This window comes from Bemisia tabaci, chromosome 2 (genome assembly GCF_918797505.1).
Source record: "Bemisia tabaci chromosome 2, PGI_BMITA_v3".
NCBI classification, from domain to species: Eukaryota; Metazoa; Arthropoda; class Insecta; order Hemiptera; family Aleyrodidae; genus Bemisia; species Bemisia tabaci.
The window spans coordinates 51,796,481-51,857,428 of record NC_092794.1 but is presented as its reverse complement, the minus strand read 5'-3'; the positions used below and the strand labels follow the sequence as shown (position 1 = coordinate 51,857,428).

Below are 60,948 nucleotides of genomic sequence, written 5' to 3'. Positions count from 1 at the left end.
TACTATAAAATGTGTCAAAATGGATGAACAAATGAATTGGTTGAAACGACAGAGCCTGCTCCGAATTTACGCGACTTGATTCGTATTAATGACGGACGTGGCAACATTGCATGAATTTTTCCCCTTGGAATTTCTTGAAATTTTCCGAGGATTGTCTTTTGAGGCTAAACTTACTATAAAATGTGTCAAAAGGGATGAACAAATGAAATCGATGAAACGACGGAGCCTGCTCCGAATTTACGCGGCTCTATACTCGTATGGATGTTGAGGCAAATCGGCAACATTGCTCAAGATTTCCTCCTTGGAATTTCTCGAAATTTTCCCAACATGGTCCTGGGAGGCTATCCTTACTATAAAATGAGTCAAATCGGATGAACAAATGAAGTTGATGAAAGGACAGAGCCTGTTCCAAATTTACGCGACTCTACTCGTATGAATGATGGATATGGCAACATTGCTCGAGATTTTCCCCTTGGATTTTCCTGAAATTTTCCGAGGATGGTCCTGGGAAGCCATTAATGATATAAAATGAGTCGAATTGGACGAACAAATGAAATTGATGAAATGACAAGGCTTGCTCCGAATTTGCGCGGCTTGACAGGAATGAATGACGGATGTGGCAACATTGCATAAATTTCCCCCTTGAAATTTCTTGAAATTTTCAGAGGATCGTCTTTTGAAGCCATTCTTACTATAAAATGTGTCTGACAAGATGAACAACTGAAATGGATGAAACTACGGAGCCTGCTCCGAATTTACGCGGCTCTACTCGTATTGATGATGGATGTGGCAACATTGCATGAATTTTTCCCCTTGGAATTTCTCTCGGTTGAAACGACAGAGCCTGCTCCGAATTTACGCGACTCGATTCGCGTCAATGATCAATTAATCAATCAATCAATCAATCAATCAATCTATCAATGGTTATTAAAGTAGGTAGAGAAACTGACGAAGCATCAACTCCACCGTCCCTTCGCTCCCTCCCCCTCCCCTCCCCTCTTCACCCCTCCCCTCTTCCTCCCCTCTTCCTCCCCTCCCATCTTCCTCCCCTCCCCTCTTCCTCCCCTCTCCTCTTCCTTCCCTCCCCTCTTCCTCCCCTCCCTTCTCCCTCCCCTTCCCTGCCACTCCCCTCCCTTCCCCTCCCCTCCCTCCTTCATCCGCCCCTACGCCTACCTTCCCCCTCCCCTCCCCTCCCTCCCCTCCCTCCCCTCCTCCCCTCCCCCTCCCCTCCCCTCCCCTCCCCTCCCCCTCCCCTCCCCCCACCCCCTCCCCCCTCCCCCATCCCATCCCCTCCCCCCCTCCTTCATCCGCCTTTGTAGCCTACCTTCTCCCCCTCCCCCTCTCTCCTCCAACCGCCCCTTTAGCCTATCTCCCCCCTCCCCTCCCTCCTTCCTTTCCCTCCCCCTCCCTAACACTCCCCCGCTTTTCCCTAATGCATTATGCACCTTTCCCTGGCCATCATCTGATCGCGACGGGCCTCTCCTCGGGCTATCCTTTCTGCCAATCGGCTCTGAAAAGATAATATCTGCGATTCATTAATACGAAAGACTCCAAAAGGGTTTAATAAACCGTGAAAATCGATCCCGGAACGATTTCCGCTGTTTTAAGATGGTTCCGGATCTTTTCCGGATCTTTTAGAATACTACCTGTTCCGAAAACATCGGACATCAACTTTGTAGGTAACTATGTAGCTCACTTCAGTTAAGTTGTGATAAGGGAGTTGGGGATGGATGAAATGAAACACTAATGCCGATTATAGTTTTTCTTTAGAATAAGTGGTTAGTTTTAGTGCTGGTTCATTTGAAGACATCGTCTAAAGTCAAGACTAGAAATTGCCACTTAGTTTTGGCTGTGAATGCAAGTTTTTCTTTCTCTGCTCCCAAATTGCAATCTGAGTTGAATCATCTGTACGATCATTCATGCAAGTTGATGTTCCTGCACTGTTTTTAGAACTTGTTATGAAAGCGCATAATTTTACTACTTCATAAGTATGTTCCTTTCCCTGACGGTTCGCAATTTCTTTTACAGATGATTTGCGCTCTAGAATTGTCAAAATTTAAGCACATATCACACACCGTTGGATCATGTTTTTATGGAAACAAGTAAAATCACCCTGTGTCAAAACATTTGCTTCTTGTTATATTGCTTTTTAATTGCAAAAATTTCTAAGACTACTTAGACTTAGTTTTTTTCATTAAAGTTTGAGCTGCCTAAGAGAGCCACATGCTCCAAGCCAAAATTAGGTAGCACATAACAGACAGTCGGTGGGAGACCCTTTCACTGAACTGTGTTCACCCATGCGGCAAATTACCCACAGTCGTTTTAACCAAATACGTCTATAACATATTCATCAGATATCCACCCATTCTCAACATGCTGACTTCAATCTCATGCTTAGTAGAGAATCTTGTGCTTGAGTATGAAGAGAGATTTATGCTGAGTTTCAAAGACAGTGATTCTTTTCAGAATGTAAGATTCCAATTCATCGTCATTACCCAGAGAATCATTAGATTCTTTATCAAATGTGTTGAAAATCATGAAGTTTTCTATGGTCATGGTATTCTTCAACTAATCTGGGGTATCCCTCAAATTTCTGAAAGATGTTTTGAGCTAACCGCACCCAGTTTATACACCTCATGTTTCATACTGAACTGACTCATTTTGCAGGTTTTGCTGAACTTGTGGATCAATGGCGTTTGGGGCTAGTCAGGTGCAGATGTATCCATCTGATGATGATGACATGTACTCAGGATTCAATGAGTATCCATCAGCTTTGAGCACAAAAGATATAGAAACAGATGAGATATTTCAGGAAGCTCTCAGGTCTTCATTTGCAAAAAAACCGGGAGTAAGTTTTAACCCTTAATATTCTGAGTGTCAAAGTGCAAAGCCACGTATCTTAGTTGCAGTGTTTCAGAATTTCTCTTCCCATTTTATTTTTTTAAAGAGATACAAGCCAGCCTTATAGCCTGAAATTTGTAAGGAATATTCTGCTAACAGAAAAGAAAAACCAAGAAAGTTTTCAAGAAACTATGTTAACTAGTTTTCTAAACAAAAAATAAAGGTGGCACATCAGGAAGTCTGCAATGTTGCAAATGAAGGTACCTGGTTTTGCACTTTGGTCATCAATATCCCAGGAATTTCACTAATTTATTTCTGTAAAGTCATCTAGCAGTTTGACAAAGTATCCGTAGTTGATAAAAAAAAAAAAAAAAAAAAAAAAAAAAAAAAAAAATTCCTTTTATTAAAACTGCAATTCAATTTCTCACAAAAGTTCCAGTCTTGATAGAACTTGGATGTAAAATTTGCGGCAGATAAAATGGCAATTTCTTATTTTCTGTTTGCTATTAACTGCGCTGCCACTGTCATATGGAGCCCATTCAGCAAAAAGGAACCAGCGCGATTACAGTGTTTTCAAAATCACACAACTTCTTTTTTCTTTTAAGAATTCTTAATACGTCTACAGTATTAAAATTTACATCATTTTTATTCTCCTTTAAAATCAACAATTTTTTGATGGGAAGTAAAATCTGTCTGCTATTCTGGGATTTTTTTTAGAAAATGATGAAGAAATAACATCTGTATAGCACTGTAATTGTGCTGGTTCCTTTTTGCTAATTGCGATCCACATAGTGATCGAAGATGTGAACAGTGGTGCTGCTGCAGCCGTCCACAGATATTTTCAGCAGTGTACCACACGTCTTAATCAAAATTAATCAATGCTTTCTTAACTCGTGTGAGTTCTAATGATATTATTAATCTTGTAAAAGTAGAAACATGCCAAACCGTCATGGTTGGTGCAAAAAAAGGATTAAAGTGTAGCATGCTAGATCGCATTGTCAGGATGGAGTATTTTAAATTACTTACAATAAATTTGCGGGTTTTTTCTTTTCTTTTTGCTAGTAGTTTTTTAAAAGTCTGTCAGTGTCCCACTATCTCTTGAATGCTAACTTCAATAGCAGTTGTCTATGTGAGCCACCTCATTACCTTTAGCCAAGTCTGATTTCAAAATATAAACATGCGCAATAGGTTGAAGTTAAAGGTACACGAAAAAGCTTTGCTAATGCTAGATCTCTTCCGTGCAAGTTTCTAATCTTGACCAGGCTCATATTTGCACATTTGTGCACATTCTTAGCATTAAGTGTCATGTATAATCTGACCTTAGACTTTATTATCTCTCTTTTATCAGATTCTCACAAAACCGAACACTGCTATGAGATTTGGAACTTCAAGACTCACTAGTGCACTGGTAAGTATAGAGCTGAATTTTTAAGGAAAGCAAATGAAAATGAATGAATGAATGAAGAACATGAAAAGAACAAAATGATGCAGATTAGTAGTAGTAAAGAACAGAATTGACTGTGTGCAAGAATCTTTTGCCAGCAACCTGATTGTTGAAACTTTAACTGGCTAGGTCGGCAAGATGAGACAAGACATAGCCCTATCTGCGCGGCCTAATACATCGATTTTGGATTCTTGTCGTGCGGACATAAATTTCAACAATCAGGCTGCTGGGACCAGTGGTCTCTAGTTATTTAATGGTTCAGTTTTACTTTAATTTGCAAAAAGTACTCTCAGCTCTAACTGAAAAATATTGGGTTTCAATATTCTTTTTGTAGTTTTTCTTAACAAGTAAAAGGAATACGCATAGTATTTGTTTAATCACGCGATCAGGATCTCTTTATGTAGAGCAAATTTTGATACTCTAAAGTATACGGTGACGTTGTTCCTATCAACAAGGAGTGACCACCCAAGATCATTCAACTACTACCCTCAATTTTTTGTTACTCTCAACAATTCATTTTTATCCAGCAAATATTGCAGCACAACTCTCTGATGAATCCTTAAGATATTATCCCTAAAATTATATCTCCCTCTTGTCATAATGAAGGTGAAACTCCCAAACCAAGTATCTCTTTAGTGGTGTTTAAAAATCTTCACTCCTATTTCCTTTGTTTAAAGGAGAACAAATCAACATCATTCCTTTAATTTTTTTCAGAATTTGCTTTGCGCAAAGAAGAAAAAGCACAATAGCTTAGTAGAATTGACGTTGATAATCAGTATTTCTCCATTTTAAAAATGAAAAATGATGGGAAGCCCGTATTGTCTCAAACCAAGATACATGGTTGTAGAGGTTTAATGCCGATAAGTCCTCTCAACAATGTCACTATTACAAAAAGTAATTGCTTTCAGTATTTATTTTTCTCAAGACTGAATGTCATGCATTGGCCCTTTTATTATGAAAACCAAAAGTTCTCCGACCAAAATTCTGTCCAATTTTTCAGGGTCGTACTGAAACTGCCATCACTTCAACAGCTCGTCAGTCCACAGTTGGTGCCGGTATTTTATCCGAAACAATCATGCGACCAATGACAGCAGTGAGAGGTGCTGGATACACATCTCAGAGACAAAGCACAGCTATGTTTGATCCCCTGAATCAAGCTCAAACCATGACTGAACCTACTATCGCACAAGAAGAGTCTGACAGGTGAGTTTATCGAATTTGAAGATGAGCAGGTAATGATTTTCTGACATATATAATCCTGGAAGTTCTCACTTGATACCCAAGGAGAGTTCTCAAAGGTAGGGGGAAATTTACATTTCCTCATAAAAATTTAAAGTATAAAAGAAATGGACCTAAAGGAATAAATAGCAAGGTATTAGAGTAGTGCTGGGTCCTCTTTATTCTTCAGGGTAAACAAGGGGCAACCAGAAAGCCACAATTGTTAATCCTGAGAAGCACTGGAATAGTAAGGCGCTGTAAGTTACACATGACTCATCATCGATGGATCTCAAGACATTTCTCATGATTCAGGATTTCACCCATTGAGGAGGAAACAGTTGTAATTTTTGACAGCAATTTACCTTCACATCTAAAAAAATTAATTTTATTTTCAGGCCTGAAGACAAAATCAAACAAATGGAGCGACGCATCACAGAGTTGATTGATGAAGCTTGTCTCGCAGAAAATAAAAGCGATTTCAAAACCGCTTTAGCCAAAGCAAAGGAGGCCTCTGCGCGTGAGCGTAGTCTCATCCGAATGCAAGAACAAGCTGGTCTTAGTGACTCACACAATTTGGACCTTACTTTTTTGGTAAGCAATTTTTAAAAGTCGAGCTTGTTTTTTTTATCACTTATACCAGTATGTGGCTTGGACGAAGAACTTGTTCCAAATTTTATACCTTTAAAGCATGCAAACATAAATAATAATTCCCTCCTCTTATGCTAGAGTCTATACCAAATAAGTTAACGCACTTTTAGACTGTGATAAAAGATCAGTCATTTTGATTCTTGCATTCACTTTCAATGCTAAACTGATGTCATGCAATCTCCTGTCACAGTCTATAAAAGTGTTTGAACTTATTCGGTGTGAACTCTATTCCTCCACCCTGACACATTTCTTGTTCCGATAATTCTGATACCTCTTTTTACAACAAATCTATTTGCGCCGGCAATAATGACTGCCATCTCCTATTTGTTTATCCGTCTCTGTAAAGAAATGGTAGTGTAAGAACGGATAGTAGGTTGACCGTGTTTTTCCATTTGAAACGTTCATGGCCAAAATGTTTTCTTTTTTGTTACAATTTCTTTCTTTTTATTTTTTCAGGTTCTGTTCAATCTTGCTTGTCAGTATGCTTCAAATAAAATGTATACTGAGGCTCTAAACACCTACCAAGTAATCACAAGAAATCGTATGTTCACCAATGCCAATAGATTAAAAGTCAATATGGGCAATATTTATGTTCACCTTGGACAATATCAGAAGGCTATTAAAATGTATCGAATGGCTCTTGACCAGGTTCCAAACACACACAAAGATCTCAGGTAATTCAAGCCTCTATCAATTGAAGCAAAGTCTTATATCAATAGCCAAAGCCAAAAAATGTGCGTCTCGGATTGTGACAATGTAAGCCTTCGCTCATGTTTTATATCTTTGAAAGAAATGGTAAACAGTAGCTCCCGTTGAAATTTTTTGTGATTTCCCTTCTTTTGCCACAAAAAAAATTACTTAGAATTGCACAAAAAAATTTGATTAGTTTTCCCTGAAGGAAATAAAACGTTTTTGGAGTTTTTTAAATGTTGCAATTAAGGTACGCATTTTTTGCTCATAATCATTGATATTTCAAATATAAACTGGCTTCTACGCATTGAAATTCATGTGAACTACAAACAAATTCTGATTCAACTTGAGGATATGTTTAATATTGAAACATGTTTATTATCACTGGAATCGGCTGAAAATATTTGACTCATGCAAAACTTATGAGAAATTTCAGAGGTCAAAAATAAACACAATGAAAAAAAACGCAAGTAATTATGCAAATAATTACTCAATTACGATGAAGAATGATAATACAGTCTTATTTGACCATCAGACAGTGAGGATTTTAATTTCACAAAATATGTTTCTTCATCAAAAGTTTACACAACACATGAAACATATTCAAACTGTTTGAAATTAACTTACAAGTGAGGCCTCAGCAGTTGTATTTTACATTAGAATCAGTTCACATGTTTCTTTCGTCATATAGTTCAATCATTATTCCCTGCTCTCAAGTAAAAAACAAGCAAGAAGCTCCAACGCATTCGCGTCGGAAAGCGGCTCTGGCGACGGTAGGTAGTTGTTACGCGTTTATGGTTTCCTTGGTAACCTTTGTTTGCTATCAGCTGATGTCGAGTAGTATGACTAGGAAGCTCCAACCACGGCATTCTTCGAAAAAAGCGCGAAAACTTATAGATTTGAATTTTCAAATTTTAAACATAAAGTACATTTTTTCCAGTGCGAGATTAAAGCACAGACCCGTTTTGAATTATTGACAGTATCACCATGATTCCAAAAATACACTACACAACATAGCATTCGCTCACAGGAAAAAGATATCAATTAAAATAAAATCAGTCCCCCCTAAACAGCAGAAAATGGCGCCGATTCCCATCAACCAACACGCGGTCTCTCCAATGTAACATGGTCCGTTGATACTCCCCAGCTGGGACCGTCCGGAATAGCAGCTCTAGTGCAAGCACCAGAGCCGCTAAAAAAAAATTGTATTATTGTACACCTAATTTGTTGTTGAGAATCATGAACTTGTACTGTCAGCGAGTCAACAGAAATTGATCGCCCAAAACTTTTCTTCATGTACAGAAAATAATGTCACTAAACTTTACTTACTGAGTCAAGTCACCATGTGTTAGACGTTAACATGCATTTGTGTGGCAGAAATTTGCACTTTAAGTGCTGCACCTTTTATCAGAGGCCTCAAAGGGAATGTCCCCATTTGTCTGGCTGACTTGATTTTAATTTTCATAATTTTTTGTTAACCACAAATTCTGTTGTTTCTATTGTAGGGTCAGAATAATGCATAATATTGGAATTCTCTTCGTCAAATTGGGCCAGTTTGATGATGCTTGTACAAGTTTTGAATACATAATGCAAGAGAAACCTGACTTCAAAGCTGGTCTACATGTGATTCTATGCTATTATGCTGTTGAGAATAAGGAGCGAATGAAAGAAGCTTTCCAAATGCTGCTAGCTGTTCCGCTTCTCATAGATGATGACGACAAATATGCAGTCAACAACGAGGATGTCAATGCCAGTTTGCTTGCTGAAGTAGTACGAAATGATTCACTGACGGTTCTTGAACGCCAAATGAAGCAAGAGGCTGAAAAGTGTATTTTAACTGCTGCCAAACTGATTTCGCCTGTTATTGGAGATTCGTATTCGGCCGGTAATGTTATCTTCCATTTAGAACTTCCTTCCAATATTTGTGCAATACATCGTCACCTTCCAGGCAAAGTATCACAAGCGCCATGCGACGTTTAAAAATTTCCGCCGCCATTTTATTTCTTTACTGAGAAATTGTTGTTTGAATCTGTTTGGAAATTTCACTAAATTTTATCAGCAGCACAAAGAAAATTCAGTGAAATTTTCGGACAGCTTCGTTGAACAATTTCTCTATAAAAAAATTAAATGGCGGCGGAAATTTTTAAACGTCGCATGGCGCTTGTGATACTTTGCCTGGAAGGTGACGACATGTGCTAATTGTCAAAAAATCTTGTCCTTATATTCATAAAATTCCTGCTCATATATGATTCAATACAGGGTGGTCGCTCTCATTTTATCATTTGAAAAGTTATTTTTTACCTTTTTATACAGGCTATAACTGGTGTCTGGATGCCATCAAAAGTTCCTTGTATGCACCACTCGCTGGAGATCTAGAAATTAACAAAGCCATCAGTTTTCTATGTCAAGGAGAAATCCCTCAAGCAATCGATTCACTGAAACTTTTTGACAAACGGGAAAGTAAAGTTGCCAGTGCCGCTCTGACCAATTTGTCCTTCATCTATCTTCTTGTAAGTACAAATTATATTTACCTAGAAAATTAATTGTAAACTCAATAATGTATCCATAAGTATGTAATCATCGCCTTAGAAAATTCTCAGAAATTCAAAGTGATCATATATGTATAGAAGTGTCAATTTCAATGAACCAGTAGTAAAATCCAGTCGGTTCAAAATTGATCAATCGATGTAGTTTCTTGACCTGGAAATTTGTACGTTGTCTAGTGATCCATTATTCATGAAGGAACGTACCTATACATTTTATTTTGTGTGTGACCTTATTGATCCCTCACAGAATAATGAGACTATCTTAATAATAAAACTTAATGAAAGCAGCGTCTTGTCGCTGAAAACAGGTTTGTGCATCTTCCAAGAGCAAAAACATGGGACTAATTTCTAATGTGCCCTGTTGATTTTAGCAAGGAAATGTCGAAGAGGCAGAAAAATCGAGTGAGGCTGCTTACGAAGCAGATTGTTACAATGCCAATGCGTATGTCAATCTTGGTAACTGCGCGTTGACTCGAAATGACATGAATCGAGCCAGGCAACTTTACGCTACTGCCCTAGAGAATGATTCAACTTGCATTCAAGCTCTTTTTAATTTGGGATTAATCCATAAGCAAAATGGTAGTTACTCTTTGTGTCCTTGGCTGTGTAACGTGTAAGCACCTTCACTTAGCTTAGCGATAGAAAGCAGTTTTTTTTAATGCATCTCTCCACTAGAGATTTTTAAGCAACCAGGTGGTGAAAGTATCGTTGCATACTACTGTCAGTCTACTTGTTGTACAATGAAATATAATTTTATGCAATGTTTTTAATTCTTAATATCACTTTCCATTATATGTCACTGCATTGTGTTCAAAGGTAGTTTTCAGCACCTTGATAAAAGTTCAGCATTTTTCATCATCTTATTATTATATGTTGTGAGCACTAATTTTACTGCTTCTTTAGTCGGAATAAAAATTTAAATTTATTGGTTCTGAGTGTTGTTTTGTTCGTTTGTTTGTTTGTTTGTTTGTTTGTGTGTAAGTCTAGTTTTCAGCCTTAAACAATCATACTCCGTAAAAGTTACGTAACATGTCAAAGAAGGGAGGATAGATAACCAAAAAATGACCCAAAATTGGCAAACACTTCCGATCGAGACCCCATTTTTTCTCTCTTGTGAAGAAAAGGTCTCACTGTTCTCAAAGTTTATGCGAAAATACTTTAATTTAATAGGTTTCAAATTCTCATCTGAAAATTCTATTCCAGTTTATAATAGACCTCAAAAAATTACTTGAATTATTGACATTCAACTATCGCCAAAAAAAAAATTGTTTCCTGATTGCTGCTCCTAATCTAATGCTAGGATTACTGAGAGAATGAGTCAGTTGCGCTGATTTTAAAATTGCGTTTTGATAGTTGATCCTTGTTGATCAGCCAAAAATATTAAGATCCATCCAAACAGCAACTTTCTACGTTGAATATTAACCGAGATATCGCGCTTTGAAAAATTCAGTTTAGGACATCATACTCCGCGCAAGTGACATCCTTGGTTTCTTCCGACTTGCTTTCTTCGATTAGTGTTACACACATTTGCACAAATTACTTAACGTGAAACTGGGATGAAAGCAAGGTGGAAGAAACCAAAGGTGTCATTACGGCGGTGGATGACGTCATAAACCGAATTTTTCAAAGTGAGATAGCTCTGTTAATATTCAACGTAGAAAGTTGCTGTTTGGACAGATCTTATTATTTTTAGCTAATCTACAAGAATGAAGCATCAAAACACGATGCTGTGACCAGCGCAACTGACCCATTAGGAGTTGGCTAAGTTTTGTGGCTCAAACCTGCTCAGAGAAGAGCAAGGGAGAAAAAATATCCGCCTGTTTTCAACCATTTTTCTTCCGATTCACTAATAATTGATTTATGCTTGACTTTCAGGTGATTACAGTGAAGCTGTTGATTGTTTCATGAAACTAAGTGCAATCATGTCCAATCATCCTCCGGTTTTGTATCAGCTGGGTCATTTACATCAGTTGCTACGTGATCCAGATCAGGCCGTAGAGTGGTATTTGCAACTCTTATCAATCGTTCCTACTGACCCAACCGTTTTGCTAAGACTAGGAGAAATTTTTGAGGCTGAAAATGACAAACAGCAGGCGTATCATTATTACTTTGAGGTATGGTATCCACTTTTGTGGAACTGCTAAGATATGACGCAAAGAGAATATACTATCGTATAGTGCTAAGTATCGGAGAAAAACCAAGTGCTTCATCAGATCTTAAATGAAACAATGAAAGCAGTAACAAAGAGAATCCAATGTACTACTAAAGAAGAGTTGATCATAAGTTGTATACGTATATATTTATAAATTCCATATTAATTTTTGTTGTCTCCTAAAAAGAATGACAAAGAGATTTTTCTAGCATCGAAAAATCAAGACCATATCAGAGTTTTCATCACGACAAATCAGGAACATGTGTTACATTGCCGTACTGAAAAATCCAGAAATATAAATATCTGAGGAAATGGAAAATCATTGATGCTAATCATTACAGCCCATTACAAATATTCATAAAACAGCCAAACTTAACTACGTTAACTACATTTTTCAATTGAATCAGCTGAATTCAATTCATTTCCAACTTTTGTCGTTCAACTGAAAAGTCTGTCAAAAAAGGGCTTTTTTGTGCCCCCTTTTTTAGAAAACTCAGGGACTTTGTTCAAACGTGGCTCTAAACAAAATATTTTGATAAGACAATACGCCACTGGAAGTTTTATCATCTGTTGATGTCACTAATAGTGACATCACAGTGACTCACTGTGCCTCTAAAAATTAAAAGGGATCAACTGAAGTTGTTTTTACAACGGAGGAACTTCATATTCAATGGTTAAAATGTAAAATTTGCAACATTGTATCCCCAAAACGAGCCTTGAACCCGAGCTAAGACTTTCAGTGGAAGATTGTAACAAGCTCTTGGTCGCTTCAGGTATTGGTGTGTAGTGTAGTGAGACCTCGATTCTCAGGTTTCACAGGATTGAAAAATTGGTCCATTATCATCTGTATTCATTAAATAGCAATCCGATAAGTTAAGGTCATATTTTATAAGTATATTGAACACCCTGTATGCATTTTTTCAATTGGATACCTATTTACTCTTGCAGTCCTATCGTCACTACCCCTCGAACCTCCGAGTCCTAGACTGGTTAGGATCCTACTATCTGGAGCTACGTGTTCCAGAGAAAGCTGTGGGCTATTACGAAAGAGCTGCTCTATTGCAGCCATTAGAACCCCGCTGGAAGTTGATGATTGGATCCTGTCATCGCCACTCAGGAAATTATCAACTTGCCTTACAAACGTATAAAGACGTTCATCTACAGTTTCCAGAAAATGTTGATTGTAAGTTAGTGCACAAATAAAATGATTGTATCGTGTTCTCTTTCTTGATTGTATGGAAGCCCCATGACTTTCTCATAAAATCTTAACTGGGATTTTGGAAAATGTCTCCAGCGGTTAGTTGATTAAATTGCATCAATATTTATAGATTCTGATCAATGAAACCTGCATTTTCATGCAATGAGCACCAAATTGATTGAGATTAGGAGGAAAAAATCATTTGAATTTTGGGGAGTAATGAAGCTTTAGTACTTGAAGTGAAAAACATATGCTCACTAAAACCTATTTTAAAACGGTAATCGTTTAACTGGCTATAGTTGAATGACAGTGCATTGTTTATAACGCAGATGTCTGCTCAATTTTTTTTTTTTTTTTTTTTTTTTATATTTAATATTTGGAGAAAGTAAACTATAATTGGAAATTTTAAAAATTGTAATATAAATCAATGCATTTTTCAACCAGAGCCAACGAATGATGTCAAATGTTGAAAGTCCTCTCAGTTTTAATTATTTCATGATTTCATCCACAGGTCTTAAATTCTTAATCCGACTCTGCAACGGGCTTGGGCTGAAAGATGGAGCTCATTATGCAACTTTACTTAAGAAAGTTGAAAAATCAAAAGAAGTACGCGAAAGAATCAGTAGTGGTCGATCAGGTTAGACGCTCAGTTTTTCCACTGTGTTCTTGAGATATTTTAATTAATTATTTTTCAATATTTATAAGTGCCAAAATTAATACATATATCGTCTATGAATGATGGTTAAAAAAAAGAATCAGGTACTCTATTCAAAAGTGCCTTTTAGAAGTATAAGCATTTTTTTTTGGATTATTTTGGATCACAATTGTTTTGTAATAAAAGTATTGTTTCCGATCAGTTGCAAAGCATTTTCTACTTTTAAAAATACTAAAAAGTGACAGGTCCATTTAAATATTGTGAATAAAATGGTTTTGCATTTGAAAAAAAAGTATGTTTAAAAATTGCAAGAATAAATAATTAAACAAGTAAATTCTCTTACAGAGAGCCCAGGAGAAAAATAACTCGAACGGAATAGAAGAATCTTGATCCCACAAAGCAGGAGTGGCTAGAATGAAAAATTACACAAAAGATTTGTTAAAAGACCATTCCCAGAGGCCATTAAAATTATTTCGCCACTGAGAGTTTGTTATTTTTTCTCATTATTTTTCCAAAGATTTTTCCGAAGATTTTTCTAATTTGTTTTTATCTTGCCTGACAGGATCAAGGAGAGGTAGCGCGCGATCTTCTCAAAGCGGTCAGAGCCCTCAATCTGCTTTAATAGATTACCAGTCTCCTGTTCCACCATCCACTGCTCCCAGATCTAAATTTTCGACTTCAGAAACGTTTCAGAATTCATTTACTCCAGCATCAAGAGGCAATGGTAAGTCCAAAATTTAATTCACAGTTTTTAAAATTGATGACAAATAATTAAAACCCTTGAGTTCCTTCTGAAATAGAAATGCATATATTTTGGTTGGCTGTGGGCTGCAGGTCCACTCTTTATTCTTCCTATCTTATTCCTCCCTACTGAGTCCCTGTGTGGTCTTTTGCACCAAACTTTCTCAAAATCTGGTCTGCAAGCACATCTGTTCTCACAAAAAACACATTGCGCCTAATCTTTGGTATATTCACCTCCCCAAAAAAGTGACTAATTTTTATGTCAGCAGCTCAACCTGCATGTAAACCCCACAAACTGCAAAAGGCTGATAAACATAATTCGGCTCCGCAACCTAACTCGAGGTATAATACTCTATTTCTGAAATTTAAAATTTCATCTTTTCAGACACAAGTTATGATGATCCTTTGGGGCCTTTACCTGAAAGACCAAAAACATCAGCAGGTTCAAAATTCAAGTATCAAAATACAGCAGCAGATGAATTTGCTGACGATGATTTTGCAGTTGACGAGTTGTTACCTGAATAGAAATGAAGACTGTAAGTTTTATTCATTTTTTTTTTCTTTTTGTCACCATTGATTGATATGTATGCACATTTTTTCTATAACTATTTTTCAGGTTTTCTCTGTCACTTTCTGAAAAGTTAGGGGGAAGGGCTCAGGGCAGTCTCACCCAATTCATCAGAGGGGTGAGGAGGGTCAAAAAGTTAATCAAAATGGCTCGTTTAATATTCAAACGGCCCTTAAGTGAAGAGAGGAGGCAAATCTCAGTAGACTTCCCACGTTCAGACAAACCAAGTTCAACCTGGAGTGAAACTTATAAATAGATTAATGTCAGGCAATGTCTACTCATTTGGTCGCTAAATTGAGTGGAAATTTTATTTTTTCAAGTGGTCATTTTGTGAATATAAATAGTTATCAGTGATTTATTTTTCCTCTTTTAATACAAGTCCAACGGCTGTAGTAAAGATAATTTCTTCCCTCCTAATTCCAGAAAAAGAAGAAGAAAAATGAAAATTCCATTTGTTTCTCTGGTCATGTATTATGTAAAGTTTAATGTTTGTTTGAGCTCTTCAGTCCAAGTACTTTTTCAACTAGTCCATGCTCCCATACCGATTCCAATCTGGAGGACTGCATGAATGGCTTTTTCCCTTACAGTTTTTGTTTTGGTGTTTTGTCCCATCCAAGTACAAAGCAAGCAGCATGGAAGTTTAAATATTGGAGCATTTGAAGGGTTTGAGATCCTTAGTTGGCAAAATTCAAAAGTGCAGTCAAATACTTTTAAAATAACAGCTTAACCAGGAGCTCCAAAACGCTGCAAAATATGAGAGATCAAATACCAAAAAAAAACCGAGACATTTTGAGATCTTTACAACCTCTTTTTAAACAGCAAAAAAGAGTCCAAAATGAGTTTTCTATTTGCTATTATTGCGAGACAGAGTGTCATTGTCTGCTCAGAGTCTCAGTCTTGCCATAGTAGCGAATTGACGACTCATTCTGCTTTCTAATTTCCGGTTGAAAATGAGTTTGTAATCAGCTTGAAACATCTTTTTTTTGTTGTGTACTTGATTTCTCATATTTTGCAGCGGTTTTTCTGCGGATTAAGTTGTAATTTTACTGTGTTTTTGGATGATCAGGTGCCTCTTCATACTATTACTAGCTTGCGCTCCGGCTTGAAAGCAACATTAAGCGCAGAAAAACCATAAAAAATGGCTTTTTCAGGCTTTCAGACAGCAGCGTAATTGAACACCATAAATAAATGAAAAATCCTAAAAAATATTACTTGTTCTATAATAAATCGAGCAGTACTTAGAAATCCTAAATCACCTCATACCTTTATTTACAAATAGGACGCCTGAAGAAGGGGATTGGCGACAAGTCTGCCGTGCTAAGGAAAAACGTCGTATAAGCCCTCTGACGTTGCCAAATTTCCTGCGACAAAATACTAATTTTCTGAAAAATTCGCGAGTATTTTTCTGTCAATATTTCAGAGAATTTTGTTTGTAATTGAATTTTTGTTTATTCAAAAAATTTCAAGGAGAGATGAGGGGCTTGGAGGACAAGAAGCTTAAGTGCAGTTTTTCCTAATTTTTGAAGTTTCTAAACTACATGGATCCTTATGGCGGAAAAAAGTTCAAACTGACTTTTCGATGCTTAAAAGTTGGAATTTGAAAGCGGATTTTTCACAGAGTATGCATTACGACCAGTTTTACTTGAAATCATGAATATCTCAATTTTGTTTAAAAAACTTAAGCGCTCATACTTATGTTCTCCAAGCTCCCTAACTATGCATCACTTTCCTCGAAAATGAGTATTTTATGGGGGAGATTAGGCAACGTCTGACGGCTCATACGACGTTTTTCCTGAGCACGGGAGAAGTGGGCTCGGCCCCGACGGGGAATTTCCGTCGCTTCGAGGAGGCCCTCGACACTCCGCGCGCCGCGCAGTCGGGCGACCCCTGAAAATATTCCCAAGAGCGTCCGATCCCGATTCGCAAATATCCGCGAGTATTTTCGCCGCGACGCGACCAGACGCGACTCGTGGCCACTTGACCCGCTCGCGATGAAGGCGCATGGCCCGACGGGTGACCCGGCACGCGTCCCCGGCGGCGTCGCGACGCCCGGTGCAGCGCTGCACTCCGCGCCGATGCAGTCGTCCGTTAAGCTACACTTTCACAGGCAGTGCACGACAAGAACTTGGCCGCGCCACCGGATGCAATGACTTTCAACCTCTCTGCGGCCTAATGGAGATATTACATGTGTGAGAAATTTGCGATTTGACTGTTGATTCTTACGTTATAGTTCGCGAGAAACACGATGATGCCACTGGTTTTTTCTGAAATCAACTCCCAAGCTCAAAAAAAGCTCGCAAGTTGAGGCCAAAATGGAGGGGATATCCCACGCTACCCTGAGAGTCCATCTCTACATCAAGACAAACTCTCCATGCAAAGATAGGGAGCAAATACATTAGCAGTGATGCCGTGTTCTCAGTTTTAGAGTCCCCAAATAAAGAGGCAGCCCCTGTCAATGTTTTGCTCCCTATTTTTGCATGGAGAGTTTGTCTTGATTTAGAGGTGGACTCTCAAGATAGCGTGGGATATCCCCCCTCCCATTTTGGGCTCAACTTGAGAGCTTTTTTTGAGCTTGGGAGTTGATTTCAGAGAAAACCAGTGGCACCATCGTGTTTCTCACGAACTTTTACGGAAGAATGAACAATCAGATCGCAAATTCTTCACACATGCAACATCTCCATTGTTGAAGTGGGTCACTAAACTAAGAACGAAGTTTGACTTGCGAATATATTTTTCAAAGGTAAATGATGCGTAGAACATAACGTGTCACGCGGCAATTGGACAATCAAAGTCATGTACGGACTACTTTCGATGATAATTAGCAAATTTTGGCACGATCATTCCCGTATTTTCTTCTGAATCCTGTTTTTTCACAAAATATCAGCACTTATAGATTTGAGCTGAAATTTTCAAGGTTTTGTGCTGATTTTTAGAAAGACCTGATAACTGAGAAGTGTTTTATTTTCGATCAATTGGCATTCAATAATCAAGTTAATTGAAATTTGGGCAAGCGATTAATCAATCGAATGGAGAGACACTCAATTAATCAATTAATAAATTGCTAATCGAAAAATTTTACCGGTCGGGAGGCCAACTTCGTGTCGCGCACTGTTTGTGGAACCGGAGCTCATCAGCTTTCAGCCCTGGCTCTGAGAGCAGACTGTCAGCATCAGGAATGCATCTTCTGTCACAGCCCATTGATGTTACATCCTTTCAAATATAAATATAATTGTGGCTCAAAACTATATGGAAAGAATTTCAACACTTTTAAAACAAGGGGCTGATATTCTTCAACCACGCACAGTTGAATATTTCGATATATTTTTCATTATGAAATTTTCACGCCCTATGTTTCCGAATTCTGACATTTTAAACCCCTCAGGAGCACCTCTGAGCTGTTTTCGCAGGGAATGCATTAAATCGAAATCTCAAAGGTTACAGAAATTGACCGTGTTAGGCAGGAAGGAACCAAGCCACACTAGCTGTTGCCAATGGTTGGGCAATTTAATGTTTAACAGAAAAACGGTTGCGCGGATTTTCGTACAAATCTCAGTGAATTGTTTGCATGGTACGAAGCAAATTCCTTAAAATTTTCAAAGGAATCTGCGAAAACGTTCTTACGTAAAAAATTCAATTGCCCAGTTAAATTCGGCAATAGCTGATGCGGCTTGGTTCCTTTCTGCTTAACGCTGTCCAACTAGCCTTTGATTATTTGCTAAGGAATACCACACTAGAATTAAAATTAAGGCGCTCTAATGGGGCATCATCTAGCAAAATAGATGTAACTTTATCAGGTGTTAAAAAAAGAAAGAAAAATGGGGGGGGGGGGGGGGGGCAAGGAGAATGGGGTAGGATATTACTCTCGCGGCTACCCCTTCTCCGACCAGTCCTACCTACTCATTCTTACGCAACAACCGGCGCGGCGCCAGACTGCGCTGTCGCAAGAAAGCGCAAGAGGCCAAAATTTAAAACGCCTGCATTTTTTCGTGTATGCAATACTGGTACCTCCTGAGCACGAATAGTTGCATCAAGCCGTTGAGTACAGTTCACGTTCGTTCGCTCTAGGTCGTAAGCCGAAGCCAGCATCAGTATAGGCACTTTGCCTCTGTTTTTACGCAGATTTGTTTTCAATGCGAGGTCTTTCGTGTAGAAGAAGAAGAAAAACTCCATTATAATTTTAAAATTTCTCGATTTGGTAATAGCACAGACTCCGTTTTGAACATGCGAGTCATAAAGGATATAAATGGTGAAATTCCTAAGCCACGCAACTCAATTTGCAGCGTTGCAACCCTCTTGTCATGCGTTATCTTTACCCTAGAAAATTACTCAACGTCGTCTTTTGAAATATTTCGGGATGAATTTTCTCTCCGTCAAGGATATTGCGTGAACCTCCAAGGAATAATGTTGATCCGTTTTTCATTAAAACAGATGAAATAGAAGAGGAGATTTTGAGACGCTAGCAGACGTGGTACGTGCTTTGGAGATGTTAACGTCGATATGTCGCCGTGGTAAGACTACAGTGGCGATTCTTGAAAGATGACAGAATCAAATTTTCAATTAGTGCACTTGCGACAGAATGTGGATTTACTTTTCTTTAACTGACAATGAGCACGGCAGTACACGAATCAAGTTGTGTGATGACCTCATCCATTTAGGTGGATTTCTGAAAATCACACTTGCATAGGCACCCTTGCAATTCCATCCGCGTTTTAATTTTTGCGGAAGCTCTAATTGAACGCTTCAGACCTGAAACTTTTCTGATAAATAAGCACTCGTCGATCCGCATAATAACCTGATAATTTGTCTAGAGATAAAATTATTCTATTCTAACAATAGAATATTACTGAAGAGGTAGGCTTATTTCCTAAAGATAGCTACTAAAATTTCCAATCTCTGCAGGGAAATAATATGATACCTACAAATTATTTTGATGATGATGATGGTGGTGATGGTGATAATGATGATGATGATGATGATGATGATGATGATGATGATGATGATGATGATGATGATGGTGATGATGATGATGATGGTGATGATGATGATGATGGTGATGATGATGATGATGATGATGATTATGATGATGATCTAAGCCTCTAAGTCGCGGTCATAGCAATTTCTCGCGATGTGCACCACTTAAAATTTGGGGGCATCGCTTCCGTAGGACCGTCGCGTCGGTGAAGCAAGTGTCAACAATAGTTATAAAGAAGTTTTATTTAGGGCTAGGGAAATTCAGGGAATTGAAAAATTCAGAATTTCTTTTTTAACACTAAATTGCCAAAAGAAAACCCCGTTTGAAACGGTATTCTTGGCGGGCTTTGATGCCGTGGCCAGCGGGGAAAACTGCATCCGCAGATTGGCTGAATTCAGCGTCAGGCATCGCCTTGTTACCTCTACCGCCTGGTTGTGATTAGCTTTTTCACCCTTTAGAAATGATTATTAGGACTTTTAATGAGCTTTTTGGTTTTTTCAAAAAATTCTGCGAAGGGTAAATTTATACAGCACCCCTGCAAAAAGTTTAAAGTTTAAACTTAATTGACCAAGGCCTTATTGGGAATCAAAGTTTAGGACGCACCTATTTTTTCAAAGCTTTTCGCACTATAGTGCATCGTCTAAAACTTTAATTCCAAAGAAGGCCTTGGTCAATCAATTTTAAACTTTACACGATGGCTCCACAACCCTGCCAAAATTCCTTTTCATTGTCTTTTAAAAAAAGAAAGCTTAGTGGAAGTTCTATTCAAAGGTCTGGGAAAGCCAGGAAATTCGGAAATTTCTGAAGCATCAGGAAAATGCAAAAAGAGTCAGGGAATTGAGGGGCTCGGAAGAAAAAGATCGAAATTACATGGATCCTCATGGCGGAAAGAAAGTTCAAACTGATTTTTTTGATGCTTAAAAATTGACATTTGGGAGCGAATTTTTCACAGAATATGTATTAAGACTACTTTTACTTGAAATCATTAACCTCAATTTTTTCAAAAACTTCACTTATGCGCCTTGTCCTCCAAGCCCCTCAATTGTAAAATGAAGACTTATGGAAACCCTGAATTCACTTGCCGAACCTTTAGAGCTTTGAGCTTTGAGAGACGGTCGAGCTTTTGGAGAGAACGATGACTCCGTCCAGGTGCGTTTTGATAAAAGCGGGACGAGCGTTATCAGTCTCTGTCTCGGTGCGGTCATTGAAGCTATCGTCGAAGTTTTCGTTGTTCTTTGCACGGGCTCCGCTCTCGAGTGTGGAGTCATGCTCCGACCGAATGTGCGTGGCCCGCAATCGGAACTGCGCGCAAATCCGATCCCCTTGTATCTATCCACCGCACCGGCCGACTTTTAAACTTTCGAACAATAATTACAAGAGGCCCCATCGCCGACCGACGGCCCTGGTTAATGGAGGTCAAAGGTCACCGTTAGTAAACCGTCCGTCCCGTCCGTCTAAAAGCCTAGCCCTGGTGAGGCGTCTGTCTCCAAATGCCCACCCTTAACTATAGTCATTCAAAATGGAGTCATTGGTACCCCTGCAGGTGCTGGTAAGTAGAGTACCCATATAGAGAGAGAATGGCCACTGGGCCCCATGGAGAGGCTTAGGATCCAAAATGGCGGTGCTTTGTTTGGTTTTTGTGGATGGAGGGGGTCATTGCCAACTTTGACGGTTATCACCAACCGCACTTGCTGCCAACCTTGCTACATCTAAGATAATTTTTCTCAAAAATGCACACGATTAGCCTTAAAATATGTAAAGAAGTCGCAATAGTGCATTTGAGTAATTTCTCGTTACGATAAGCAAAGAAAACTACATTTTGAGTCATTTTGCATTACATTAATTTATGGCGTCCGCCATTTTTGGTCCTAAGGGCTCCATTCAGCCTAAGATGGCGAGCCAATCAGGTGGTAACACCAGTGGCCATATTCTCTCATATAGGTACTCTACTGGTAAGCAAGGGTGCAGAAAATGCCCGATCACGTTCCCAGGGGCGTGTGAAAATGTGGAAAAGCCCCAAAAATGTGAAAGGAGGGAACATTTTGAGGGGCCAAGAGTCGAAAATGAAAGGAAAACAGAAGACGTCATCTTTCTGTAGATTGATGGGAAATTTTGTTAAAAACTGATGAGGAAAATGTGGAAAGCCGGCTGGCGGGCGCGTGAAAATGTGAAAGCTTGGAAGATTCTGCACCCCTAGGAGTAATATTTGGACATTTTGACGAAAAGTTGACCCTGATAGCTCATAAATGAAGGGAGGTATGACATATTAAAGTTGAAGTTTCAAGGCAGAAATTCTTGAGTTTTAAGTTAAAATTTAATGTTAAACGTTGACCCGTAACCATAGAGTCGCGATGTACTGGAGCGCCGATGAAGTTACTTTTTTAGACTGTTTTGTCCAGTACCCCTGAGACTACTGAACTGGACCCGTCAGTAAGCCCACCATTTTTTCTCTCAGTCTGAAAGAACCAAACATTTCAACCGATAGGATCACTCCATTTTCCCTTTTATCCTTTGTCTATTGCTTTGTCTATAAATTTCAATAATCAGCCCGCTTCCGTAAGGACGCGTTACGTCCCTCACTGGAAAAAAAAGAATCTTAAATTAGCCGCCAAGAAGTATTTCTTCTTAAATCAAGAATTTTGCTGGTTAATATAAGCTACTTTTTTTGCTTAACCCGAGCATTATTTTTCTTGAATGAAGAAGAAGTCAGCTTAAAGCAAGATAAAGAAAAATTCTTGGCGGCAAATTCAAGAATTATCATGCTTGATCCAAGCTACTTTTTTTTTCAGTGTACACTTCGTTACAATCTGCAGTGAACCCTGTCGTCCATATAATTCAATGCTTTCCCAAGCTCATCTCTAAATGTAGTTAAGCCCTTTTGTCAGCGGAGCGACGTAACAACGTCTATGACTCGCGCCTCCTTTAGCTCGGCCTCCGCGCCTCAGTGAGGTCGCTCTCAAAGTCACTCGGGGCCGTCGGGGTTCCCACAAGTCCGCGCAAATTCTGAATGGAAAATTGGTGAAAAAATTCGCCGAAATGACCTCGGGGGCAGACGGCTGGCTGAGATAAATCAGTAATTGTCTATCAGCGAGTATGTGATAACCTCGAGGTCCAATCACACGAGAGACCTTTGCGGCCGTCGAATCAACATATGGTTAGACAGGGTTCGCGTAGAAAAAGGAACTACATGTGTAGGTTTTTTTCTTATGAGAGTACGTATGCGCGTTGGAAAATCAATAGACATGTCGTTTTTTAAGCAAGTATATCCTAGATGAATAACCTTACAGAGGAAAATGTTCCTGTTAAAATGTCGCTTTAGCGGGTTGATCATTAAAATTTATAAACAAAATCATAGACGAAGAAGACGAGGGAAATTTGAGCGATCCTATTGGTTGAAACTGTTGCTTCTCATAGACTAAGGGAGAAAATGATGGACTAGCTACAGGGTCCATTACTACAGTTTTGTCCATTACTTACCACTTGCCACCTTTGTCCATTGCAACCACAAATTTCTACCAATTGGATCGCTCCATTTTCATTTGCTTTCTATGTCTATCGCTTTGTCTTTCCCTTTCAATAATTAGCCCGCAGGAATTCTGATTGTACCAACCGGAAATTTTCAAAAGCGAGAGGACGTTTCTTTGAAGGAATAGGACCACTGTTTGAAACAAAGAGACTTCATTGGAAAATTGCAAGAAGAAAATTGCCCAGTACGATCTTCCGCTTTTCGAACAGTCATGAAGTATATTCTGTCTTGTATTTAATCGGATCAACCCTTGTGAAAACTTTTTGCATTATTCGCGACCGTCCCGTGCTGGAATTTCACTCAATTCTTCAAAGAAATAACGGTAATGATGCGGGTTTATTCGATCCGTTTACGTCGCGTTGTGGTTTGTGGTAAGCCACGTCTATCTGCTGTCACCAGTCAAAAACGCCTTCTGTTTTGCGCGATACTTCACCGCTCACACCAGAGTTTAAATATTTGTATCGTAAATTGCCGTGCAGAATCCTTTGCTTTTCGAACATTCATGGAGTATACTATATCTCGAATTTAATCTGGAGAACCTTTATAGAACTTGTTGGAATTTGTGTAAAATACTAGTGTTATGTTAAGGACAACCCAATCTCTGCAACGGTTGTACCAAATCTTTGGTTCGAATCTTATTTCGGTTTAGTAAAGAACGAAGCTTCCACATTACCAAAGTCTTGAGATTGATAGCCCTTCAGTAAAAAGTAAGACTTGCTCTGGAACTGAAAATTATGCATCGGCAAGCAAATAAAGAACTAATTGAATGAATGTGTATAGTCGTTGGGAAATATTGCCTCTCTGCAAATATTATCAATGGGGTCAACTGACCTCTTTTTCCTCTGTTTTTGAAAAAATGAGATGGTAGCGTTACCGAAATCAAGGGAAGAAGAAAATGTCGAAGGACGATGCTTCTTGCCATTACTTCTTCTTCCTTCTACAGTCGAAACTGTGAATGTAGGTCAAGAGTGTGAAGAGAGTAGAAATAAATGAGTGACTCAGTGCTTTCAATGCCAAAGATTTTCGAATATTTTGACCGTAGCTGCAGAGCAGAAAAGCAAAGGAGTTGCATGAAATGAAGTTCAAACGAGTGGTCCGGATTCGATTATCTCTAGTATCCTAGACCTCCTCTAGACCCATATGTGTCCAATTTCGTCTCGCAATTAGCGGATGTGCACGTTTTAAAGAGGGAATAGCTCAAAAATACGCATTCTCTTTGCTGTGAAACAAGTCATGATACCATAATCGTTTTTGGCAAATTTGTCACCAATGCCGACTTTCGTTCTGATAATTTTACCTCTTTGGTAACGTGCGATTTTTTTTCAATTTTGGGGAACCGCCTCCGGCCCAGTGGCGTGGCTTGCTTAGCGATATATCGATTGATACGCCACTCAAACCTATGAAAAAAGATCGATTGTCAGGGTGTTCGCAGCGAACACCTTATCACTCGATTCTTTACCATAGCTTCAAATGGCGAGATATCGATAATCGATCATTCACGCCACGCCACTGCCCGGCCCCCTTTTCCAATTGTTTGCATACTTAGTGCGTCCGCAGTAAAACTATCACTGCAGAAGAACAACCCGTAGAATTTTAGACATTTCTTGAAGTTCTCTGTAATTTTACTGGTGTACTTGAAATTGTGTATACTTTCTTCTCCAGTACGAGCAGTATGTGTTGTATTTAACGCAGCCTTTATTAATATTTGCTGTATACCGATTCCGTCGATATGTATTAAAATTCTGATTACTTCGTTAAAGGTTGACGACAGCAACAAGAATCAACTCTAGGAACAATATATGGTTGTAAAGAAAGTATTCAAATTATCCTTAATACATATGCGCAAATCGTGTCCATTAATGTACGCGTCATGGATCACATGGATCACATTTTGCAATAAGGAACCACTGTCTCTGGCTCCTCCATAAAAGCACCTTTCTACTCAGGGAAACCAATGTCACATATGTTGTTTCAAAAATGAGCCAGAAAAAGTGGTACCTTATTGCAAAATGTGGTCCACATCAAAACATCTAGGGTTTAAATTGCCTCCTTCTTCTTTTTGTTTGTTGAGTGGGGGCAGATTTTTTTTTTTTTTTTTTTTTTTTTTTTTTTACTTCAAATATCCCAAGAGGGATAATCCTGTGCTTTACCGATCCTAGTAACCAGCCAGCCCCAGATAACCGTTGTTTGAGGCCATCAAATTCGGGTCACGCGGCCGGGAATCGAACCCATGACCTCCCGAGCATAGAGCAAGCGCTACAACCACTATACGACAGGAGGGCGATAATTACATTTAAAAGTGCATTTCAGCCTTTTGCGATCCAGCCATATTGATTTCCGAGCCATTTTCCTGTAGAAACAACCCTAATTCTTGCCTCTGCTTAAATTCAAAAGAGAGCTATTCGACTTTTCGACCTACATGTCAAAAGTTTTACTTCCGTGGACTGCCGTTTCTCTCATCGCGATCGGTCACATTTGAGAAATATTTAATCAAGACTGTTACGATCACAAGTGTAATTTGTACTACTTTATAATTCGATGTAATTAACTCAGACAGCGATTTATCAGCGGACGGCCGGATTTCAAAATCGTTGAAGTGGAAATGACAGAGGAATCAAGATATCCAGTATTTTATATTCTGACCGTTGATAAACTTTTCCGTTGGAGTGGAACAAGCTGAATTTTTTAGACACTCTTGAATCCTAATCTTATCACCTGACTTTGCAGATCTCGTTTCAGCTCTAGTCATAAGTTTTGCGATGCTTCTCATTCCTGTGGTGATTTCTTCAAAATGCCGTGTTTACATTCGGTAGTCAATCGTGAATCGGTATTTTAACCCAGTGCGATTTAAAAGACGGTCATTTCAAGGGAACTGTACATATTCTGGTTTGTATTTATTTTAACCAGACATTTTTATCAGGTTCATAAGAGCTATGCATGAGAAAATTGCACAACTCCATCTAAAAATGCTCAGTGAACGGTTGTTTCAATTTTCTCCCTATTTTTCCGTCGTGACAAATTGGGAATAAGTAGATTTATGAGGAAAAAACTTTCAGTTTAGTGACTTTTTCGCCTTGTTTAACATGTACTACGGCTGATTTAATTTATTTCCTCTGATTTATATTTGCCAATTTTAAATAGTGTTCAACTCACCGAGTACTCCCGACCTACAATGAAACTCAACTACTATATACTTGAAAACTCACTTAAATTGTCCACGAAGATTAGCTTTATAGTCTGGTTCTACTTTGCAATCGCTGCATCCATTAATAGTCAGTTAATTTAACATGTGTGGTCATTTTTAACTCGGTGAATTTGAGGGTATTTTCAAGTGGAAAAAAACTAGTTTTATGTAGGAAGTAATCACTTGGTGCGTTGAGCATTATTTAGAAACGTATTTTAAGTATTTACTTGAAAACGTCTTCAAATTTCTCCGGAGAATACTCAAGTAGTCTGATTTTATTCTGCGCTCTGTATCCATTGAAATTCCATTCCTAAAACATGGATGATCACTTTATTCACGGAAGCCCGTAAAAGGACAGACTCACTTTGCTGCTTCAAGTTTCTGATTCGTAGACGCATTGTGTTGTAGGTATACAGGATGTCCCAAAGTTGAACGTGAATATTGTCATAATCAATACTTAGAATCAAAATAAGACTTTTTTTGTTCTATAACGTTTCCAACCCTCCTTCTTTTTCAGAGTTATAGCCCCTTAAATTCGGGGCAAAAAAAAATGTTTTTCTTTATAGTGACGACAGATATGAATGAAAATGCATGAACATTTGCATACGTATGTTCTTCTATCTACTGAACACATTTTTTACCTAAAACACTGATAATTCAAGGTAGGCTTTGGGAGGAGGGGGGGGGAGGGGGCTTGGACTTATGAAAGGGAATATTTTTCAGGAAAACGTCATAGAAAAAAGTATTTCTCAGATCCCACGAATTGATTCTGAAGAATCCCCGTTTAACTTCGGGACGCCCTGTATAGTTTTTACACGATCCCCGTATTTTCTCCCCCTTCATTTCGCTCTATCACATCCCTATTCCCAAAGATCGTCCGTTTAAGTGTTCGTAAATAACGCAATAGTAGGAGAGTGATTCTACGAAAACAGATCAGACGGCAGTTCCTTTAGGTTTCGGAGAAGACAAAGTTTTTTGAATTCAAGTAAAGAGCTCGAGAAAATATATTTTCCTCCGTCTGCTCTGTGCGTTTTCGCGTACCTACTTATTTCGGAAAGGAAGTTCGGCTGCTTTTTCCGTGAAAAACAAGGCTGGAAGTAAGACATTTTGTGGGTTAGTTGGTCTTTTCTCAGTTTTCATGCTTTTTCCCCGATGAAGGAAGTATACATTTTTAATATCGAAGTTAGGATCGTCATATTTCCACTAACGTTCCTTTCTGCACCCCGCTTTTAATACTTTCAAACCCACTGCTGAATCCTCTACAAGCACCTCCGGGGGGGGGGGGGGGGGGGGGGCGAATAGATGTTTGTACAGAAGCTCAGAGTAAGAAGATTTTTTTATCTTTTTGCAGTACCGCTCTTCTGCCTTCCCAATCAAGCAATATTTATTTAATGTTTTCGTTACGTTATTTGCAGTCCTAATAAAAAATTCTGATGTTTTGACTATTATGCAAAAGTGCACTTTTCAGCCCCTTTTCGAAACAAATGCCGGTGCAATTTCCTCCAAGTACGCTGTGAACTATTGTTTCCGTAGAATTTAAAATATGATCCAGCACGGGAAACTAAACGACCGCACTCGGTTGAGAAAACTATTGATCAATTTCGTATCGTTGTTTTTAGTTCTTGAGGCTTAATAAGTGACATCAACTTTTTTTTTGTTGTAAAGTTACAATTGAACACAGTTACATGCACGCTCATAGACTGCCTTAGTCTTTACAAATTTGTTTTTATCATGAAATAATGAAATATAAATTTGGTTCCACTAGTAACATCAACCGAAGGTGTTTGCCTCAAAAAATAAAACAGGATCTACTAAATTTGTTTTTTGAACGAGGAATTTCAAAATATTAGCATTTTCCAAATCTAAAGAATGTACATTTCACAACGTTGTATTGCCAAAACGAGCTTTGAGCTCCATCAAAAATATTTAGAGTGAGGATTGTCTCATCAAAAGATTTATCCTAAAGAAATCCCTAAGTTACCAGGGACACTTTTTTGACAGGCTCTTTCGTTTTACTCAGGTCGACCAAAATTTCTTTTTCAGTGTACGGCTACTTTTATTTTCTCCCTCAAAAATCAACAAAAATACTTCGAAAATATTTGATACTTTAATACTTTTGCCCTTTTTTGCACAAAATACCCATGGTAAACACTACTAATCGAAAAATATCAACTATTTCAACGTCCTACCCTCCTCGAGTTTCTCCACCTCCTTTACCTCCGACATTAACAAGGCGCCCTTACCCAAGACGATTCAGTCAGTTATGAGAATATCCATTGTTGTCGAATTGTGCTGAAAAATCAGCATTTTCAGGGTTAAGTCTCATGGGAATGATGCTAATTTTCAACAAAATCTGGCAACCATGGACCGTGCAGTGAATTTTAGAATGAATGGGGTTTTGTCAGAAACTCACTTCTCACTGCGCTTGCCGTCACGGTGAGTCAAGAGCTTCCGCTGTCCGGATCTTCCTACGAACGTGGCCCTCTTGGGTCAACCTCCCAAGGAGCGAATGCAAATATCGAGACGCACAGGATCTGTTTTTGCATAACTCGCTCTCGTGAAGGGGAACACGTGCTCGAAAAGTTTTCAATGAGCAACAGAGTGCGGTTCGCCTTCACTTGAACGGGCAGGCAAAAAATAATCTCACTCGTTTAAACGGTCGCATCCTTGGTGATCGACTCACGTAATTCGTACTTTTGCGGGTCTTGAATGTGAGTTTGACTACATTTTGCTGTAAGGAGCTATACTATTTCTGACTCATTTTAAAAGCAGCGTATGTTTCGTAGGTTCCCCTATGCAGATATGTGTTTTTTCTGGATAAGCCAGAAATTGTAGTTCTGTTCCTTATTGCAAAATTTAGCCCGGTTTCGAAGTGGCGAAACCGAGACGTAAGTGGCGGCAGTATCCTTTCTACGCAGGAAGTAGGAATGTCATTATTTTACTACTCGATTAATTTATTATCAATTGAAAGCATAAAAGCAATAAGCTGTGTAATTTAGCTTGGTTGGCCAGATTTTGTTTTTATTTCGGGTTATTTTTAAAAACTTTCGATTTCTTTTTTACGATTCATCGAATTTCTGGGTTAAGCAAATGTTCCATGAACCGAGGACGAAGCAGTTGATCATGCACTAATCGGTGATCGGAAGGTACCAAGTAATTAGACTTCGTTTTGTAGGAACCATCATTTTTGGCTCATTTAAGAACCAATATACGTATGTACTGCCAATGTTACCAGCTAGACAAATGCATGCTTCTTCATCTTCTTCTTTTCCCTCTTCCTCTTTTCCCTATTCTTCTTTGTCTTTTCTCTCATTTACTTCCTCTTTTGTGTCTTTTCCTGACTTTCCTCCTCTTCATCATCTTCATTTCCGTACTTTTCCTCCTCTGTTTTCATTCTCCTCCTTATCCTTCTTCCCTTCTCATTCCTTCTTACCTCTCCTCTCCCGTTTCTTTTTTACTTCTTTTTCTTCTTCCTTTATTTCTGCCTCCTGTTCTTCCCCCTCCTCTTCCTTTTCGATCCCCTTGCAGATATGTTCCTTCATTGACGATCCGTAAATAGTAGCTCCTATACTGGGAAAAAAAAACACATTGGATCTAGAGTACAGACTCTTGAAAACATTGACAAGAAAACGGACTCTTGATTCAATCAGATTTAAGCTTAAATCAAAAGGAAATCCGCTCAAATTATGAGGCTTGGTTCTTGATTTAATTAAATCTGATTGAATCAAGAGTATTTTTTCTTGTCGATGTTTTTAAGACTCTGGACTCTAGATCCAATGTGTTTCTTTCCCAGTGTAATTTCAAAAAATGGAATCATCTTGATCAATCAATTATCAATCAATCAATAATCGGAACATCCCTACTTCGATTGAAGTCTTTGATTAAAATTCTTGTCGTAGTAACGGAGCCTTTTCCCCGCAACTTGTGATAAAAGCTGCAGCAGTGTGACGTCAGAAAACCCGCGACTGTTATCTCTATTCGTCGTGCGCCGAGTTGAAAATTTAAAGTGAACTCTCATTATCAGCGCTCGGTCGAACCCCTGCCTTTGAGCGCACCAGGCGCCTTGTCTATCGATAATTTCTCGATTATTCTAGCCTCAGTTATCGATCGCAAGATCTCCTGTTCACATGGTCAGTACATATTTTACTCAGTTTCAGTTGAGTTCCAGTAACGGTTTGTGTCACGCGCGTTCTCGACATTCGCGTCCGTGTGTAAACACAGACTTTGATGATTGCGAATTCTCCGTAAGTCGCTTCTGATCTAAGTTTCATTAGTTGTTGATCTTGTATCTGTCATCTCTTCGCCAGTTGGAAACCCCCTAATATAATCACCCAATGTTTCGAGCTCTGGAAGAAATGACAGGAACTTTGTTACTTTTGTAGTATACGTAGTGAATCAAATCCGTTACAGGGATAAGAGGTTTATTTTATCTTATTGATGATATTTTTCACAGAAAAGGGTCGTGGTGTTGTTTAAAAATCTGTTCTTACGTTGTGTGTACAATCGTTAGGAAGCTAGTTGCTGCAAAAGTTGCGGTGCCGGACATCACATTCTCTCCAGCAAATGTAGGACCTTTTTAATTATCGCTCTTGAAACAGCTTCTTCCTTCAGGGCGACTCCTTATGATCTACACCGTGATTAAAGGAGGTCCAAGGACGCACCTTTAATGTGAATTATTTCAAGAACTAAAGCTATATAACGCCTTGGTTCTTGAAATAACTCACACTAAATAATAGCGTCGTTCAACCAAAACTGTATAGACACCTTTAACGTTCATCAAACTAAAAGAGGACGATTCTCCTGAAACTTGAGTAAATTTTAATAATATACTCTTGGAAGGAATTACAATGCTTTGCCACCCTCATGAATATAAAGTACAAAAGAAAATATTTTTGCATTCTGAGAAAATTTGAAAAACCCTCGTTGTGTTTTCGTTCAGAACCACACATTCTTAAGAACATTGAAAGGCCTTTTCGACGTTTTTCTGACACTTTGTTATCAAGCAATCGTTCTTGTTTCATCAGTTTCAGAAATTACAGGCATTCTATAAAAACCGAGTTTTTTATTCCACTTTTTGTTCATTTTATTGTCATCTAAGACCTTAGTGTCGTGCTGTTTGTAAGTGAGCGAGTTAAATTTAAATTTTTCGGAGAAATAGTTATTTGCAAGGAATAACCTAAACATCGACGGTGAAACTACCAGACCACGTATCTCGTTTGCGGTGTTTAAAAATCTCCACTCACTTTTTATTTTTTTGAAGGAGATCAAATCAATATCATTCCTTACAATTTTCACAGATTTTTCTCCGCACAAAGAGGAAAAATCACGGAAGTTTTCACGAATTGACGTTGAGTAGTTTTCTATTTAAAAAATAAAGTATGACAGGAAGTCTGCGACGTCGCAAACCGAGATACGTGGTTTGGTAGTTTCACCGTCGACATGTGATTTCTGTTCTAAAAACACACCCAATTATAAGATTTTTTCGTAATTCTCACACAGACAGTAGGATATTTTTTGAAGATGACTTTTCCAGAAAAAATTCTCAGTTTTCGGTTTTCCGGATATATTAGGTTCGACCTTAAATCACCATTCGAAGACTGGAAATTCAGAACCCAATAATCGCCAGCCTTGCCGTGCTAAGGAAAATTGCCGTACTGATATCAAAAGGGTTTTCAAAATTCCTCTCTCAGTATGTTCATTTTAGAAGAGAGCCATGAACTTTTTTCTCGAAATTTTTAGAGAATTTAGATCTAACTACGAATTGAAATCGAGGAAAAATTCGAGAAAAAATATTCTCAAATTTTCCCGAAAATTCATATTTCATCGAAGAAAATTTGGTAACGTCTGAATAATCATACGGCGTCCCTCCTTAGTGCGGTAGAGCAGGTGCTGCTAAGATTGTGCGCTTAGTAACTCGCATTGTTAAATCGACCGCGTTTAGGAGAAAGGAACCAAACCACATCAGCTATTACCAAATTTAACTGGGCAGTTCAACTTTTTACAAGAGAACGTTTGTGCGGATTTCTTTGAAAGTTTTAAAGACTTTGCTTTGTGCTATGCAAAAAATTCACTGAAATTTGCACGAATAACTGCACAACCGTTTCTATGTAAAAATTAAATTGCCCAGTTGAATTTGGCAACAGCTGTTGCGGCTTGGTTCCTCTCTGCTTAACTCGGTCCAAGTAATCTAAATACAATCACTTCTCGGAATCTCGGAATTCATCCGGAAATTGGACTGCATTTTGGAATTTGGAACTATGAATTCCGGCTCATCTGAAAAAACAATTATGTGCATAGGGAAACTAATGGCACATGCGTTGTTTTTAGACCGGACCATATTTTATAGTTCCAAATCGCAAAATACAGTCCAATTTTTCTCAAAATTTTCGTCTCATTTTCATGATGGGAATAATTTTCTCGTGCCAGATTTTGAATTTCCTCTCTCAGCCTTACGGACGGTTCTTTATGGCGCCTATCGGTTGTTCTAATTTCCTCTCTTCAATTGCTGATTTCCATAAATTCTGTGAACGGCCCTGCGCGAGTAGATAAACAGCACGAAAGTGAGGTCTCGGACGAAATGAAAAAAAAAAAAAAACGGAAGATGCGAAGGAAAAGCCGGGCTTATCTAATCAAAGGAGGTTAGTTCCATTCGAAGCGGGAAAATCGAGCGGGACCTTTGATCCGATTCCGGCGCGAAACAGCAGCTCTCACACTGAAAAAAAAATCTCTGTTTATTTACTAAGAAAAGGGTAAAATTACCAAGAATTCAGGGTTCTATTTGATCCCAGTTTTTTCTTGGTAAAATTACCATTTATGGAATTGGTAATTTTACCGAGAAATCTCGGTAAAATTATTGAACTTTCTCGGTAATTTTACTAGACCTTGGTAAAAACGCCATTATTTTGTATCGATTGTGGTAGAATTACCGAGATAAAATGGTAAAGTTACCGAGAATTGATTACCAATAAAAGTGGTATTCTTACCTGAAAAAAACAGTAAAAATACCGGTTTTTAGGTAAGCTTACCAGCCTGTCTAGGTAAAATTATCAGTAATTGGTAAAAAGAGTGAGATGGTAAAGGTACCAACGGACCTTGGTAAAAACGCCGAGAATTTTTTTTCAGTGCGGCCCCGAGCCCAAAGCACTTGATTCAGTCATCCTCAAAAAGGAAAAAGTCCGTTTTCGCATGAGCCTTTGCTTGCATAAAAGGTCATGCTAACTAGGACTCATCGAGGAATGGATCTGTTTCCTTTTGGAAACAACCGACTCACTTGCGCCAAACTCATGAAGAAAATTTAAAATCTTGTCCGTTATACCCAGAGATTCAAAATTTCATTGAACTTCACAATTGAAATCGCGTGAAATTTCATGAATTTTTTAAAATTCCGGCGATGGACTTAGTATCCCATGAAACGCATGGACACAGTAAATATAGTTATTTCAAAACTTAAGAAGAAAAAAAAAACATGAGTCTTTCAAAGTTTTTTTTATCGAATTATTGGATAATGGTCGCGGGTTACATACGCAGATTCTGAAAAAGCTTTGAAATTTCACTTTTCAGCGCAATGTAATTTCATTTATCTATCCTTCAAAAGTGGTAAAATTTGTCATCAATATTTCATGTCACGTAGTCAAAAAACATTCGTCTTATTACGCCTCTTTGGGCCGCTCATAAAATACGTAACGCTCCAGGAAGGGAGGAGAGGAGGGTTGATCCTGCGTTACGGTTGCGATATAGGGGAGGTTAGGATTTTAGGGCAGCGTTAATTAACGCTGTAGAATGTAGTGTAAAAATTCGACGCAAAGTAGCGAATGGGAGTTACGAGGGGAACGCGGGTGAAAAACCCGATGCGATGTTCAACTTTACCTATTTTAAATAGCCCTCACCGTTTCTTATTCTGATTTGTTATATTTTTTTCAAGTTTCAAGTGCGTTCTTTTTTCATTCCTTCTTTTTTTCGCACTCGGAATTTTTTCCACCTTTCGACAGATTCTTAGTGTGCGCAATAAAAAAGAACGAAAAAGGAGGACACTGCTGTGTTAAGGAAGAACGCCGTATAAGCCTTCAGGAGTTGCCAAATTTCCCGGCCTGAAATAGTAATTTTTGAGGAGAGTTATGAATATTTTTTATTGAAATTTTAATAAATTTTAAACCAAATTGCGAGTAAAATTCTCTGAAAAATTGGAAAAAAAATGTTCTGCAGTTTCCTTGTAAATTCGTTTTTTATCATAGGAGATTTGGCAATTTCTGCAGGTTTTTCCGGCGTTCTTCCTTAGCACGGTAGCAAAATTTTGAAATTATTGATCGTGGTAGTGAAGGGTTCAATTTTGTCTATGAAAATATTAATGATTAAAAATGTCTAACTATGGGGGACGAGAGGGCTAAATGTAAAAGGTAATGCCTTCCAAAACATTCGCGGAAAAAATTAAATTGCTGATTTGACAATTCAATTACTAAAAAAGTGACAGCAATGTTCAACGTAGATTTTCCAACAAAAAAATGCCACTTTAACCACTATTGTAAGCTAATTAAACCACGGGGTGGTTAAAATAGCATTTTTTTGTTGTAAAATCTACGTTGAACATTGCTGATTTACAACAGATTGCATTGCATGCACATTACTGATTTGCAGATTTTACAACAAAAAATGCTACTGTAACTACTATTGTAAGCTCATTAAACCACGGGGGTGGTTAAAGTAGCATTTTTTTGTTGTAAAATCTACATTAAAACATTGCAGTCACTTTTTTAGCAATTGAATTGTTAAATCAGTAATTTAATTTTTTCCGTGATAAAAAAATGACCCATTCTTTCATTTTCCGGAAAATTGCATGAGCGAACGTAAGTTTTGCTTTTTTTTTACATGAAATTTTCGCGCGAAAGCAAGGCAATCCTTAGTTTTCCAGACACGTAGATTAAGTTTCGTCCGGGCAGAACGATTTTATTCCATTCCACGTAAATTTTAGATGTTGGTAACGTAGGTACGTTTTGTGTGAAGTGGAACTCATTCATGGGTTAAGGGTGACAATTGTAAACTGAAATTGTTTTGCATTGCTAATATTACATAGACAGATGTATCAGATGTAGTGAAGTTTCTTCTTGTTTTGCATCATTCAGTCATTCACATGGTCAGTTTGCGATTGAGCTATCAATCAATTAATCATGAATCAATTTACTCAATGAGCAATCAATCAGCTTCAACCAAAGAAAACTTCATCTGATGCAAAACTCAATTCGGCGCTCAAGTCAGTACATGCATGAAAGGACTCAAGTCAGATGGATAGATTTATATACCGCCAAATATGTTTTAAAATATTGAAATCAATGGCTTCATGGCTTTTAAAAAACGCATAAATGTCACCATTTTTTATCTTTTTCTACGTATCACAGTCAGTTTTTAATGTGTCTTAGTTTTTTCGCCGGCTTGAACCACACTTCTAGAATTTTTTTTATGTTTCCAGAGATATTTTAAAAACATCCTCAAGCGTCATTGTGCTACCGGTGCAGTTAAATAAGAGAAACGAGGAAGTGAAAGAGGAAGGAAGGAAGAAAAAAATTGATTAGATTAAAGTGCTCGATCAAAGAATAGAATCAAAAGAAAAAGTATCTAAAAATAAATACGCTGCCCCGATTGAGGATTGACACCGCTCAACAGGTTAATACATTATTCCATCGGCATCGTTGATGAGATGTTTTGATAGAAGCGCAACAAGTTGCAGCTTCTCTTTTAAACCCCGTAATCTATATAAATATTTCAAAGTGCAGTTGTGAGTTGGGTCAAGACGACGAGAAAAGTAACAATAAGAGCCAACTGACCTATGATAGAGATTCGGTGAACTTTACGTTACTTTTTCTGTTGAATCAGCAACACTTATTTTCATAATGAACTTGAGTATAATCAAGGTCAGGAAAAAGTCAATTCAGATCTCAAGGTGCCCTCGCACCCCACCACAAGATAATATCCTATTGTTTTGTAAATATTGCGAAACTAGCTGAGGCTCCGCCCCCTGGCCGCTACGCGGCCCAAACCCCTGGGGCGCTACGCGCCCCCTATCGCCGCTCCTTACTCTTCCTACTCCTTTTCTTCACTCCGTCCATCAAGCGTCTTAAAAATGATTTTATTAGAATAGAGAGGATATTCTGGGATGAATGTTTCGTATACTTGAGCACAAAATTATGTAGGTGAAACTTCCACGATTGGCTCTTTTAATTTATCGCTCCACAGATTGCTGAGGTTTGGGATTGTAGCAGGAGGTCCAAAACACACGTCTATCTCGCTTCATAAACTTCGATGGAACCAATAGATAATTAAACTCATTGGAAGTTATTGTCAACTTCAAGTTCGCCTTCAATTTCACCGGGTAGGCAATAAACGTACCGAGGAGCGCGAATAGTTATCTATTTCGAAATGTACACATTTAAATCGCTCCTTAAGCTCTGAACGATTTGATTAAAAAAGCCTTTTCATTTGCTGGGCAACTTCTCAAGGAATTACAGTTTGATCAATTTTGTTGTCACCCAGGAATAATATCCCCGATTCTCCAACCCTAAAACTATAACTCAGAGTAAATTTTTCGCACTTGAACTACAAATGAATCAGTGAGATCGAAAACATACCAACTCGGTAACTCGAAAATGCTCAACTTTCATTAAAGACCGTCAATTTTTAAAAAGTCATTAAAGTTAGCGCATCTGTTCCAACTTGGACCTTTAAAATGTACTTAAGTGCTTGTATTTGGGCAACAAAAAAATTTTTCTTTGACTGATTGCTTCATCTACTGTGCAGTTTAGTGTGTGTCTTGATTACTTTCATTTTTCTGAGTTGGTGTGTTTTCGTTCTCACTGATTCAAATTATGAATAATGTTTCTTTTTCTGGGGTACGATTATGGTCTCTTCTTCGTTCTTCTCATCCTTCCTCATTTTCTTCTTTCTCTCTTTTATGCCTTTTCTCTTCTTCATCATCTTCATTTCCGTATTTTTCTTTTTTCATCCTTCCCTTCTGTATTCTCTTCTTTTTTCTTTCCTTTATTTCCCTCTGCTGTGTTTTGCAGCTTCTTCTCTTTCTTCTTCTTCCTCCTTCTCCTCCTCCTCCTTTCCTATGAGATTGCAAACTAGTAGTCCAAAACTAGTAGTTCCCTATTGCAAAATGTAGTCCAATGAGGCATTTTTTGCTTTCTCCCATCGATGCACTCACCGCTCGGGAAAATGAATAGTTTTTTTTTTATTTATTTATTTATTTTTCTTCCTTCATATTTCTACTTTGGTTTCCTTGCCCTCGGCGCGTTGTAATCGAGGGGCACGGAGGACAAGGCGCGTAAGTGCAGTTTTTGCTATTTCGAGAAACACGTGTTTGAAGTTTCGAAATTACATGGATCCTTATGGCGGGAAAAAAGTTCAAACTGGCTTTTTGGTGCTTAAAAATTGGAATTTTGGATCGAATTTTTCACAGAAGATATATTAAGACTAGTTTTACTTGAAATTATTAATATCTCAATTTTTTCACAAACTGCACTTATGCGCCTTGTCCCCCAAGCCCCTCAACTGTAAACACCTACGACGTTGTATCCAATGGGCCTGTTGCAAACTTTTGCTAGAGCAAAACTAAGAGTTGTTTCTTATAGATAATGCCTCAAAAATCACGATGAGCGCATCGGCAAACTCTGAAGTGCACTCATAACTTCACAAACTGCGTAAGAAATTTGCGGTTTTTTGAGCTTCCCGCTTCAAAAACGATACTACGGCACAGGTGAACATTTTGTAAGAGGAGTCGTTCCATCGTCGGCAATAATCATCATAGCCGACGCCAATCCGCCAAAACACGTTTGATGGGACGAGATAACACCTGAACTGGATTAGACCAGATAACAATCGGTGTGTTAACGTTCATATTTTCCACGCCCGAATTGATTGACCTTGAACTCTCCTTGAATTACGCGCGGAACTGCGTGCAAGCATCGGCCATGATGAATATCGCCGACGATGGAGCGACTCCTCTAACAAAATGTTCACCTATGCCGTAGTATCGTTTTTGAAGCGGGAAGCTTAAAAAAACGCAAATTTCTTACGCAGATTGTGAAGTTATGAGTGCATTTCAGACTTTGCCGATGCGCTCATCGTGATTTTTGAGGCATTATCTATAAGAAACAACTCTTATTTTTGCTCTAGCAAAAGTTTGCAACAGGCCCATTTGGAAAGCAAAACGTCAAATCTTCGTCAGCGATTGGTCTTATCGTGAGTCCATTTTTTATCGTCGTTATTATTATGGCGAGGGCTGAATTTCACGAGCAGCTTGGCGCCCGATGTGATTAGTTGATCTCTGATCGGTTTTCGGTCAGGTCACGTGAGTAACGGGTCACACTCATGCTCTCTCGGCCAAACACGTGTCGATTTATCTGCGCCTCTGGAATATTCTCTCTTTGCACTTTCGAGAAATATCGTTCGACCCACCGCACCGAGCTGTCGATTATTTACTCGATTAGAGCTCAGGTCAGGAGAGAGACGAATTGTTTACTCTCAGCTGATCTGAACGAAACGTGGTAAAGAACACGCCAACAGGCGATACTTTAACCGTTTATGCTTTTCGACGGACGTAAGGTTCAAAGTTTCAAACCTTTGAAACTCAATAAAACATGAATGGCTCGACACAGAAAACAAAAAATTACTGTATACAGTAGTTTTTCGTCATTCGCGAGGGTTTCGTTCCGCGAAAACCTCGCGAATAACGAGACCCTATACACTTAATGACTAGACCCTATACGCTCAATGACGAAACCCTATACGCTTAATAATGAGACCCTATACCCTTATAGTTCGGTGCCGATGCTAGAGAAAAATCATGCAATTTTGCAGAATAAAACCGCTCAAAATCGCGATTCAGGGAATTCACTTCATTCTCCTGCATCTTCCCTCTTTTTGTCTCTGTTTCTTTCTATCTTTCTTTTTTTCTTTCTTTCTTTTCTTTTTCTTTCTTTCTTTTTTTTCTTTTTTCTTTTTTTTTTGTTCATGCGTCAGACATCTTCAATACCTTTACTTTGAAATCAGAATATTTTTACCAGAAATTTTGAAACCTACAATTTTGAACCTCAGATTCACATACGTATATTTCCCTGGCAACGTAGCATCACGAAGAATAGAAATAAAAACCTCGTGATTGAGCTTTCTAACCTCTGAAGAGTTGACAATTCGCGAAACTGCGTAATTCGCGATTCCAGAACTTTAAAAGTGCGAGGGAAGGTCTTCATATTCCCAACTCGCGAATAGCGAGGAACTATCGCACGAGCCGAACATTCTGTGTTCCGGATCGATTGAACTATTCGATTTTTCGAAGAGAAATTTCAGTCCCAAAGATTGAAAATTCGGTTCATGAGATCGAACACGTGTATCGAACCGAACTGATGACAGAAGTTGGATCACCCTAAACGTCGCTTAAAGAAACCGAATTTTTCGATGGACGTATAATATTAGACATTCAGCTCTTACAATTGAACGTTTTTCTATGTGGGATGAGGAATCTAATATCCTCTGGGAGATAATTTTTCAATAGTGGTTATTTTTGCAAAAATGGTCAAAATCAACGGAGAACAGTATTGGCAACTCTACTGCCGTGCGAAGGAAGAACGCCGTATGAACATTCGAGAGTTGCAAATTGCCTTCATTCAATGAAATGTTTATTTTTGAGGAAAGTTATTAATACTTTTCCTCGAAATTTCCCTACTATTTGGATCAAATTACAAACGAAATTCTTTGAAAAGTCGGGAGAAAAATGTTTATAAATATTCCCGAAAATTTGTGCTAGCTTTATCCAAGGAAATGTGACAACGCCTAAAGGCTCATACGTCGTTTTTTCTTAGCACGGCAGTATAACAGGCTACTGTAGTCTATTACGCTTCTCTGCCTCTCACATTTTCATTTGTATTTTTATATTCTGTCCACGAATAAACTCTGATTTTTTTAAACTTATACCGTGTTTTTTTAATTTTCTGTTACAGGTAACCGGTCATCCTGAGAGAAATCTCTCGTCCAACTCATTTTGTACATAATTAAATTAGCATTCCTTCATCAGATCACTTAATTTTTCTTAATAAAATGAACAAGAAATAAACGCGAAAAGCATATTAATTCTTAATTTTCCCTTCTGAAAGACTTTGAAAGTGCGTATCTAATAATTTTTTTATCCGTTCGAGCTCGATTACTTCTCAAGAAAGTTTTTTTTATCTTATTTTAATTGATTTTTTATTAAATTTCAAAATGGCTCCCGTCACTGCCGAGCTGCTCGATCAGCACTGCTCTGAAGTCAAACCCCTGAAACTGGAGAACAAATGGAAGGCGGAGCAGGTATGTGAATCCTTGATAACATCGCTCATACACTAATAAAAAAGGCTATAAAAGATTTTTCATTTCCAAAAAAAGATTGTCTTTAATTTTGAAAAAAAAAACCTTTAAAAAACTTATTACCATCGGAACATTTTTTGGGGCAGAGTTTTTTTTTTTTTCTTTCTTTCTTTTTTTTTTCTATCTCAATGAGATCTTTGTTTGCAAGTCTAAAAAATTTGACTTACTACCAGGTGACATTATTTTCAGAAAAGGATTTAATTTATATTGAAATGAAAAAAAAAAAAAAAACATTTCTCCAAAAAAAGCAAAATGTTCTTGTAATAGGTAATTGGCATTTCTCGTTAACGCCAGACAAAATTTTCCGAGTCAAAAAATTGTATACGTTTTTTTAAAAGTAAATACGACTGCATTTTAAAAATCGAACGTAACAAAGTGATGTAAAAGTAATGTTTTCTTCATAATGCTACACTCTTCAATATTTTCGAAGAATTTTGCCGAATCCTATCAGGAGAGGTAATCAATAGCTTTGATAAATAAAAGAAGAAGAAACCAGACTGATAAGAAATTAATAATGTAGGTCAGCGAAATAATTATTGAAAAGCTGCAAGGGAGATAATTTAAAAAATTGAGGTTGCTAATGCATATCAAGAGCAGTGGACCAATAGACTGCTAAATTTAAGCTCCATTATATTGAAAAAATTCAACATAGAAGCGAGAATTTTTCTGGAGATGGGAGATAAATCTTAGCCCAGAAATTCTCATAAAATTTCTTTGTAAGCCCTAAAAGAAGGCTAGACTGATACATTCTAAGTATTAATGATGGCACTAAGTTCCGGTTTGACAACTGGCTTATTAATGAGTGGAAAAATAAAGAATTACCAGGTGAATTCCCTCATTCTTTGGCCGTGTATTATTATCAGACATAAAGGGCAAAAGTAAAGACCCTAAAGCCAGAGGAATTATCAAGACGGCTCACACATGTGTTAATGGTTTACTTCAGTTTTTTCCCCCTAATAAATGTTGTTTATTTGCACCATTTCAGGTGGAAAAAATGCTACAAAGATTTAAGTTGGATGGAAAAACAATGTTAAAAATGGCAGAAATTTTTCAAAGGGAAATGGAATTAGGTCTTGCAGATAAGCCATCGTCTCTTTTAATGGAAAATACATATGTTCCTGAGTTGCCCAATGGAACAGGTAGTTTTTTTATTCTAACTTTCATCTCATATTCATTTTTAAAAGGTCAAATTTCATACCTCAGAGTTTTAAGGTAATTTGCTTAAAATGTATCAAAAATGAGAAAATCCCTTCAAAATGTGACCAGAAGTAGAATTATTTTGGATGAACCTCATGATCTAAGAATTGCTCATAAAGACAGGTTTAAGGAAGTCTATTATTCTGACATTTCCCTCAGTAAGTCATTAATGAAATGAGAGAATCAGGTGCTCTCCTTAAAGTGCACTAATAATTTAGCCCAAAAGTAGTAAATTTTGAAAATAACTATTGTTTGGTATTGTTTAATTCAAGTTTTATGTTCAATTTTTGGTTTGGTATGAACTTTTGACAAATATTCTAAATTGTTGGCTTTGAAAATGGATAAGGAGGGATCACAATCGTTCAGAATATAAGGCCAACTCACGGTGGCCTGAGGTGACCTATTAAAGTAACCATGAATTTTAGTTAAGGGACTTGCTAGGTGTATCTTAGACTACCACTTGACTCATCCCTTCGTTTTACTATATTTTTTTTCAGAGGAAGGCAAATATTTGGCATTGGATCTAGGAGGTACCAACTTTCGTGTCATTCTTGTGGATTTAGAAAAAGGAAGAATCGTCAATGAAAGAGTGAAACACTATCATATCAGTGATGAACTCAGATTGAACTGTGGCATTAAACTTTTCGACTTTCTGGCAGAATGTATCTCTGAATTCGTCATTGAAAATGGTCTTGCAGATAGAGTATTGCCAATGGGTGAGTATCGGGGTTTTATTCTTCCTCGTTTGGTTCAATTTTAAATTTACTCATTAGAATTTTAAATTTGTCACTGATGGGCATAAGGTCAGAGCTTTCAAATCTAAACTTTTCACAGGTACTCATCTGTATCAGAAAGTAATAATGTGAAAACTTCTTTTTAAAGATTCTAAATTTTAATCTCGTGGTAGACAGTGCCGAAGTTTGAATACTTTGAATGATACATTTAGACAAAAGGAGGAAAGCAATACTTATCCTTAAAAAATAAAATCCCATTTCAAAATGTGGATGAATCACAAATTAAGCATTCTAAATGTGAATACTGGTGAAAAGATGAAAATTCCCGAGTCCATGTTTGAAAAAAAGGCAAAAAAAATTGTAAGTCCGCATTATTTAATCTATTTGTATTGACCATAGAAAAATTGTCAAAACATGTCATCTTTTAGAACTCAAAGCTAATAGATGTACATTTAAAAAATGTAAAATCCTTATCGAATCCAGAAAATGTTGCTCTTCCGCACAGTTGATATGTACAACTACAAATATCCTAAAAGTAATCTTTACTCTTATATGTTTTCCTTATTTTACAGGTTTTACATTCTCTTTTCCGATGCATCAACATGCCCTTGATAGTGGAATTTTAAAAGTATGGACAAAATCGTTTGCCTGTCCTGGCGTTGAAGGGAAAGATGCTGTCAAGCTCTTGAATGAGGCTATTCACAGGCGTGGAGATAACCATGTTGAATTGATTTGTGTCCTTAATGATACCACAGGTAACTTAGTCACTGGAGAATTTTGAAAATTCTTCAAATTACACTCATCGTTGCTTACAAGATCAATTTTTATCTCGGTTATATATAATTTACCACCTTAAATATTCTTGGCCAAATTCTGAAAACATGTATCATCTTTTTTATAATGCTTCAAGTTTTGCATCATTCCTAATTCTGTAAATGCAAAAATAATGAACCCCATTGCTCCATTTTTTTTATTCATTCCTTTAAATTTATTTTTTGTGTGAAAAATGGTAAGAAAAAATTTCAAGCAATGAAATTGGTTTGTGTTCCTGCAACCAAGGTTGTTTCTGGAGCCCACTGCAATCAAGATGTTCAGTCTCAAGGTTTGAAATTTTAAAAAGAACTAAATTTCTTTGTGACAAAGTTTAAAAATGTTTGCTCATCAAAGAAAAGTTTCCATTATTTGGATGCTTAACCTTGTGATTCATGAGAGTTTGCAACCAAAAGATGCAAAACTTTTGGCAGCAGTTGTCTTCTACATACATAGTTTGGTGAATGAAATAATTTACTAACAATTGCATCTCTGATTTTCTCACAGGTACACTGATGCAAGGTGCTATGTTGGATAAAGACACTGCTATTGGATTAATCCTTGGAACTGGTACAAATGCTTGTTACCTTGAGCGGGCAGAGAGAGTTCAACACTGGGAAGTTGAAAGGCATGGAGAAAAACAGGTAACAAATTTTATTTTTATCCTTCTATTCCTCGAAAGAATATTAATTGTATAGCCTGACAACATAGCAAAGTTGTAATAAGGTTGGTAATGGCACAAGTTGATAAGCTTTTGCTCTCATGTGAAGAAATGTCTCGTTATCTCTCAGACGCATTCATTCACTACTCATTTCACAGATGTTAACTAGATAAAAAAATATTAAGGAAAACATGGATTTTCTTGGTTTTTTCTTTCAAAAATCAATTGAACCCATCTCTGCTACCCTGCAGCAAGCATTACGTAAGGGAGCATAGGGGGGAGTAAGGGAGTAGTATGGTTGTTCTTTTGGTCTTCAGTAAGCTATCAAAACATTTCCATCCAAAACTTTTCACAAGGCAAAGACCCTTACTGATACCCCATAAAATTTTAGGAGGTGGCTAAAATGAGCTGTAGTCATGTATATCAGTTTTAACGAACAAAGGCAAATAAGGCAATAATCAGAATTGACTCAGAATTTGTGCATTTCTGATAAAGCCACCCGATTCCGACCAGAGCAGTCTGATCAGAGAATATGGGTATTTTGAAACAAGTAAAACTCAAAGCTTGCTGACAAAGATTCTTCTGAGCACCCTTATACCGTGAACAAAATTTATGAAGTGCAGATTGATTTAGTTGTGTACTGACATCTCTGCAATTTCCTCCTGTTACAGGTTGTCATAGACATTGAGTGGGGTGCATTTGGTGATAATGGCTGCATCGATTTTGTCAAAACTGAATTTGATAGAACTGTCGATGAAAAATCTTTAATACCAAAATCGTTTACGTAAGTTTTTTGTTTTCTTAACGGGCATTCTAAAGTTCTATCACATTCTTTAATTCTGAATAATCAAGAAAATTCAGAGTCAAAAATAATTTGCACTTGTTTATCAGGCTTTTGTCCCATTTTTTTTATTTTTGAAAGTGAGCCGCTTGAAGTACCTCTTTACAAAATAGTGCACGTCAATCAGAGTAGAGCTAGAACGATTTTAAGAGAGCATATAGCCAAGAGATCAAGCTCAGTTGTTACAGCCTCTTTTCTCAAAGAAATTTTTATGAAAATGAAGAATGCAGGAAAGATTTCCTTGAGATGTTCATTTTGGTACGTCCCAAGTCATTTAAAGCAGAAGAACATAGCTTAACATAGCACACCTAACACAAGAAATTACTCTCCATGGGTCTGTTGCACTTTAGAGATAAAACAAATGAAGTGTAGTATTTTTTTCTTTCTTTTTCTTTTTTTTGGCAAAATTGCTGTATGGTCTGGTAAAATTCATTCTCCAACATACAATTTCTGCAGTCAGCAAGAACTTTCAAGTCTTTGGAAACTTTTCGTGAAAATTTGTCTCTGGTTTTCTGGCAATCAAATGTGCTTTGAAGAGGTGTATTTATAAAAACTTCACTTGATTGAGCAAACGATCTTGTAAACTAATCATTGATCTTTCTCAAGTATGATTTCAATCGTTTTAAAATATTTGATTTTTCTATGTTTGGAGAAAATGGCAAAAATAAATGCTTGTAAATCATTGAACTTACACACGGAAAAGATTAGCATCAGTTTGTAAGATAAATCCATTCAGGTAATATTTTTTCTTACATCTTTATCTTGATAAATCTGAAGAAGTAGGAAAATAAATTAGTTCTTTCATTCAGATTTGTTATTCCTCCTCCTAGCTTTTTGGCCAAAGCAATAGCATCATGGGTGATGTTTGGTCCCTTAGTGAAAAATGATATCATTATCGTCAGTTTTTATTTTTATTTTTTGTTCTAGGTTTGAAAAGAAAATTGGTGGAAAATTCATGGGAGAACTTGTTCAAGTAGTCCTATGCAGTTTGACAAGGGAAGGACATCTATTCAATGGCATACCATCAGATAAACTTCTTCAGCATGGTCACTTCCGAACCAGTTTTGTGTCTGGTATTGAAGAGTGAGTTTCAAAACTTGTACATATCAACTTTGTTTCAATATATGTGCCTTCATTTTTTATCTGCATGTAATATGTACATTCTCTCAGTTATTTCAACGATGGTTTTTTTTTGCTTCGTTTCTAATTCTTAGAATATTTTTGTTGAGTGAACAGGAAGTCTTGTCAATCACTGAGTATACTAAATCGTCGTTTCGACGAAGCTATGATAAAAGAATGCAACTTTGTTTCTGCGTTGCCAAATTTTCTATAATAATTTGGATTTTTCACTCCAAAATTATTTTGAATTATTTTGACTTTTTACAGAAAATTTCACAGAGTTTTCTAAGAGTTACTGTAAGAAATCAGCGAAATTTTGAACAGCCATTGCTGTCATTTTTGTGTGAGAGAAATAATTTTGTGAGTAGATTTTCGAACAGGGATACGTCCGTTCGTTTGGGAAGCAACGAAATGATTACCTTAAAAATTCTCAGTTTACCTAGATAAAGAAGTTTCACATCTTCTCTCTGTAGAGATTGATAAATGTGTCCAAGCAATGTCTAAAATGGAAAAATGCATATCCACGGTGTAAGTCAGCAATCACGTAACTCATTTGCGGTGTCTGAAAATCTCCGCCTCTATGTTATTTTTATAAAGGAGAACAAATTTACATCATTCCTTGAAGTTTATGCATAATTTTCTTCGCTTAGAGAAGAAAAATCACGGCAGTTCTAAAGAACTGCTGTTTAGTAGTTTCCTGTTTAAAAAATAAAGTATGATAGGAAGTCTGCGACGTCGCAAACCGAGTTATGTAATTGCTGACTTACACCTTTGATAAGTATCTCAGTCCAAGATTTTAATTTTGTCAGGCCATTGGTATAATTTGTTAGCATCTTTTTCTCAGTGCCATTGTATCTATCTGTGTTTTTCATCAATTCATCAATTCACTTCCACTTTTTCCAGGGACTCGATCAATGGCACCAAAGGGAACACAGAAAAAATTCTAGACGATTTAGGACTAGATTATGACGATGATGATGTTAAAATTGTTCAATATATCTGTCATTTGGTGTCTCTTCGGGCAGCTCAGTTTGTTGCAATCTGTAAGTATTCGTTCGTTTTTTGGACATATTAAATATTTTTGAGGTGTAAAAATTCTTCAGAAAAGAATCATGATTTTTTGTTGTTTTTTTTTAAACAAAAATTTGACATTTTGGTGAACTATTATCAATATTTAGCATTATTTTCAACCATTCCTGACACTACAAGTGTGCTAATCGTGGCTATCAGGTGTTGCATCCGTCACACGGTTACATGTCAGTATATTCAGTGGCTTATGAATAACAGTTCTATGATTGGATGTATTTGCCTGTGCTAGTAGTATGTACAGTTGAATATTTCCAAAAGAAATGCACGAATACTATCTGTATAGCTCTGTTTGATTTTATTCAATTGCACATAGTTTGTGTGAGCATAAGTATGCTCAATGCTGCAAATGGATTTCTGAGACAATTGTAGCAGAAGTGTTTCAAAGCTGAAAAAATCCATTACTTTGTCTCTTAAATCAATGTCAAATAATGAAAGGACATAAGAAGCGCTTACTCTGAAGAAATCGTTGCATACTATATCGGTCTCTTTTTTTTTTCTTTTTTTTTCTGAGTTTACTAATACGATCGTCTGTTTTTAGGTGTGTCTCAAATATTAATCCGAATGAGCAAACCCCAGGTTACAGTCGCTGTTGACGGTTCTCTGTTCAAATTCCATCCAAGACTCAGAATATGGATGGAAAAATACACAAAGCTCCTGGCTCCCAGTCATCCGGTAAGCACAGCCACTTATTCAGTACCTCTTAAATATTTCTCTTATTTTTTGCATGAATTTCAAATTGAAGGTTTTTTTCATCTCGTTTTTACCTGAAAGGAACAGTATCTTTTCTTTTTCAAAGTTGAAAATTCGAATAATGGCAATGTTAGAGAGAAAATTTCGTCATTGTACCATGCTCCTTCTCTATATCAGCACCTATTTTTAAAAGAAGTCTCTATCTTTGAAGGAATCATCTGATCTCTTGAATTTTTCATGTTCATTAAGTGCCGCTCATTGTAATGAAAAATTGCTTGCTTGGTTTCAGTTTTTTATAGAGAGAGATAGAGAGGGAGTACTATAGTATGAATGCACTTGTTTTTAAACATGAAATGTCTGGAAATCTCGAAATTGCTATACTTCCCTCCTCTATTTCATTTCTTCGAAATTTCCATAATTCCATTACTCTGTGTGAAGAATATTTTATGGAAATTTCAAGCAACAGCACCAATTTGATCTCTTTGGATTAATAATAATAAATAAAAAAAAAAAAAGAATAGAAGGGAAGAGTTTGAAGTACTGCAAACGAGAAAAACGTTCTTGCAATCCACCGTCAGTAAGTTTTTGACCCTCTGCCTTTTTTGTATACCTCAATTTTGTTGCAAGTACACACAAGAACAAGATTTTCTTTTTAACTTAACTTTCCTTCGGTAATGATTTTTAATGTGAATGGATTATGTAGCTTTATAACTATCTTTTTCTTTTTTTTTCAGTTCAAGATTGTTCTGGTTCAAGACGGAAGTGGAAAAGGTGCTGCTTTAGTTTCTGCCATTGCCAAGAGAATAACTGAAAAATACTGAACAAGTACAAACCATCTGATTGTGTTTTAACAATCTTTTTGTACATATTTGCAGATAGGATTATAGATACTGGTGTTTTCTGCCCCTGGGCCTGCTCAAATGATCGATAGTAATTTATAAATCTGAAATTTCTCATGGTGCTTGTATTTACTCTCCAAACTTTCAAGCATGTGCATTGAGTTATATGCAAGTCATGCTTATGCATAACACCATAGGTTCCAAAAACTTCCCTCAAAATTTTCTTCGGTGAGTAAACTGTCCATTTCAAACTCAGTTTTTACATCAACTTCTTATTGTTGAACATTTCACTCTTTTTACTTTTCCTCAAATAACATTCCTCTCTTCTAACAAGAGCCAAACATTTCTTAAGACAAGAGTTATTTTTTGAAGTAAGGAAATAGACTAAATAGTTGAAATCCATTTGAAAACCATAAATGAAAAGAAATGGGGGAAAAGCATTTTTTATTCTTTTTCTTTCCCCCATTATTTTTATATTTGCTCCCACTTTCATGGACTAATTTATGCTCAGGATATACATATTTTTAGGCTATGTAAGCGCAGTAGATGAATTAGCATGTTTTTCATTTTATTCATTGCTTTATTACATAGTTGTTTGAAACTTGTAAGTGTTGTATTTCACTAATTACTACAGTTTTGGTTTCTTTTTAACCCCTCTTGACCATGTTGTCTCCAATTTTTAACTTTCATCGAAGCATCCAAGTTTTTCCTGCCATTAATTCAGCTTAGCACAGACAAAGTGTAGAACTTGTGATGTACTGGCCTGCGGAAAAACAAAAAATTCCCTCTAGTATTTTTCCCTGCAAATTTCACTCTCTTTCATTACAAAGCAGAAGTTAACTCTTGTCAGTACTGAATGACATGTTCTGAAATCAACCCAAATATTACTTTCTTATGTATATTTTAATGTTACCGAAGTTGCCAAAGTATTTATTTTTATAATAACCCCTTAGTCCTAAGAGTATGCGTAAAATTATTTATGAAATGTACAGGTCATGTATGACGTTTTTAATTTTGATTATTGAACTTAATCCTCTGTTATTTTCCGAAAATAAAATGAGGAAAAAAAATTATATTGTTCCATTCTTTTACCCCCTTTCCATCAGCTCCTTTAAAACTTTTTAAAGTACATCTTCTACGGAAGCATTCAATACAATAATCAATTGGATTACATTTTGAAATAAGGAACCACTATTTCTGGCTCATTTTAGAAACAACATATATGCCATTGATTTCCCTATGCAGATACGTGGTTTTATGGAAGAGCCAGAGATAGTGGTTCCTTAATGCAAAATGTAATCCAATTTACTTCTTTACTCTTGACTTCACAGTCCGGCCCTCCTCCTCCTCATCATCATCAAAGGAATATTATTTCATCATCATATAAATATTAGCCAAGCCAATGGGAAAAAGTTGTTGAATTAACACTAAACATAGTTTCTGAGACAGAAATCAATATTTTCAGGGGCTCCATTTTTTTGACATTGCAACTTTGCAATATTCGCATACATAGTGTTCATGCAGTCTTGCTACTCAGACATGTCTCTTTGCTGTCTTACTACAAGTTTGGCTTATCCATAAATACACCTATATGCATATGGAAACTAGGTGCATACATTGTTCCTAAAGTGAGCCAGAAACAGTTCTTGATTGCAAAATGTAGGTAGTCCAATTGACAAGCAGTTTAAACATTTCAAAGTGCTACACAAATGCGTGGTTTTCTGTGTTTTTTCTATTAATAACGTTTTCGATTTGAAAAGTAAAATTAGAAGCATAATACTTCCACTGTCCTCTATGTCGGTTGCATAAGAGTAAGTTACGGGGGAAATATTGGAAAAAACTAAAAGAAAAATCATCACAAATTCTGAGGAGAATTAGGATTTCAACATTAGAAAGTTGACATCTCCTGAAAACCCATACGACGTTTCTCTGTAGCACCTTGGTAATCCACCGCGAGAAGCCTAATCACTTGATATTCAGGCAGCTAATTTTCAAAGGATCGTCAGCTACTTACGATTTAATGACACGCATTATGTATTTCGTTTTACACAGCAATAAAGCCGTATGAGCATCCGACTGTTGCCAAATCTCTGCTGATAAAATACGGATTTTCCCGAAAACTTGTGAATTTCTTCCCGTGAATTTTCCAGGGAATCTTACTCGCAGTTCAATGCAGTTCATCCGAAAAATTAAAGACACAATACAATTGATTTTTCTCGGCAGAAGAGATTTTATCAAAGAAAATTTGGCAACATTCAAGTGTTCATACTGCGTTTTCTCCTGGTGTAGCAGATATGACGTGCGTGGCCAACACCCACGCAGTTAATGCGCGTTTAAAATGGAGCAAATCCCGAGCCCCTCTCAAAGCCGAGCATCCTTGCCAAAAAGTGCTGCAAAAACAGCTTTTTTCCCATTCAATCCCAGGTAAAATACCTACATTTAATCGCACGACACGACAATCACAAAGCTGATGGACGTCGGAAGCCGCGGTTAATTGTGCATAAAATCATGAAGAATAAGTTTAGGAGTGACGGAAAGGAGATTTTAACACAACGAGTGGGGGGGGGGGGGGGCTGACCGAGTGTCCAAACATCGTCACCGCGGAAAGGGACGTCGGCGGCGTCGCCGCCGCCAGCGCCGCGACGCTGGATTGGTGTGTGTCCGTATAATTAACCTAATCCCAGCGCCGCGATGCTCTTACGACTACCGCGCCGAGGAAGAACCACTCAAATGCAACGGAATCCATACGCACATTCGTCGTTCTTCGTTCCGAGAGGGAGCGCTGGTCTCCGCCCCGCCCCAGTGGGACAGTGTAACCGGCTAGCTGCTTTTCCTTGTAATTACTCGTATGATGGATCGTTCGTGAAAAAGGGAAACGGCGGGGGTGGGGGGGGGGGGTGCAGGCAGGCCGGTAGCGGTCGTGAAACGCTACACTCAGCATATTTAGCCCCGTTCCACCATCCCCCGCCGCTCGCAACTTCCCGCGATCGCACGGCGCGATAGAGAGCAAGTGATTTTATTATCAGCCCCCCGGCCCCCATGGCCCCCCGGCCCGGACTATAAACATTACAAACTATTAATTAAAGTTTGTTAATTTCATCATAGTCGGTTTTAATTAGATACCGCCACCGTGCATGCTGAATAGGCCTGGGCCTGTTCCGGGGGGAGGGGCGGGGGCGGAGTCTGGTAAAAAATTGGCGCTCGCCAATCCCGGGTTGTGGCACGTGTGGTTTACGAGCGCCGAGTTCGAGAGCCGCCTTTGAGGCCTTTGGGCCCCGCCCGAGCCTGTTTTTGTAGATCGCGGATGTGAGAGGCAGTTAAGAGGGATGAAATTCCGCTCTCCCGCGCGTTTCGCGATCTTTTGAAGTCGGCGGGTCTGCCAGGCGGGGATCGGGTTCGTCTGAGAGGCAAGACGCATGCACACGACATTTTGGAGGAAAAGGAGGGAAATTCAACAGCCGGGGGTAGGGTTTTCTTTCGAGTGAAAAAAAAATGTTGATTCGAATTTCAACCTTAGGCGTTTCCTAGATTAAGCCGCTAACACACGTACACTCCGAATGTACACTCTGGCCTACTGCGCATGCGCGGGCATCGTGAATGTACATACTCATCATTCTCTTAGAAAAGAATGTACAGTTTGACGAGAAGAAGAAGAAACCCGCGACGATCTTTTACTCATTCCTATAACTTATAGTTGTTCAAGAGAACAAAATGAGGAACATTCTCGATGCCCGCGCATGCGCAGTAGGCTGGAATGTACATTCGGAGTGTACGTGTGTTAGCGGCTATCGTACGTCGGGGATTACTGTTTTGCCAATGAAAGGGGGAGAATTACTATCTGTGATCATCCGCATAGTCTCGTTCACACAAGGTGAATTTACGCGAGTGGACTCGGGCAACTTTTTCGAGCAGATTGGCAGAGTTGCACGCCGAAGGAGAAAAGCGCTCTGCTGAAGACAAGGACTAAACTCGGTTGCTTTATGAATGTGGGCCAACGTTTTCATCCATCCACACGGAAAATTGAAATTGATGGTTTAGCAATTTTGTAGTTTAAAAAGTTTGCGTCTTGTTTCAATGTAGATTTCACAATGAAAACATGCCAATTTAACTACTCCCGTAGTTAAATTAGCTTTCCACTATTGTAAAATGTACGTTTGAAACAAGTCGGGTATATTTTTGAATAATTTAATCGTTAAATTAGCAATCCATTTTTTTCGTGACTTTTTGACCCATCTCGGGAGGTAGTCGGGGAGGTTCATCTCGTGAAAATCAATTTTTGTAGGCGCACTGTCGTGTCGCTCAGAGAGAATTTCGTTTGGTTGTAGAGAATATTAGCAGTGAGTCAAAAACGTAACCGAATCGACTCGCGGATATTCGACGAAACTTAAAAAGAATTTGGATCAGTTGCGTCCACTTGGGATTGGACGACATCAACCAGGATTGGCCTAGCTACATCCGAAGTTGCCTCATTTCATCTCATGGTTTTTACACGAATAGCTTTTAAATGATCTCTTTAAAAACCGAGCAACATTCTGCATTAGCGTGGCAGTATGTCCCCAAGGACAGTGGTGGAGGTGCCAATGTTCACCCCTGTCAAATATTCATCCATTCAAAAAGTTTCTCATCAATCATTATTAGAATGGGATAGAAGTTGATCAACTACACACACAATAACTTTTTTCGTTGGACAGGTGGCGTGTAAAGAGGAACCTATATTTTGAGACCATTTCAAAAAGACATAAGTATCATGGATTTCCAATGTAGGTTTGTGGTTTTACGCAAGAGCCGAGCAGGGCTTCATGTTAGGATGATAGGTACCGTCTAAAAGCGTGACCATTAACGGGAAAAGGCCCCTCAGATAATGGAGGCAAGCTTCTCAACGGAGCAGGTTTTGTTGAATTAAGTTGAAAAATTGAATTGTAAGAGTTCAAAGAGAAACGTTCTCTAGTGCCCTACAATCCTACATACACTTCAAAAAGTGTCCCTAAAATAATGGTTCCTTCAACGCCACTGAAAAAAAAGTTCGGTAAATCCGAACTAGTTAGGATCATATGGAACCAGGTTTTGTTCGGTACACACAACCGAATTATTCGGTCTGTTCAACCGAATTATTCGGTTTGTGCGACCGAACCATAATAAATTCTTACAGTTCGGTTCAGTGGACCGAACAGTTCGGCTGAACAGACCGAATAATTCGGTCGTGTGTACCGAACAAAATCGTGGTTCCATATGATCCTAAATAGTTCGGATTTACCGAACTTTTTTTTTCAGTGCGGCTCGTATGTGATTTGTAAATATATTTTTTAGCCTTCGTTTCGAGTGGATAACATCTTTATCGTGGCCTTGGCTCTGAGACCCATGAGAATCATGTGGAACATGACTTAACTCACGAGTCACGCTGAATAGTTCTTTCCGATTTAATTGCGTCCAATTCAAAATATTAGCAGATTTTTTTTTCTTTTCTTTTTTTAAAATTTTTTATTTTTATAAGTGTCTGGAGAAAAAGACAAAGAGAATAAGCCTCTCGGCCGCGCGTATACATACATGTCAAAACAAGAAAGCCTTGTAAGTTAGCAAGCGGTTTGGAACGCGCGATCGTTAAATGGTGCGGCCCGTCGAAGCTGAAGCGCCTTCAAATGAGTGCATATGCATCACGGACATCCATCAAGCACGAATAGTTGTATCTTAAGGGTGACCCAACATTTGGCGGGCATCGCGCACTGCCTTGCCAACGGCGCGGCGCGCGGCGCTCGTTTGAGATGATCGCGGAGCGGTTACAGAAGATTGGGCAAGACAGCCGTACGTGCTATCTTCTGCATGATTTCGTTGCTGCAATTTTAACACGCAACAAACAAATTTTTAAGTTAAAAACTAGCAGAACAGCGCGTCATTTTACCCATTAAGTGCAACTCTCTGGCGGAATGAAACACCTTATGGCTGTTTTGTCTCAAACAACGTCAATTTTTGTGCACTAATGACTTTCTCATACGCCTCCTCAGCTAAAACAGCACAATTTATTTCTTATTTGTATAAAAATACTAGTAAGTTAAATTGTGCTGTTTTATAGAGTTGTGTCCGAACGACGCCGCCATTATTAAACACTGGTAAAAAAAAGTAGCTTGGATCTAGAGTCCAGACTCTTAAAAACATCAACAAGAAAAACTACTCTTGATTCAAATGGAAATCCGCTTAAATCAAGAGGCTTGGCTCTTCGATTCAAGGAAAAATCCGATTGAATCAAGAGTATTTTTTCTTGTCAATGTTTTAAGAGTCTGGACTCTTGATCCCAGCTACTTTTACAACCAGTGAATATCAATTATTTGACGACGTGCCAGATCGACATGCGCACTGGAAGTGAGCTGTATTAGAAAAGCACTGTCACGCGTTATGGAAGGTGTATTGTTGTTGAATTAGTTATTGTGAATTTTCTTGAATGTAAATGTGAGATGAAAACTCTGATGATGACCACCAGGTCGAAAAGATTACCTTAAATAAAGTTATCAGTAATCAATATAACGCTTTGGTTTTTTAAATAATTCATACGTGCTGTTTTAGCTGAATCAGTGATTCACTGGAAAAAAAACCGCTTGGATCTAGAGTTCAGATTCTTGAAAACAATGACAAGAAAAAATACTCTGGATTCAATCGGATTTTTGCTTAAATCAAGAACCCAGCCTCTCAAATTAAGCAGATTTCCTCTTGATTCAAGTAAAAATCCGATTGAATCAAGAGTATTTTTTCTTGTCATTGTTTTCAAGAGTCTGGACTCTAGATTCAATCGGTTTTTTCCCCCAGTGTTTCATCTCAATTGAATCAGACAGAATTTGAAAAATTTGAGCAGAATGACTCTTCGGTAACGCGGCAGTGTTTTAGAGATGACTACGAACATAGCTTTAGGCCATGATGTATTTTCCTCATTTTCCCCTCTTCTTTGAAGCACATTTTTCGCAACTCAGTCACGCTTGTCAGGCAGATTTTAAACAATGAAAGTTTCGAGCTCCTCACGGAACGATTCGAAAAAAATAGAACAAAAGCCCGAGGCTCCCCGATGAGCCTTGTTTATACTGGCTCCCAACTTCCGACAGCTTACTGAGTCGTACCCGCAGAAAGGAAGTAAACAAGTGAAAGCTATAAATTGACGGAATGAGAGTCATGGAGCTCGGTGATACGTGCCTCCATAATTTCGCTCATCACACCGCTATACTGGCGAAAAACACCATACGAGCATTCAAACGTTGCCAAAATTCTTCGAATTAAATCATTATTTCCGGGAGACGTCATAAATTGTTTTGCTCGTAATTTTCATGGACATCAGATTGAATTGCAAGTAAAATATTGTGAAAAATCCGGGAGGGAAAATCGACAGGTTTACGAGGAAATTCGAGTTTGATCGGGTGATATTTCGCAACGTTCAAATGTTAATAGGTCGGTAGATAGAATAGAGATATTTTAATGGGCGAAATGGCAACGGTGTAGACCACATAAGCTATTAAAAGGTAGTATATCGGATTATAGGGAGATGCCTGGGAGCACGCAGGACCAAGGACCGAGCGCCGAGCGTGGCGAATATGGAAATTCGAGAGCGCCGTTGGGCGCGTCGGCTTTTCAATTGGAGGTACCTGAGCTCTGCGGGTTGTCTGCATGCATAATGTATCCCACATACATTGTTCATTCATTTAGCCTGTTTATTTTTATTCCTTTTAAACTGGATACGCACCAATTTCCTATCCGGTCTCCGGGATCGCGAGCGAGAATGAAGAAACGCTCCTCGAGATCTACGCACGGGGTCGTGCAGGATTCAGGGCCGAACCCGTCGAGTCAAATACGTCAAATTTTGAGCGTTTGGTTGCGCGTACACCTCGCTGCAGCACAATAAAATCACAACGTGTAAAAGAATTAAAGTGATTTGGAAATCATTAAATTTGACACGGAACCACCAGTATTTAAAAAACACACATTATATTATTATTCTCCTTTGATAAATTGATACATATTTTTTCCCCATCAATTTAAATCGGAATAATCAATGCAGAGTGTGCAAAAATTTCAAAATCATGAGTTAAAAAACGCTGACTATGTGAGTACAAATATTAGAGCCTAACAGAGTGGAGCGGCGTGCTGCCAGCGCGAGAGGCTCTTTGGCGCCTACAAACCTAAGTGGATACTTCACGCATTGCACAATGCTTGAAGTATCCACTTAGGTTTGTAGGCGCCAATGCGCGTTTCGCGCTGGCGGCTCGCCCACCGTACGGCGGCGCCTGAAGCAACTATTTCACAACAGAGGTGTTGTAAAGTATTATACGAAATTGAACGTATTAAGAATGACAGGCATCCTTTAAAAGCACAGATATTTCCTCGCAAAATAAATCAAGATACTTATCGTACACAGGAAAAATCTAAGAGCCTTTAGCTGAGGCAAATATAGAGGTTTATCCGGTTCAGGTATAACAAGGTGGGAATTTCTTGAAAGATAATTAAGTCCTGTTACACCAAAGAGGTGCAGAGAGTTTTAGTGAATTCTGTCTCATGGAATTGACGCTCCCCCATTTTTTACCAAAGCTCTCAACTATTGTATATTATTCTCCGTTGGACCAAACAGACAAAACAAAAAAACAAGCAAACCCTCATTCTTCCAAGACATTATACATTTTCATCCAAAAACTTCGTGAGAAATTGTCGTTTGTATTTACATGTGGGCCAATTAACTTTGGGTCTCAACTGGCACGTGGACCAAAACTCCCGTGGCGAAAAAACGCGCGGACGTCAATTACTGGAAAAAACAGGTGCGCGGACAAAAAATCGTTGACAAATGTCCTATAACCCTTTCTCATATGTCTCGTTTTTATACAATTAAGATAAATTTTGCTGTTTTAGCTATTTCAGTGATTTCATGTAAAAGGGGTTAGACGAATTTTGAAGTTCAAATTTGACTTTTATTGCTCTCTCCGCTATTACGGCAGTAAAGATGGCCAAAGTGCAATACCACGTGTCTCCATTGCGATGTTTAAAAAGTCCGCTCCTATTTTCTTTTTTCGGAAAGAAACAAGCCAACTTGATAGCTTGAATCCTTTACCGATTATTCTGCTGACAGAGAAGAAAAATCTCGGAAGTTTTCTAAAAATGACACGAAGTCTGCAAAGTCGCAAATGTAGAGACGTGGTTTTGCACTTTGGCCATTGGTATAACTTACATTGTGATTAAGAAAGTTTCGAGGAGGCGTAATATTCTTAAGGTGAAAATCTAATGTTCTTTGTTTGCATAATATTTCTCCTAAAATCGCTTTCCCCTGGATTTACAATCCTCCAAAGTTTCATTTTTTTCTTTTATATATCAATTATGGACAAAATTGAATGAAAATCGAAAATCGCAGTTAATATTAATGAATTAAACCATTATTAACAATTGTCAGAAATATATAACCCAAGCGAAGAACGATGAAGAATTACACCCTTAATTGGATATATCTCTATCAAACGGACCTAAGCGCCATAGGGTGAGTCAGGTAGATGGGGGGGGGGGGGGGGGCTTGGATTGGTGGCGGAATCGGGCGTTACTACACTCGCAATGCTTTTCCATGGCGCTTAAGTCCGTTTGACAGAACGCGCTATCCAGGGTTCTCAATTCCTCAAAAGGAACTCAAATTGGCGCTTAGTTCCGTTTGATAGAAATACGTCCAATGGACCACTAGACAAGGTACGAATTTAAGCGATCTGATACATGTTTCTTAACCAGAATTTCACGTAGAAAATGATTCGCGCGACGAAAATTACTGAAACCAACTCTTAACGAAGATACTAACGTTTTTATTTCTCATTGGTTACGAGGAATTTGAACTGCCCACTCACAAGAAACTCAAAGCTCAACGTGAGTCAAATCGCCCACTACAACGGTTTCAGCAAGCTTCTCAATCGAGCAATGTTCATTTTCCACCATGTGTTGTTCAAACTATTAGCAATTTGCTATAACTGAGCCAAAGCGTCAAGATTGAGGTTGCCAGATTTTTATATCGCAGAGACTGTCATAATAACGTTTAGCACGCGATGTGAATCACGTAGAACATTGAGTTTTCATGAGTGGGTGGTTTGAATTCACGCATCAAGAATCATTAAATATCTTCGTAAGGAGTTAATTTCGGTAATTCTCGTTGTGTGCATCGTGTTTTACGTAAAATTTTGGTTAAGAAACATGTATCAGAATGCTGAAATTCGTACCTTATCTAGTGGTCCATTCGGAGTCACCCTGTATTTTTCCCACTCGCAACGCCCCCACCCCTGCCAGCCCCTCAAAGCAGACGTCACGAAGCATAAAATGACAGCGCTTTCGGGAGATTCCCACAGCGCGACCCTCGGGAGGAGGGCGGGGGGGGGGGGGAGGGGGCAAATTTAAGGAGCTCGCAGTCTGCGTAATTTCCAATCATGAAGTCAATCGCCTAAAAGCGGGGGCAATAAGTTCGGGGACCGCTCCTGAATCGGGAAATGAAACCGGGGAGGATTGGGGTTACGAAATTCTCCTCCCGGCTTATAATGCGTGCGAAAAGAGGGCTCGAAAGAAGTGTGCCGTGCTAAGGAAGAACGCCGTATGAGCCTATAGGCGTTGCCAAGTTTCCTCCGATAAAAACCGAATTTACTGGGGAAATTGTGACAATTATTTTCCAGAATTGTCAGACAATTTTTTAGGCAATTCAATCTGAAATATCTGAAAATTGCAAGGAAAAATATGCATGATTGATGTCAATAATACACGATTTATCGAGGGAAATTTGGCAACTCTCGAATGTTCATACGGCGTTTTTACTTAGCACGGCAGAGTGTGCCGTCGCCGTCGAAGAACCGTGCTGCTGTGCTACAGAAAAACGACGTATGAGCCTTTAGGTGTTGCCAAATTTCCTTTGATAAATCACGAATTTATGGGAATATTTACGAATATTTCTCTTCAGAAATTTCTGAGAATTTCGCTCGTACTTTGACTCAAGTAAAGTAAAAATTTAAAGGTAGAATATTGATAACTCTCCTCAAAAATAGACATTTTATCAGAGGAAATTTGGCAACCCTGGAATGTTCATACGACGTTTTTCCTTAGCACGGGAGCGTGCGGGGCCGTTTCGGGACAGCACCAATTACCAATTCAATTTATAAATGTCATCTCCTCGATTCAGATTTCCCATGACCCGCTTCGCGACTGACTCGGGGTTTCAAAGGATTTTCAGTGCGGGCCTCGGCTCTTATCGCGAAGTGCTGAAGTGAAAATTGGAAACCCGCCGCAAGTGTCTGAACCCAAGATGTGTGAACTTCCGCGCGAGAAGAGACACGGGAGACAAGAGTCCGCGAACATGAGATTTTCAGCGGAGCAACTTTTGTTGCGTTGGATTGGAAAATTAGATTTGGAGATTTCGCCGGGAAACTTTTCCAGCTAGATTATTGAAAGTGATAGACAAAGCGACGAACAAAGGCATTGGCGGATCCAGCAAATTGGCAACTATGTTTTCTTTCATATTTTAAACCTATGGAAATGTATCGATTCTTGGAGGGGCCAAGTGCTCTAGCAAGAATCGATTATTTAACATAGGTTTAAATTGAGGAACCCCGGTGTTTCCAAATTGCTGGATCCGCTTCTGGACAAGGAAGGCAAAGGGAAAATTGAGCGATCCCATTAATTAAAAAAGGTGGTTGGTATAGACTAACAATAAGAGGAAAATGATGGACTAACTATAGGATCTCTCGTGAGTTTTCGTTAGTTAGTCTATCACTCACAGCTTTTGTCTATTGTCATCCCCTGCTTCCACCAATGGGACCGCTCCACTCTCTCTTTTGTATAAAGATTCTATAATCAGCTTGCAAGGTCCCACGGGTTAGGTTGAAAACGCGGTTTGGTTCAATTTTGTGTCTTAAAAGGATGTAAGTTTGCTACATAGTGCGGCTTTAAACCCCAAACGTGGCAGATTATAGAATGTTAACTAGTTTTGTCTTGAGACTACTTGTGTAGTTCATAAGGCAAACTTGGAACCGCCTTATCTCCGGATAGGTTTCACATATTCAACGATTTTTCGTCCCTCAATGTTTGTAGAGCACTCCTTTGTGGTGAGGGACAATAGTTTTGAGATCCCGAAATAAGACTATCTGCCTTTCGGTGTGAAGATATGTTTGAAGGTCAACATTCGAATTCGTCCAAAGATGACTGATGATGACCGAAGTGTT

The 60,948-nt window shown here is 38.2% G+C and overlaps 2 protein-coding genes across 2 annotated transcripts; both read left to right on the top strand.

The window, feature by feature from the left end:
- Positions 1–1,705: 1,705 nt before the first annotated feature.
- Positions 1,706–40,634, top strand: nompB (intraflagellar transport protein 88-like protein nompB). The gene is made up of 15 exons (XM_072297513.1): positions 1,706–1,988; positions 2,668–2,848; positions 4,190–4,249; positions 5,286–5,488; positions 5,899–6,094; positions 6,608–6,825; positions 8,347–8,726; positions 9,155–9,351; positions 9,759–9,966; positions 11,263–11,501; positions 12,488–12,722; positions 13,249–13,374; positions 13,955–14,116; positions 14,519–14,669; positions 40,372–40,634. Exons 2-14 carry the CDS (start codon positions 2,690–2,692, stop codon positions 14,656–14,658), a joined length of 2,523 nt encoding a protein of 840 aa, XP_072153614.1. The 5' UTR covers positions 1,706–1,988; positions 2,668–2,689; the 3' UTR covers positions 14,659–14,669; positions 40,372–40,634.
- On the top strand, positions 40,631–48,736 carry LOC109038565 (hexokinase type 2-like). Its single transcript, XM_019054050.2, has 10 exons — positions 40,631–40,717; positions 41,760–41,913; positions 42,469–42,687; positions 43,278–43,460; positions 44,023–44,159; positions 44,848–44,960; positions 45,945–46,100; positions 47,040–47,179; positions 47,764–47,897; positions 48,650–48,736. The coding sequence occupies exons 1-10, from the start codon at positions 40,631–40,633 to the stop codon at positions 48,734–48,736; spliced, it is 1,410 nt and encodes a 469-aa protein (XP_018909595.1).
- Positions 48,737–60,948: the final 12,212 nt, after the last annotated feature.

Excerpts from the sequence above, each read along its gene's own strand:
- nompB (XM_072297513.1), top strand. The coding sequence starts at position 2,690 with ATGGCGTTTGGGGCTAGTCAGGTGCAGATGTATCCATCTGATGATGAT. Across the intron at positions 9,352-9,758 it reads TGTCCTTCATCTATCTTCTT|CAAGGAAATGTCGAAGAGGC; the intron begins GTAAGTACAAAT and ends TGTTGATTTTAG. Across the intron at positions 13,375-13,954 it reads AATCAGTAGTGGTCGATCAG|GATCAAGGAGAGGTAGCGCG; the intron begins GTTAGACGCTCA and ends CTTGCCTGACAG.
- LOC109038565 (XM_019054050.2), top strand. The coding sequence starts at position 40,631 with ATGGCTCCCGTCACTGCCGAGCTGCTCGATCAGCACTGCTCTGAAGTC. Across the intron at positions 44,961-45,944 it reads TTAATACCAAAATCGTTTAC|GTTTGAAAAGAAAATTGGTG; the intron begins GTAAGTTTTTTG and ends TTTTTGTTCTAG. Across the intron at positions 47,180-47,763 it reads AGCTCAGTTTGTTGCAATCT|GTGTGTCTCAAATATTAATC; the intron begins GTAAGTATTCGT and ends GTCTGTTTTTAG.